Consider the following 72,089-nt stretch of genomic DNA (forward strand, 5'->3'; position numbering starts at 1 on the left):
CCTTGTTAGGTGTTTTGTGTGGCTCCATCTGGACATTTCTATTATACTTGTCTTTTTAGTTTGGTCTATAGACTGTTCTCTGCATGCAAGGATATAAATGTCCGTCATGTCCCAACAGGAACACCTGTTTGATGCCTCTTTCAATCCGGACAAAAAGATCTACACTGGGTCATATCTGACCAAGGGTACACTCCTAATACTTACAGTATGATGGCATTTATCTTGAGACAAATTGTCAAAAGCAGCTACAAAAGATCTAATTGAGCTGTTAAAGTATATTGTGCCAGGATGTGTTCCAAAAACAAAATGGTTTCTAGACAAGCAGTTTTTCTATTTGAGTGACAAAGCCCAAGTGTCACGATTGTAGGCCCTCCCCCTTAAGGGCGCTCCAGCTCTTTTGCTTCTGAGTTGAACAGCCAGACGCTCACTCTGTTCCTGGCTCTGCGTTGGTTCCTGTACCAGGCGAGTCCGGGACCTGGAGCGCCTGGTCCCGTTCCCCCCTTGTTCCCCCCGACCCTCCACCGGATCCCGCTCTGGTTTTTAATCCCGTTTGTCTTCGTCTCAGATGGACCGCCCGGCTCTGGACATTTGCCTCGTCTTGGATTTCCCTTTGGACTCCATTTAGGTCAGTGTGCCTTGGACTCACCCCCCATGTTTTCATTCCTGACCCCTGCATGTTTTTTTCCCTGTGTTTTCCTCACTCTTCCTGGATTGTGTCGTCTGCATAGGGTCCTGAAAGACACTTCGTTACACCAAGACCACTACGTCATTGGGCACTGCTCATATAACTGTCACTTACTAACACATCTCACACAAAGTGTCAGGGACTGGGGCCTCCTGTGGGCCAATTCAGCATTTGCTTATGAGGATGTAAATGGGAAACTTAAATCTTTTCAGTGGAACCCAAGCTGTAGCATCACAAATTTTTAAGTATTTTTTTGCTCTCCAAAAAGTGCTTAGATTTGGAGAGTCAGTCCTACAAACTGCAAATGAGGATGTTAGGTGTTTTTTCAAAGCTTTGACATGCCATGATATAGTCACAAAGGAAAGTACATTACTGATCACGTGGTCACATTAGGGAGTGGTACAAATAGGGAGCTGACTGCTAGTGAGAGGTTGGCATTACAAATGAGACTCTTATTGGGTACCTGCAGTATCACAATGCTACTGTATATAAGCATTGCATCATTTGCCAGATGCTGCTAACCACACAAGAGTATACACAGTGTTTTAAAAGAAATAATGCAGTCATAGCCACAAAAAAATCATTTGGTTTAGTTCAGTCTCTGGTTGTTTGTCCAAAGGAATGTGAGTGTGAACTTGACATGGAATGTTCTTGTCAAGAACTCGTAATATTCTTTTTACAACTCACAAAAGATAGGAATCAGTTTACCATCTACAATTCAGACCTTAATACAAATGTTGCAAAATTTCTAATGCAAGTAAAGGCCACCAACAAGCTGTGTGCAATCTCATGGAAGGATGTTGATTCAAAATGCATTGTAATCGAATATAGACATCATATGTACTTAATCAAGATGCAAGCGTTTGAAATAGACTAAGTCATGATAACTTCTTATAATTATTATTAAAATAGCACATTTTTATTAAAATCTTATGTACATTTTATGTACAAATGAAATAGTCTGAAATGGAAGTAGGTCTTATTTTTTTAAACAGATTTAAAATATATTTTTTTATTTTAAGAACATAATTGTTATTTATGGTATATATGTAAGTGTATAGATATAATGTGAGGGATCTCTGTCACCGTCCGCAGACAGTACATTACACGACACTCATTATCTATCTTAAGTTACACATGATATCGCATACACTTTCCTGTCGGCTAGCTAGCTCATGAGGGTGCACACCCTGGGCTTGGCTAGCAGTTTCCTATATTCATACATGCAATACATTATCACCTCTTATTTCAAAATCAGTTTCTGTTACCTGAAGAGATAAACACAAACTCTGTTTCTCTTTATTTGTACTTATCTGTGTGAGAGAGCGCTTTTTCTCTTTTTGTATGTCTCTGCCGTGTTGCTGTCTGACTTCCGGGTATGGTGGCCTTATGGGTCCAAACCCGATACCCGTTTTCAGCCTGGCTTTATAATGTCAACATGGAGTGGTGCATGCGCACATCTTCCGGTAAAGGAAGTACCATTTTTACAGGAGGTTAAAAATAAGTTAAATGTATTCAGGGTTGGTATTTTTCTTTTGTACATTCTGTTTACACTGTTCTTTAAAAGAAAGAAGGAATTCCCATGTTAGGGAAATTAGTTTATCTGGGGTGAAATGCAGCTCCATAAGTTTGTAACAGTGGTACAGTCCAAGGGGGCAGGTCTATATGGTACCTATTTAGGAGGGGGGGGAGAGATCTAATGGGGCTTAGTCTTGCTATTGCTACAGTGTGGAGCTGATAGGACCTAAGTGTGGTAGAACTCCTGATCTCTTTCTTAGAGAAAGGGTTTTTAGTGTGTGTGTTATAGTTCCATTTTTTTTGGTTTTGCTATATATAATTGTTTGTGGGGAGCATTGTCATAATAAACCATCATCTTTGCACCTAAGTGCAATTGCGGCTGAGCCATCATTCGGTTTTAAAAGGTCTCACTTGGGCACCCCTCCTGCCCTCCCAGTGACATTTGGTGGCAGTAGTGGGATGGCTAGCCGCAAGACAGTGTGTCCCTGGAAAAAACGGGCAGCACTGTGTTTACAAGGAAAGGCACTGCCACAGCTCAAAGCAGATGAGCCTTGGGACACGGTGGGCTCATCAGAGGAAGGAAAATGCTGTGAAGAGCTGGGAGCTAGTCTTAAAGTCACTTCTCAACAAGTAACAGGTGTGAGACATGTGTCCAAGACAGAACCTCAAGGGGAGATGGTGAGCCTGCTCCGAGACTTTCTGTCTAGGCAACAAAAGAGAGAGGAGGGATTGTTTGAAGAATTATGTGGACTTAAAACCTCCCTTCAGGAGATCTTAATTGCACCCAGGATTGTGCCTACATCGCAGGCTCAGGGAACAATACCTGGAAACATGGAGACAGCAGAAAGTCCACGGCTTGCTCTTCGTACACCAGTACCACGACAACGCACTACAGTGACATCAGGGACCACCAAGTTCAATACCCATGTCTGCTACACGTGCTTCAGCAGAGGGCATGTTCCGTAAAGAGCCTAAGATGCCCCCCTACCAGCAAGGTGAGGACATTGAAAACTATCTCCTGCGATTTGAGCGCATGGCCAGAACCTGGAAGTGGCCAGAGAAGGAGTGGGCCTGTCGGCTAGGGCCTCTGCTTACAGGCAAGGCCTGGGAGGCTTACAGTGCCATGGATGAGGACCGATCGTGTCCTTGAGCAAGAGGAGCAGAGTCAGGAGCTGGCGGGCAGCTTCCGGGAGTCGAGGTTCCTGCTGCGAACCCAAGTGACTCGAGCACCTGACCCCAGGCAGAGCCCTCGGCTTTCCAAGAGAGGCCCAGGAGAAGAAGGCACTGCCGCCGGGGGGAGAGAGCGGAGGAAGTTGCCTCCCCGGGAAGTTCCTCGTCTCAAAAACCGGCGCTGCAGCGGCACCTGCAGACCGAGATCCAGGGGCTTCGATAGAGACGTCCTCCAGCGTTGCAGGGAGCCCAGCTGTAAGGGGTATTGGCAGGTGTCCCTGGATGAAGCATCTAGACCTTACACTGCATTCCGTACACTATTGGGATTATACCATTTTACTGTGATGCCTTTTGGACTACGAAGGACTGGGGCAGGTGGTTCTTGAGGGTGTTAAATGCTCTTTCACACTATCTTTTTTAAATTATTTATTAAGTGAAAACTTCACAATAAACATCCTTATGATCCTTATCCAGATTGTTTGTGTTTTTGTAGCCTAATTCCTAGCTGTGAGGTACATATGAACCAATGCTCAGGTACCATGTGTCTGCAATATGGCGACAGTGAATCATCATTATCTTTTTAGAGAGGTTCATGACAATTTTTACAGGTCATTCATTTGTATGTGTTTTGTCTACCACACTCAGTTACAGAACATTAATTTGTCACAGTGGTAAAACACACTATGGTTCAATACGTGTACCACAGTGTACACTTAAATGTACAATGGAAATATTATGGCACATACCATAGTACACTATGGTACAATGAATGTACCATAGTGTCCCCTTAGATGTACCATGGCACACTAGGAGTAAACATCAGTAAAAGTTTTTATAGTTCAGGTGGGTAGCTGCGTCAGCATGCGTAGGCTGCAAAGGAACAAGTAATAGGTTTATTCCATGCTGAAAAAAAGAAGAAAGAGAACACAACGTTTCGGCCGTGGAGCCTTCTTCAGGTGTGAGAGAGACAGGGCAGTAGGCAAAGGTAAAGTAGCGGGAGAACAAAGGTTGAGAGGGAGGAGGAGTGAGAGGCGGGAGCAGGGGACAGAAAGAGAGGCCAATCAAGAGGTGTGAAGTCAGAATGGGTGCAGAGAGGTGTGAAATGAAACTTCCAATGAATGGAGAAAATTTAAAAGAACAGTAATCTGTCGTTAAGGGAAGGGAGAATGTGTGATCCTAGCTGCAGAATAATTTTAGTTTCGGTGGTCTTTCTGATGTATGAGTTCGGAAAACCGTCTTTGAGAACACAGACGGAGAGATTAGAGTGGTCGTGGCCGTCAGAGGTGAAATGAGAAACAATGGGCTTGGAGAGATCTTTAATCTTCACAGCCCTGACGTGTTCTCTGAAGCGGTCTCCGAGTCTCCTTCCTGTTTCCCCAATGTAGATGGCTGGGCATTTACTGCAAGAGATACAGTAAATAAGGTTGCTGGAGGTACAAGATGCTGTCTGGGTGATCCGGAATTGTCCTGAGGGGCCTTGAATGAGTGTGGTGGTGGCTGTGTACTTGCAGGTGATACAGCGAGCTCTTTTGCAAGGGAAAGTGCCTGGTGTGGATGGTTGCTGAGGGCGGTCAAGGGAGCTGTGAACAAGGAGGTTACGCAGATTAGGTGGTCGGCGATATGAGATGATAGGGCGATCAGAAAAGAGGGCCCCAATGGAGGGATCATCCTGTAGGATGGAAAAGTTCTGGTTAATGGTCCTGGGGATAGGAAGTGTGTTGGGGTGGTAAGGAAGCACCAAAGGAATGCGGTTGTTACGGCGGGAGTTCCTGATCGGGTTGATGGTCCGGGGGGTGTTTTTGGCTCGGGCAAGGGCCCTGTCAATCACACTGCTGGGGTATCCTCTGTTGATGAAAAATGAGTACATTTCGAGGGCTTGGTTTTCGAAGTCGATGTCGTCGCTGCATAATCGTCGTAACCTAAGGAACTGTGAAAAAGGAAGAGAGTTTTTAGTGTGGTTGGGGTGAAATGAGCTGTACAGGAGGTAGCTGTGTGAATCCGTGGGTTTGTAATAAACTGAAGTGGACAGTCGGGGGTAGTTGATAGACAAGTGGATGTCTAGAAACGGAAGAGTGGTAGAAGATATGTTAACCGTATATTTGAGGGACGGGTGGAAGTTGGTGAAATGGTGCAGGAAGAACTCAAGCTGATCGTTGGAGCATGTGGCGGCACCGACGCAGTCATCAATATATCGTTTGTAGAGGTCAGGGACATAGCCAGTGTAGGAAGCGACGAAGCGTTCTTCTACCCAGCCGACAAAAATGTTGGCATAGCTGGGTCCCATTCTGGTGCCCATGGCAACTCCACTGACCTGTTGGTAAAAAAGATTATTGAAAGAGAATGCGTTCAGTGTGAGGACCAATTCTGCAAGGCGTACCAGGGTGTGGGTGGGTGGATCAAGCACTGTGCGTTTGTCCAGCGTGTGCTTGAGGGCTGTAAGGCCATCATTATGGGGAATGACGGTGTACAGAGATGTGATGTCCATGGTAAAAATGTGGCATTCGGTACCCTGAAATTGGAAATCATTGAAAAGTTGGAGCGCGTGGTTGGTGTCTTTGATGTATGAGGGAAGATCTTCAACCAGCGGTCTCATGAGGCTGTCGAGAAAGGCCGAGATGTAAGTAGTTGGACAGTTACATGCTGATACGATGGGGCGTCCAGGGGTGTCCGGTTTGTGGATTTTGGGGAGGAGGTAAAATTGAGATACCTGTGGGTGTTCCATGATGAGCCGGTTCGCCTCCTGGGGGAGCTCGTTGCTGCTGATAAGAAGGGAAATGGTGGATACCACTTCCTTTTGGTGATCAGTGGTAGGGTCCTGTTGGAGAGGGAGGTAGGCAGAAGTGTCAGTTAGTTGTCTAGAGGCTTCAAAGATATATAGATCTTTACGCCACACCACAACAGCACCTCCTTTGTCCGCTGGTTTGATGACGATATCATCCCTGTTGCGGAGAGACTGGAGCGCCTGATTTTCTCCTTGGGTGAGGTTAGACCTATGTTTACTGGGTATAGAGAGTGCCTTGGGAGCTTGATTAGTGCATTGATTGATGAAATAATCAACTGGTGGAAAACAGCCAGAGGAGGGAGTCCAACAGCTCTGTTTGGGATTAATGTTTTTAATGACATCAATAACCGGGTTGTTATCAGCTGCCTGTGAAGAGGAATTGTTGGCAAAATGTGCTCTGAGACGGATCCTGCGGTAAAAGCGGTTAAGGTCGACATTGGTCTGGGGGATGTCCAGCTTCCTGGGAACTGGTACAAAACTGAGCCCTTTGCTGAGGAGGGATCGCTCATCCTGTGAAAGGGAAAGGTCAGAAGGTATGGTGACAACAAAGTTTTTATAGGTTGAGTGAGGCCAACTGTTTCTTTAATAATAGTATCTTATTAAAGTCTATACTACTTTTAGTTGCATGTTGTCTTATTTTAATAAATTCCTAATTCCTAGAAAATGATTTATCCAGTAAAGCTTTTTCATAACTCTTTCTAAGAATTGAAGTAGCATCCTTAACAAATTGTTCAGCATCCAAGAGATTCTTGTTAAACTTCCAGTAAATTGAGTTTTTAGGTTTCAAAGGACTAGGTGTACAAAAAAACGATAAAAAGATCCCCTTGTGATCAGTCAATACTGCGGGACTCATATTAACACCAACAGTTAAACTTTCTAATTCTTTCATAATCAACCATATATCAATTTTTGTCTTACTTCTGGGTTCAGACATCTCCAAATATCAATTACCCCCAAACCCACACAGAAGATTTCGAATTCCACTAACTCCAAACTACTATTAACCCTTTGGGGCTGTTGTAACAGAAAGAATAAGGTTCTGGATCCCGAGATGAAGTTAAACAAATGAGTTTATTGCATGCAAGGAACAATAAAGTCTTGTTTCCCGCAAGAAACAACAAAACCGAAGTATTGTTCCATGTGTTGGTACAAACTTTTAGGTTATATAGTCCTTCCTTGCTGCTTCGGACGTCATTCGGTGTTATGGTAAGGGGGGGGTCATGGTATTTGGCCAGTTACCCTGGCCAAATGGTCAGTTTAAGATTACATCCCCAGGGGGTTCCTAGCTCGCATCTGGAATCCTTATCAGTTAACCCCCTTTCCTGCCATAAACCCCTGTTGCTTAGAAGTCTAATTTTCAGGCAGAACTGACTAACTGACTAACTGACTAAAGTTAACCCTTTTTACATCTTGTGTCTTACTTCAGGGCCATCTATCTAAGGACTCATTAGGTACAGTATTAAAATTTCCTCCCAACATTATCTTTGCTTCAGAGAATCTATCTGAATCCTGTTTTATATTCACTCCGCTCAGTGAGGAGAGGGAGGGGCGGGAGAGCAGGAGCTCTGCTCAGGGCTGTGCAGTGAGGAGAGGGAGGGCGGAAGAGCAGGAGCTCCTCTCAGTGAGGAGAGGGAGGAGTGGGAGAGCAGGAGCTCTGCTCAGGGCTGTGCAGTGAGGAGAGGGAGGGGCAGGAGAGCAGGAGCTCTGCTCAGGGCCGTGCAGTGAGGAGACGGAGGGGCAGGAGAGCAGGATCTCTTCTCAGGGCTGTGGCAGCGTGGCGCAGTGATGATTGGGAGGGGAAACTAGACTTTCGGTCAGGAGCAGCTTCCTGAGAGCCGCCTGGCCACACGTCTCACCCCGAGCGACCCTGAGCTCTGCGTCATCTGCCAGATCTGCCCCAAGGACGGCCTCTTCGCCCACAGCTGCTCTGGCCACCTCATGGCCTGCTACTCCTGCGTCAGCAAGGTGTGTCTGGTGTGCAGGCGACCTATCCAGGCCGTGGTCTTCACCTGCTGCAGCTTAGAGGACGCCTCAGTGAGCTTCACCGGGCTGAAGTCCTCTCAGGGTCTGGGAGAGGCTTGAGTTCATGTAGATGTACAATTGGCAGAGGCAACATTGACAGGGAGCTGTTTCTGGACTGAACAGTAAACTGATACATTTGTTCTTTTTACAACTGTTTTTGGGCAATATATGCCAGGGACCTGTGCAATACATTTATATTTATATTCATATTGTGCAATACGACTTTTTTGTGTACTGTAGTGTTCTGGATTGTTCTTTGTGTGTTCTGGACTGTCAGTAACTCTTCTTAGTGCACTTCTCACTGTACTGATTGTATTGTATTATTATTGTATCAATCATTACACTGTTGCTGTGTTAAGCTGCTGTTGCACTGCAATTTCCCTCACGGGATCAATAAAGCATCTATGTGTGACCTGGTGGTGAATAGCTGTCTGTTATGCCACGTCCAGTAGATGGCGCTGCCTCTTAGATAGCGGTTTCTCTTAGTTGCTGCCAGTTAATTTAAAAAACAACAAACTGCTGCAGAGAGTTGTAACGGTAAATACTGTGTTGTTTTCCTATTTACACTCTAAAAGAGGTCCCCAGTCATCTCAAGGGCCCCAGTCATCCCAGTCACAAACTGTTTTCCCTCCTACCGTCTGGTAAACGGTACCAAAGCATTCAGTCCATGTCCAACAGACTACGGAACAGCTTCTACCTCCAGGCAATAAGACTGCTAAACAGCCAACCTGCAGCTCCTTCAGCAAATCACCCGTAATGGCTACATGGACACACAGTTTTCATTGTATTGGGCACACTGCACTACTTAATCATCGCAAACCTCAGTCCATACCTTCTGAACTGTAGAGGTGAGCGATATTTTAGTTGCCCTGAAAAGAAATGGATTTATAACCAATAGGATCTTATTAACATTCCACTGTGCAGGGGTATGTGTTCAATTGAGTACTGTAAGCATCACGTGTCTCCGTTACTCTGGTAACGGCATTGTAACGGTTCTTGGGGTTTCCACCCTCGCTGCTCCTGCCTAGGCTTGAACCCAGGTCTCCGGAATCACACAGCAGCAAACTTGCTAAAGTAGACCTCCCCCAGCCTGGGAGGCTGAGATCCCTGGTATACGCAGGGATTCGTATTCGTTACACCCTCAACTACTGCTGCATGCTGTATTGTTGTGCATTTGATAAATAAACATTGATTGATTGACAGAAGGCTGCAGGGGAAAGGCTGTCCCACTGCCAACCCACACCACCCCCTGACTGGGCACTGAAAAGTAAACACTGCTAATATAATCCAATCCTATAACAAAGTGAAGTTTTTTTAATCAAATCTTGGATTTTAAGTTTTAAATACAATTTACAGCCAAGACCTTGGATAGCAAATCTTTTTTACAGATCTCTTAAATATTTTTTTCTTTACTCCCTCCATCAAAACAAATGTCTACCTGGGTATTTAACTTTCAGTATGTTGTCAACAAATGCCCAGTTGTGCTTCCCCTGTTGCTGAAAGCAAGAAGCAGAAAATAATTATATAAAACTAAAGCTTTCTGTGCAGCAAGGTCTGATGTCTATGCAGGCAGAAATACTGCAAATCTGATGTTAGTCTGAAAGAGATATGAAAAAGCATTTGTAATATTATTTTGTACAAAACCCTGTTTCAAGTCCTCTCTGCACTTGGGAGCCATCACTTCTCAATATAAAGGAAAATAATCTTTTTATTTCATTTCTTTAAAGAAATGATTTTACAGCAATATTCTTTGAAATGCAGCTTATAGAAATTGTGATTTAACAAATACAAAAACAAAACGCACATCTTTCCACAGAACTAAATATTTTAAATTACATTTTAATACGTGTTGATGTATTATTCCAGAGTGGTAGTCTTGATAGTCTTGAATCAGTACCCGATATAAAACAAATATTTAACAATATATTATTTACTATTTGTATATTTACTAAAACAGGAACATTCCAACAGTGTATAATTAAGAAATGAAAAACGTAATAGTTTAATCAAATTAACCACGTCTCTATAAAGTGTTTTAATCATTAACGATATATTGAAGGAAAACGCTTCCCTTAATTTCTACCACTAGTAGCAATAATACAGTTCAAAACTGTATTTATTTAGACAAAGTATAAGCAGCTCTGAAAAAGTCCTTTACTTCATTTTAAATTTTTAAGTTAAAATATACTTTATTTTTAGTATCAGTTAAGCACCCGGAAGTAGATTACAAAATGTCTACTAAATGCAGATTACTGCAGCTTTTTGTTTGAAAGCTGCAGTATTTAAAGAAAAATGTTCGCTTTGGATGTTAATGCTTTTAAAAACGTATTTTAAAATCTCGTTTAACTGTAGGTCGCGCTTTTTATAACTGTGGTTTTGTAAAAGAACTGAAAAAAGACAACCGTCACATATTTATAATAATAATAATAATGATAATAATAATTGCTTACACTTATATAGCGCTTTTCTGGACACTCCACTCAAAGCGCTTTACAGGTAATGGGGATCCCCTCCACCACCACCAATGTGCATGTGAAGCCCCACCTGGATGTTGCCACGGCAGCCATAGTGCGCCAGAACGCTCACCACACATCAGCTATCAGTGGGGAGGAGATTTAGAGAGAGACGCTTCATTTCTGAGGCGAGGAAACACCTTCCACAAATAAACTGGGATCACTTCAGAAAAAAAAAGTACTGTAAGGCAACGGGGGCTCAGGCGGGCGCCCTTGCCGCATTAGGTCGGCCCCCCACCATCGGGGGCTCGAACGCGGGACTCCCGCATCTCTCTGCAGTGACCCAGCCCCGTGAGCTAAAGAGAGATCTCTCCACAGCCCAGTAGCTGTAGTCCTGCTATCACAGGGAAGGGCGGTGACGTCACCTGCTCTGGTACGCCGGCTCTTACACAGTGCCTGTCGGCCATAAGCATTACAGTACGGAAATTCTCTAAATGAACGGTAAAAGATTCCAAACTGAATAAAAAATACTTTTAAAATAAATATCTGGATGTGCGATTATAGTGAATTTAGTGGATGAATTAAAATTAAAAATTTCGGATTCAAACAGAATCCAGAATAAAAATACCGATCTGTCTCCAAGATACACAGACGTGACGCCATATATAAACATACAGTACTTTAAATCGTAAAAAATAACGTGTTTGTGTCCTTTCTCCTAATCACCCCATGATGTACTTGAGTTTTACAAGGTCCGAGGTCTCGTTTATCTCTGAACTGAACCTTTCTGCCAACACGGCAGTGTTTTTAAAACTAGCCTTTCACTTGCGTTCTTAAATCACCCTTTAACATCATTACTATAGAGCCTCCATTAATTTGAGTCGTCTCCTGATACCCCCGCAAAACAAACCGGGAATGTGCTGTACAGCTGTACTGATACAGTATAGGTGCAAGGATTACACGTGTACAGAACCGTAAAATATTCTCTGTGGGATTTGGAAGTGTTGTGTCACAGTGAATGTACTATGACACCTGCATAAAAACCTCTGAAGTAGCGAATAATAACGTTTAATTTGCATTCTTGCAAAAGCTACAGTACGGTTCCCCCGTCTTTCAAAATTAAACGACCTTGGTGAAAAAGTGCATTTGATCTGACTAAATGAAAGTAAAAACGTTCAAGTTCAATATGATTTTTTATTACATTAAAAAATACACATAACAAAATAAAAATGTTTTTATATTATTTCTTAAAATATTTCGTTCTGTTTTTTTTCGGTTCGGTTACGACCGTACAGTGGTGTGAAAAAGTGTTTGCCCCCTTCCTGATTTCTTATTTTTTTGCATGTTTGTCACACTGAAATGTTTCAGATCATCAAACAAATTGAAATATTAGACAAAGATAACACAAGTAAACACAAAATGCAGTTTTTAAATGAAGGTTTTTATTACTAAGGGAAAAAAAATCCAAACCTACATGGCCCTGTGTGAAAAAGTGATTGTCCCCCCTGTTAAAACATAAATCAACTGTGGTTTATCACATCTTTGGAAAGCTGAGTTCAATTTCTCTAGCCACACCCAGGCCTGATTACTGCCACACCTGTTCTCAATCAAGAAATCACTTAAATAGGACCTGCCTGACAAAGTGAAGTAGACCAAAAGATCCTCAAAAGCTAGATATCATGCTGTGAGCCAAAGAAATTCAGGAACGACTGAGAAACAGAGTAATTGAGATTTATCAGTCTGGAAAAGGTTATAAAGCCATTTCTAAAGCTTTGGGACTCCAGCAAACCACAGTGAGAGCCATTATCCACAAATGGCGAAAACATGGAACAGTGGTGAACTTTCCCAGGAGTGGCCTGCCGACCAAAATTACCTCAAGAGCGCAGCGATGACTCATCCAAGAGGTCACAAAAAACCCCCACAACAACATTCAAAGAACTGCAGGCTTCACTTGCCTCAGTTAAGGTCAGTGTTCATGACTCCACCATAAGAAAGAGACTGGGCAAAAATGGCCTGCATGGCAGAGTTCCAAGACGAAAACCACTGCTGAGCAAAAAGAACATAAAGGCTCGTCTCAGTTTTGCCAGAAAACATCTTGATGATCCCCAAGACTTTTGGGAAAATACTCTGTGGACTGACGAGACAAAAGTTGAACTTTTTGGAAGGTGTGTGTCCCATTGACCTGAATCCGATTGAGATGTTGTGGCATGACCTTAAAAAAGGGGTTAAGGCTCGAAAACCCTCCAATGTGGCTGAATTAAAACAATTCTGCAAAGATGAGTGGGCCAAAATTCCAAAAGCGCTGTAAAAGACTTATTGCCAGTTATCGCAAACGCTTGATTGCAGTTGTTGCTGCTAAGGGTGGCCCAACCAGTTATTAGGTTTAGGGGGCAATCACTTTTTCACACAGGGCCATGTAGGTTTGGATTTTATTTCCCTTAATAATAAAAACCTTCATTTAAAAACTGCATTTTGTGTTTACTTGTGTTATCTTTGTCTAATATTTCAGTTTGTTTGATTATCTGAAACATTTCAGTGTGACAAACATGCAAAAAAAAAAGAAATCAGGAAGGGGGCAAACACTTTTTCACACCACTGTATATGATTCTGAATAAACAAATGAAAAAGTAACATACTTCTAAACATGCCTGTCTGAAGTTCATATTAAGCTGTTTTATTTTGACTTTAAGACTTTGCACCATCACGTTTTCTTCCTCTTCATCCTTCTTTTGTTCACAGGCCTGTTAGGTAAAATATATGCCTTAACTCAGTGGCCTGTGACAAATGACCATTACAATAACATAATATTTCTCACCAATTATGTAGCCTATGGTCAATTCAATCACCTGATGTTGACTTTCTTTATATAGATGCAGCCATTCAAAATGAGCGGGTTATACCGTGGTAAAACGAGGTGGGCATGTCCCGGTATAACACGTGTTACCGCATAATACTGCAAGAAAGATAATAGTATCCAGAATAACCGCAAGGTGGAGCTAATAAAGCTCAACCTCTCATGTTTGAGCTGTCGCCATCAAAGTCTAGAAGATATTACTAATAGTATTAATAATGAATGACCTTGGACAAGCTGTAAACTCAAAGTATTACCCTGGTCCACATTCTTTGTAACTGTCTTTGTAAACGAAAATACTTTTTTTCATTGACAAAAAGTAACACCACAGCATTTAGTTGATCCAATCACGTATTTGTTTCCAATCATGCAAAGTAATTCTTGAGAATCTCCGATTCACCATGCCTTTCACGTGCTCATAAAATATATTAATTTAGGAACATAAACATATTACTGTATGTAAACTGTACTGTATATGGCTGGTCTTGCTATTTTAAAGAAAAAATACACAACAGTATTCCATTTCTCCCTAAACATTTTAAGCATCAAAGTCTTACATGTGGTTATTTCGGAAACGTTTTTACGTGCTCCTTGCTCCTTCTGACCATGTTACTGTACGTTTATACAGTATTCAGTACTTTGTGAGAAAAGTGATAGTTTTAAGGTTTTCTGTGAATACACTCGATACTGGAGTAAAGAGAATCATACTTTTAGAATTTGATTAATAGGGAATATAATATGGAATTGCATATCTAAAGAAATTAATAACGATATAATTATATTAATGTACTGTAGCACAGTTGTATATACACATATCTATTGATATGTGTATGGCTGTTTCAGCACTTGTCATATGACAGTATCAAAAGCGTGATGGTTTAAGTGCCGGACCTGTAAGTGATAGGTCGTGTGTTCAAATCCAGCTATCGTGATGAGTTTTCTTTTAACAAACATTTCCTTGAAAAACCAAAATAGCAATATTCTGGACACTCTATTGACTTTTTTATATTTCTAAATATTACAACATGTTCGAATCTAAGTCATTTATTAATAACGGATAGTTGCAAACTGTTACCGATATCATTATCATCAATATGTGAAAAAAGCTGTAGCTCAAATCCTGCTTAACTAAAAATTAGACACAAGAAGAGTATTATTGGACAATGCTGTGAGGCTAAAGAAATCAAGAACGATATTAATTCAAAGATCTAAATATATTTAAGGCATACGCCTGACATTAGAGAGTGTGTCTGTTCGCCTGCATGGTGATGTCACCGTCTTTCATGTCACACCATCTGTGTGATGTGACGCAGTGGTGGCCGGGCACGGTGAGGTGCGCTGGCAGCTGTGTGGTGTGACGCAGTGTACGGTGTGGGCACAGTGAGGTGCGCTAGCAGCTGTGTGGTATGAAGTAGTGATGGCCGGGCACGGTGAGGTGCGCTGGCAGCTGTGTGGTGTGAAGTAGTGGTGGCCGGGCACGGTGAGGTGCGCTGGCAGCTGTGTGACGCAGTGGTGGCCGGGCACGGTGAGGTGCGCTGGCAGCTGTGTGACGCAGTGGTGGCCGGGCACGGTGAGGTGCGCTGGCAGCTGTGTGACGCAGTGGTGGCCGGGCACGGTGAGGTACGCTGGCAGCTGTGTGACGCAGTGGTGGCCGGGCACGGTGAGGTACGCTGGCAGCTGTGTGACGCAGTGGTGGCCGGGCACGGTGAGGTACGCTGGCAGCTGTGTGATGCAGTGGTGGCCGGGCACGGTGAGGTACGCTGGCAGCTGTGTGATGCAGTGGTGGCCGGGCACGGTGCGGTGCGCTGGCAGCTGTGAGGTGTGAAGTGGTGGTGGCCGGGCACGGTGAGGTGCGCTGGCAGCTGTGTGACGCAGTGGTGGCCGGGCACGGTGAGGTGCGCTGGCAACTGTGTGGTGTGAAGTAGTGGTGGCCAGGCACGTGTCACGGACGTCCAAAGGGACTAACCGTGGGGAGCAGGAGAGCAGAAAAAGACCCATATGCGTAGCGGCGAGACAGGAAAAAGGCCCGGGCTCATTAGTGCAAAGAGTTCAGGAATGCCGTATAGAAACCTATGCCCTCAGGGAGGGGACGTGGGGCGCCCTGGTGCTAGGCGGGTCTCAAGACATCCGAACGTCAATGCTGAGCGAGGACAGAGTGCAAGACCCGGAAATATATAGCCCAAGGAAGAGAGGGACAGGAAGGACAGCAGACCGGAAACTAGGGACAGGACAGAGAAGGAGTGCCCTCTGGCTGCAGAGGGCGTGACAGCATGGTGAGGTACGCTGGCAGCTGTGTGACGCAGTGGTGACCGGGCACGGTGAGGTGCGCTGGCAGCTGTATGATGCAGTGGTGGCCAGGCACGGTGAGGTGCGCTGGCAGCTGTGTGATGCAGTGGTGGCCGGGCACGGTGCGGTGCGCTGGTAGCTGGTACGCTATTAATAAAATTCTAAAAGTATGCTTCTGTTTACTACGATATCGAGCATATTCGCAGAAAAGCTTAAAACTATCACTTTTCTCACAATACTGTATAAACATACAGTAGCATGGTCGGAATAATAATAATTGCTTATACTTATATATAGTGCTTTTCTGGACACTCCACTCAAAGCGCTTTACAGGTAATGGGGACTCCCCTCCACCACCACCAGTGTGCAGCCCCACCTGGAAGATGCGACGGCAGCCATAGTGCGCCACAACGCTCCCCACACATCAGCTATCAGTGGGGAGGAGAGCAGAGTAATGAATCCAATTCATAGAATTCATCGATGGGGATTATTAGGAAGCCATGATTGGTAAGGGCCAATGGGAAATTTGGCCAGGACGCAGGGGTTACACCCCTACTCTTTTCGAGAAATGCCCTGGGATTTTTAATGACCACAGAGAGTCAGTCCCTCGGTTTTACATCTCATCCGAAGGACGGCGCCTGTTTACAGTATAGTGTCCCCATCACTATACCGGGGCATTAGGACCCACATAGACTGCAGGGTGAGCGCCCCCTGCTGGCCCCACTAACACCTCTTCCAGCAGCAACCTTAGTTTTTCCCAGGAGGTCTCTCATCCAGGTACTGACCAGGCTCACACCTGCTTAGCTTCAGTGGGTTACTAGTTGTGAGTTGCAGAGTGATATGGCTGCTGATGTGATCCCACACGACCCAGATGGGACTCGAACCCACAATCCCCAGCTCTGGAGGCTGATGCCTTATCCATTAGGCCACTGGGTCACCACAAAGGAAGCATGGAGCACGTAAAAACGTTTTTGAAATAACCACATGTAAGACTGATGCTTAAAATGTTTAGGGAGAAATGAAATGAAAAAAGACCAGCAATATACAGTTTACATAATATGTTTATGTTCCTAAATTAATATCGTTTATGACCTTTAGATGCGTTATGCTCTTTTTCTTTTTATGCTCAGCTACTAAAATGTCCTTTTAGTGGTAAAATTCCATATAAATATTCAATACTAAGCGGATTAAAACATGCACAGTAAAGAGATTAAATGATTAAATCTTTCCACGACCGACCAACGCACCACAAGTGCCCCTGTCGGTTATTTTTGCCAGCCAATCACGTACTGCTGTATGACGCGTTGTGACGCGCTATGATGTAGGGATTTGCCCGCGGTATGGGTTGGTATGGCTGCATATGTACTTCTGCATGATGGTTCTGAAAAGAGTTCGATGTGGGCTTTATTTGTTTCTTTGTTGATGGTGCACTCCTGAGAACAAAACTGGAATTAGACCATTAGATTTACACTCACTGACCTCTTTATTAGAAACACCTACCTATTAAAAACACCTTGTAGGTACACAGTTAGAGACTCTAGCTCATCTGCCTACCTAATGAAGTGGCCAGTGAGTGTAGGTGTTCCTAATAAAGTGGTAGGTGACGTTAAGTTAAGGTTATGTGTTTTTTTTTACGTAGTGTACATCGGTGGACTCATTGTTAGAAACACTTTTCTCTTATTAATACGATGTCCTTTTCCAAATTCCTCTGATGTCTCCTTTGTACTTATCAGCCTGTTCCTTATTTCAATGTGTTCAGCCTTGTCATCTGTAGGAGACGACACTCTGTAACTCACTTAACCCTACACAATGAACCTTAAACTACTACTAAGGGGTCGCAGTCTAAAGAGTTAGCTAACGTTACAGGAAATGATCAGTAGCTAACTCTATTCAAGCTAGAAATTGATTAAAATAGTTACAATAATTATCGACAACTACTGCTTAACCTTACTAACGTGGATCCATTTCCTCTAAGTTAGCAATGTTTGAAGAACCCGAAAGTTCACTAAAAATTATGTTGGGACTAAGAAGCGTTAACCTAGAGCTGAGGACACAAAGTAACGTTAGCTGTTAGCTAGCTACATCTAAAATACTGACGCCAGCACGTGACTTCTATATGCGCAGCTCTCTCGTTTACACCAGGAACAAGTTACAAAAATGTAGCCACACATGCCAAAAAGTAAAACAAAATTAAACCAGATCTGTCATATGACAGAGAACTACAGATCTGTATCACGCAGCTTATTTATATTTCCATGTTCTTTTGTTTGTAAATGATTTATTAAGTGAAAACCTTACAATAATTATCTTTGAGACCCGTTTCTGTAGCCCAGTTCCAACCTGTGAGGTAGGTGTGAACCAGTGCTCAGGCTCTGTGTGTCTGCAATATGGCGACAGTAAAACATCAGTATCTTTTTAGAGAGGTTCATGACAATTTTTACAGGTCATTCATTTGTATGTGTTTTATCTACCACACTCGGCTACAGTATATTGTATGTATGCAGTACACCCCACCCCAAGACACTTCCTATCCCCAGGACTATTAACGACAACTTTTCCGTCCTACAGGATGATCCCTCCACTGGGGTCCTCTTTTCTGACCACCCCATCATCTCTTATCGCCGATCACCTAATCTGCGCAGCCTTCTTGTTCACAGCTCCCTTGACCACCTTCAGCAACCATCCACATTAGGCACTTTCCCTTGCAACAGAGCTCGCTGTATCACCTGCAAGTACACATCTAACACCACACTCATTTAAGGCCCCTCAGGACAATTCCTGATCACCCGGATCACTTCCAATGAATGGAGAAAATTTAAAAGAAGAGTAGTCTGTCGTTAAGAGAAGGGGGAAGGTGTGATTCTACAGTAGCTGCAGGATAATTTTGGTTTTGGTAGTCTTTCTGATGTATGAGTTCGGAAAACCATCTTTGAGAACACAGACGGAGAGATTAGAGTGGTCATGGCTCTCAGAAGCGAAATGAGAAACAATGGGCTTGGAGATATCTTTAATTTTCACAGCCCTGACATTGTTCTCTGAAGCGGTCTCCGAGTCTCCTTCCTGTTTCTCCAATGTAGATGGCTGGGCATTTACTGCAAGAGATACAGTAAATAAGGTTGCTGGAGGTACAAGATACCAGGCTGTTGAGCGAGAACTCAGCCCAGGGCAGATGCGGCACCTGACGTAGGTTTCCAAGTCCTGGTTCGCCCGTTCTGTTTGTCCATTCGTTTGCGGGTGGTATCTGGATGACAGGTCAGTCCTGATCTGAGATGATGTTGTTAGGGAATCCGTTTAGCCGGAAGATCTCCTTAATAAAAATGTCCGCCATCCGAGAAGCGGGATAAAATGAGCTGCCTTGGAGAATCAATCCACTACTGTTTGGACGACTGACTGTCCTCGGGATCTAGGAAGGTCTGTGATGAAATCCATGGACAGGGGTGGGAGGGATTGGAGGAGTCCAGCTAGGGCTTGCCTGGGGTCCTTCGACATCTGGCAGGAGTGCAGTTGGAGATGAGGGTCTGCACGCCCAGGCGCATTGAAGGCCACCAGAACTTCCGTTGGATGAGTTCCAACGTCCGTTTGACCCCAGGGTGTCCAGCCACCGTAGATGAGTGCCCCCATTTCAGTACCTCCGTCCTGGCCTGTGGAGGTACAAAAACTTTACCTGGTGGAGTTTCAGGAGGAGGGGTGGTGCCACGGAGTACCTAACAGTCTTTTCCACGTGTTGGAGGGTAACTCCTATTACTTTCTCCACCGGGATGATGGTTTTGGGTTGCTCTGGAAGGTGTTCAGGTAGAAACATTCGAGACAGGGCATCCGCTTTTCCGTTCTTACTCCCAGGTCTGTAGGAAACTGAGAAGTCAAAACGCGAGAAAAAGAGTGCCCGGCGTGCCTGTCACGGACTTAGCCTCTTGGCTTGGCGAATATACTCAAGATTCTTATGGTCTGTGAACATGAGTTAGGGGTATTTAGCACCTTCCAGTAGATGCCTCCACTCCTCCAGTACCAGCTTTATAGCCAGGAGCTCTTCCCAAGAGCAGAGGAAAAAATAAAGGCTAACCGAGAGGCATCACTCGGAAATGCAGAGGGCTGCAGAGACATGGCCATCTCACATTGCATGAGGAAGCCTCGACACTGGTCTGGAGCCCCAGAGAAAGGGCTCAGGGGTGGCAATCTTGGTCAGAGATGCCCACTGACCTGTATCCTGAGACTGAGGCAGCGTCTGAGCTGGAATCTGGGGCTGAGGCTGGGAAGCAAATCCCCCTGGGGTAAAAAACTGAGACCCGGGGTCCGAGTGTGTGACTGAGGCTGAGGTCCCGGGTCAACGGTACTTCTACCATGGTACATGTACTATGGTACTGTCAAAAATACCAGGGACCATACCATAGTACTGGTACAATAAATGTACCATGGTACAATTTCTAATGGGAAGTTTTGTTCCAATTTTAAAATAACATTTTTAGAAACATTTTTATTTTGTAATGTAATAAAAAATAAGATTTAACTTTGTTTTTTTACTTTCATTTCGGTTCCCCCGAAAGACGGGGGAACCGTACTGTGGGTTTTGCAAGAATGCAAATTAAATGTTATTATTCGCTACTTCAGAGGTTTTTATGCAGGTGTCATAGTACATTCACTGTGATACAACACTTCCAAATCCCACAGAGAATATTTCACGGTTCTGTACACGTGTAATCTTTGATTTCTCTTCAGTGGTAAAATTAGATATGAATATTCAATACTTAAACGGGCACAGTTAAGACATTAAATATACATATACATACTGTATACAGTACAGTTTGCATACGGTAATATGTTTATGTTACGCGATTAAAAAATAAATAAATAAAAATGAAAAGTCCAGCACCAGCTGGATTCGAACACACAACCTGCCAGTTGGTAGTCACGCACCTAGACCAGTAGGCTACAAGACAGCTCGCACAAACAGGCAGGCGAAACAGCCCTACACAGCCCTGTGGCAGTACACGGATATAATCATACCGTTATTAAATTCTTGAGATACGCGATTCCATATTATATTCCCTTTTAATCAAATTCTAAAAGTATGCTTGTTGACTCCGGTATCACGTTAGTTAAAGACTTCGAAGCTTACAATGTTTAGGGAGAAATGGAATACTGGTGTTTTTTTTTCTTTAAAGTACCAAGACCAGCTATATACTGTATGTTTATGTTCCAAAATTAATATCGTTTATGGCCTTCACACGCGTTACAGTATGCTCCTATTCTTTTTATGCTCAGCTACTAAGATGTCCCTTCAGTGGTAAAATTCAACATCTATAATGGCCACAGTAAAGACGTTTACAGTAAGTCTTTCTACGACAGATCAACGGACCACGAGTGCCCCTGTCGGTCAACCAATCACGCACCGCGGTATTTTGCGTCATCGCGCGTCACGATGCACGACGCCGTAGCCAATTACCTCCGGTACGTGTCTGTACTGCGCACTTTGAATGGCTGCATCTGTAGGTTTTGCAAGAATGGAAATTAACCGTTATCATTCGTTATCATTGTTGTATCATTCACTGTGATACAAAATGGGATGATTAGGAGAAAGGACACAAACACATTTAGCATGTTATTTTTTCCCCGATTTAAAGTATGTTTATATACGATTGGGTTACTTGGTGACAGATCGGTATTTTTATTCTGGATTCTGTTTGAATCCAAAACCTTTTTTTAATTCGTCCACTAAATTCACTCTAAGCGCACATCCAGATATTTACTTTAAAGTATTTTTTATTCCGTTTGGAATATTTTACCATTCATTTAGAGAATTTCCGTACGTTTTTTTTAATGCATGTATCAATACATTTGGAGTTAACCGGTTAATAAATCGTGTGTTTCATTCCAAAACCTAAAATGTTTTAAATAGCCTGAACATTTAATGTTGGCTTTCTATTTTCTCCGCAATGTTCTTCAGAATGAATACAGTAGGCCTATGTGTCTATTTATCTATCAATCATAGATAAATTTTAATAATTAGTGTTATGTACCATGGTACCCCTAAATGTACCACACTTGTACCATACTGCTGTCAAAACAAAATAGGTTTCAACGTACCACACTGCACCTTAAAAGTACCATGGTACACGTACTATGGTACTGTCAAAAATACCAGGGTACCATACCATAATACTGGTACCATCAATTTCTTATGGGAAGTTTTGCTCCAATTTTAAAATATTAGAAAATATATATATATGAAAAATTTTAAAAATAATATAAAAACATTTTTATTTTGTAATGTGTATTTTTTAATGTAATTAATGTAATTTTTGTCAGATCAAATGCACTTTTTCACCAAGGTCGTTTAATTTTGAAAGACGGGGGAACCTTACTGTAGCTTTTGCAAGAATGCAAATTAAATGTTATTATTCGCTACTTCAGAGGTTTTTATGCAGGTGTCATAGTACATTCACTGTGATACAACACTTCCAAATCCCACAGAGAATATTTCACGGTTCTGTACACGTGTAATCTTTGCACCTATACTGTATCAGTACAGCTGTACAGCACATTCCCGGTTTGTTTTGTGGGGGTATCAGGAGACGACTCAAATGAATGGAGACTCTATAATACTGATGTTAAAGGGTGATTTAAGAACGCAAGTGAACGGCTAGTTTTAAAAACACTGCCGTGTTAGCAGAAAGGTTCAGTTCAGAGACAAACGAGACGCTTTTCCGAGCCGGGCTCAAGGTGCTCGTCTGTCCCCGGACCTCCCTATCGGGTGTGAAGGACACCGGGCAGCGGGCTTGTGTGTGAGGAGACTCTGCCCCATACGAAATTGTACCATGGTATACCATGGTATACTATAGTACTCTGGGTACAATATGGTATGTACCATGGTACATCTGTGGGTACACTATGGTACATTAAAATATTGGAAAATATATATATATATGAAAAATTTTAAAAATAATATAAAAACATTTTTATTTTGTAATGTGTATTTTTTAATGTAATTAATGTAATTTTTGTCAGATCAAATGCACTTTTTCACCAAGGTCGTTTAATTTTGAAAGACGGGGGAACCGTACTGTAGCTTTTGCAAGAATGCAAATTAAATGTTATTATTCGCTACTTCAGAGGTTTTTATGCAGGTGTCATAGTACATTCACTGTGATACAACACTTCCAAATCCCACAGAGAATATTTCACGGTTCTGTACACGTGTAATCTTTGCACCTATACTGTATCAGTACAGCTGTACAGCACATTCCCGGTTTGTTTTGTGGGGGTATCAGGAGACGACTCAAATGAATGGAGACTCTATAATACTGATGTTAAAGGGTGATTTAAGAACGCAAGTGAACGGCTAGTTTTAAAAACACTGCCGTGTTAGCAGAAAGGTTCAGTTCAGAGACAAACGAGACGCTTTTCCGAGCCGGGCTCAAGGTGCTCGTCTGTCCCCGGACCTCCCTATCGGGTGTGAAGGACACCGGGCAGCGGGCTTGTGTGTGAGGAGACTCTGCCCCATACGAAATTGTACCATGGTATACCATGGTATACTATAGTACTCTGGGTACAATATGGTATGTACCATGGTACATCTGTGGGTACACTATGGTACATTCATTCTACCATAGTGTACTATGTTATGTACCATAATAGTTCCATGGTACATTTAAGTGTACCATGGTTTATTTTACCACTGTGACAAATGAATGTACTGTAACTGAGTGTGGTAGACAAAACACATACAAATGAATGATCTGTAAAAATTGTCATGAACCTCTCTAAAAAGATAATGATGATTGACTGTCGCCATACTGAAGACACATAGAGCCTTTGGGTTTGAGTTTTGTGACGTGCTGCTCCTGCTCAATGCAGTTTTGTAGTCCTTGGAACTTCACACTGTTTGTCATATGTCAGATACTGTTTATAGATTTTTTAATTTTGCCATGTGTGCATACGTTTTTTTAAACTTCTTCCCAGCGAAAACGAGAGAGCCACACGTACAGAACTCACACACTGGCGTCAATATTTAAACTGTTCTCTCGTGATCAAGTAGTAATTGACATCACGGACATTTACTGTGACAGCCAGCATCTTTGTACCTACAGAAGCATAACAATATGTACGCACTTTTTGATTTTAATGATGGTGCCACAGATGTGGGCAAGCTAAACATGCTAGAGGAAGAATATTATCCGGATGACCACAACAGAAAATACGTGGTGTGGTGGATAAACCCTAAAAGCAGCAAGAAGACGGCTCACGCTGCCACTGTCCTTGCAACAGGAGGTAAGTGCTCTTAAGAGTCAGTAATTAGGTAACACCTAACGTTACTTTGTATCCACAGCTCTAGGTTAACGCTACTTAGTCCTAACATAGGCTCATTTTTAGTGAACTTTCGGGTATGTGTAAAGCCATTTGCAGTTCTAATGCTTTATCATTGAGCAGAAGGTGCACACATGTACTACAAGCAAGCACACAGGTAGCTCAATTGTTTCCTTATGGCTGTTCTCCAAATGTTGTCTTTCTCTATAAAATGTCCAGCTCATCACATTGAGGGATCGCTGTTCTCAGGCAACTGCAGCAAAATACACAAATGATCTGATGCGTGGCTTGTACACTACGGCATAATGGCACCTCACTGTGTCCTGGGCTCTTTGTCAACGGTGAAACAAGGCCACCCCTGTCCCGAGAGGAAGCTGAAGCTATAATTGGTGAGTATTGATGGCTTAGGTTATATTCTGAAATCATCGTTTAGGCTGTTTTGTTCAGGTAAATAATATTTTTCTGCTCTCTTTCTCTCATTAGCTGAAGTAAAGGCTGTGTTCCCCGAGAAGACCCAAGCAGAAATCAGAGCCTTTATGAGACAGAAGCTACCTAATGCAGCAAAGATCCTGAAAGGTCAGTGTGGTGTGGGCCAGCAGAACCAGTATCATGAACACGAGCCAGTCTCCATTTAAATGTCCTGCTCCCTTTAACTTCAGCTGTGAAATTATTATTATTGTTGTTGTTGTTGTTGTATTTGTACTGTTATGATCATATTCTGTATTGATGCACATATTAATACATTTGGAGTTAACCGGTTAATGAATTTTGTGTTTCATTCCAGAACCTAAAATGTTTTAAATAGCCTGTACGTTTTATGTTGGCTTTCTTGTTTCTCTGCAATCTTCTTCAGGGTGAATAAAGTGGGCCTATTTATCTATCAATCATATTTTAATAACTAGGGTTATGTACCATGGTACCCCTACATACTTGTACCATACTTCTGTCAAAACATCATAGGATAAAACAGGTTTCAGCGTACCACATACTCAATGTACCTTAAGAGTACCATGGTATACAGTATAAGTACCATGGTACATGTACTATGGTACTGTCAAAAATTCCAGGGTACCGTACCATAGTACTGGTACCATAAATGTACCATGGTAAATGTCTTATAGGGCCGTCCTCACACCGGGCTGTCTCTGCCATACCCGAGTGTCTAAAAGTATTGATTCCAGACCAGAGCTTGTAAAACTCAAATACATCATGGGATTAACGGGCACAAACACGTTTAGAGTTATTTTTCCCACGATTTAAAGTATGTTTATATGTGATTGGGTTACTTGGAGACAGATCGTTATTTTTATTCAGGATTCGGTTTAAATCCAAAACTTTTTTAATTCTTCCACTAAATTGCCTTTTATGGCACATACAGTTATTTGTTTAAAGATATATTTTCTAATGTAGCAAATTTTACCGTTCATCTAGAGAATTTTTGTACGTTTTTTTTCTGAAGTGATCCCAGTTTATGTGGAAGGTTTTCGCCTCAGAAAATGAAGCGTCTCCCTCTAAATATGACGGTTGTCTTTTTTCCAGTTCTTTCATAAAACCACATTTAAAAAAAACGTGACCTACAGTTAAACAGGATTTTAAAAGTTTTAAAAGCATTAACATCCAAAGCAAACATTTTTCTTTAAATACTGCAGCTTTCAAACAACACGAACAAATTTTGTAATCTACTTCCGGTTGCTTAATTTGTATTAAAAGTAAAGTATCTTTTGAAGTGAACTAAAGTTTTTTTTTGTCGAAATACTGTCTTGAACTGTATTATTGCTACTAGTTTTAGGAATTGCGTGGTCAATTTGATTAAACTATCATGGTTTTTAATTGTACACTGTTGGAATGTTCCTGATTTAGTAAATTTATAACAATGGCACTTCAAAACAATTTAAACATGTCATTATTGGCTTTAATTTGATTTTTAATGTGTTTTATATCCGGTACTGATTCAAATATTTAACTCAGGAATAATACATAAACATGTCTTAAAATGTAATTTAAAATATTTTGAGTTCTGTTGAAAGATGTGAAATTTGTTAAATCAATTTCTATCAACTGCATTTAAAAGATTTTAAATATTGCTGTAAAAATCTGTTTTTTTTGTAGAAATGCAATTAAAAAGATTATTTTGGTTTATATTAGTGATGGTTCCCAAGTGCAGCAAAGACTTGAAACAGGGTTTTGTTCAAAAGAATATTACAAATGCTTTTCTTATCTTTTTCAGAGTATCATCAGATTTTCAGTATTTCTGCCTGCATAGACTATCAAACCTTGCTGCACAGAAAGCTTTAGTTTTATCTAGTTATTTTCTGCTTTTTTTCTTTATAGTTTAAATATAACTTATGGGAACAAACAAAAGCTTTTCTTTTGTATGCACCCATGTAAGAGAATAAATAATTTGCATTTGCTTTGTGCTTCAGTTCTATGCTGGCTAATGGTATAATATACTGTATTTTATTGTGGGGGTTGTAAGTGAAGTAATTTTATGTTGTAAGCCTCTAATTAAATCTGATTTTTATAATACTTAGTCATCCTGTATCTTCCTTTGTAACATTCGGTTTTCTGATCTTACAGTACATTCTTTCAGTTTTTGCAAAACATTCTCTTAAGTTTTTGTAGTACGTTTTAGTCACAGTAAGCTCAGCTTGCGTTTGTTAAAAAAGATGCAGCCCTAAATGAATGCAGCCACTGTCTTGAATTCAAAAGTATACTTATCACCTTAATAACCCTTTTCTGCTTGATAGCGATGTTAAAAATGGTAACTTCTAGGACTTGAGGCCAGGTTATAGTCCCTCGCATATGGTAGATGACCGTGAAGTCATACTCCTGCACGGTCTCAATCCATTTGACCCTCTGGCTCCTTGAAATTGAGCAGCTAGGTGAGGGACGCATGGTCTGTCCCCAGTTTAAACTGGGTCTCGAACAGATGGGGCTTGAAGTGGCGGACCGCCGAGACTACAGCCAGCAGCTCCCTCCAGGTGACGCAACAATTCCTAGCGGCCTTATCGAGCGCCCAGCTAAAGTGCGCGACGACCAGTATTTTAGCACTGCGCCCACCCCCGTCTCAGTGGCGTCTGTATCCAGCACACAGGGCAGCGTCGGATCCGGGTAGGCCAGGACGGGGGCCCCCAGCCTCTCCCGTCAAAACGCCTCCGGAGGGCCGACGCCAACGCCGCGTAGTTGTACTGCTGGTCCCCGGGTATATCCAGCAGCGCCTGGAAGGCTTTCCCCTCCAGGACAGTGGCCAAGTGGCCTGCCAACTCCACCTGAGACCAGCCGTTTGCCCCATCAGCTCAGTTGCACCAGCGCCGGCTGGACCCTGCTGGTCTGGCATCTCCTTCCCACCACATAGACTGAGGAGACATGGGAAAGGGTCCCTCTGCCGAGAGGGCCGCCGTTGGATAGCCTTGATGAGGGCTGTGGCCCCTGACGGCTGCTGCTCGCCCCCAAAAGGCGCTTTAGGGGGTCGCTCAGCTGCTGGGGGTACCGGCGCTTCTCTTGAGTCTGACATCAACGGCTGCTCATTGTCCAGTCTCTTGCTTCTGACACCAGTATTTTTGGGTTCGGCGAGGACGGACAGTGACTCAGACCCTCGTTGGCTGAGAAACGGCGCTTTATTTTTCGGCACAGCCAGCACAGCACCCCAGCGAGCGCCAGAGAGAGAAACACACTGGGCTCTGTTGGGTCGTTACACAGGGATAGGGTGGGAGTTGAGTACAAGTATAACAGGGGTGCAAAATCAGGGAAGTATTTACAAGAATCCGGGTGATCTCCCCAGACTGTATGCCCATTCCGCAGTGGGTCGCCGATAGGCAAGCAAGATGTTGAAGGTCATAAGTACTGAGAGCTCAGGAGACGGAAAGATTCCTCATACCGAGTGTCGGTTTGGAGTGAGCAGAGGGTTTGAATAGTGAAGGACAGGGTGTGGAACGCAGATCGAATAATTAGGGTCAATTGGTGCTGACTGTGCTCGTAACAGCCTCCATACACATCTACACCACACACTTTCTACATGGTCTACAATGTGTTTTCTTTCAGTACTACATATTGTTCTGGTTTTCAGATTTATTACAGTTTGTCACCATGCACTGCCTACACTGTGAGGTGTCATCTGCTGTACTGTTTACGTCCTGAGAGATCACACGAATACGAGGTCCAATGTTCTTGTCCATATGGCCATAAACTCCTCTACTCAACTCTACTTGATAACCTTAAACATCCCCTCACTCCTTCTGACAGATCTGACCACCCTGCCCCCACGGCATCTCCCTGTCAAACGGGATATGGAAACAGCGACCACCATAACAGATAAAGCTTTATTGATCCCAAAGGGCAGGGTGCGAATTATGTCTTGGCATGTAAAAAAAAAAATACTTCTGAATCGGACCCAGACACCACAGAACAGTGTAATGGTGTAACGGTTGCTTACAAACCAGCTAGACATTCCAGGCCAAGCCTGCAACACCAATGAGCGAATTCACACAAAGTCAGTGAAATCATCCAATGTGGATGACAAAGTCAAGTATACTGAGCAGGTCGTTCCTGAAATGCATATCCTGGATGACCCTCCCCCTGACACCAGCCCCGTCCTCAGGCTGTCTGGAAAAAAAGAAATGCATTCGTGAGAGGGCATCGACATTACCTTGTTTCTTCCCGGGTCTATAAACCGTTCGGAACTGAAACCTCTGGAGCCTAAGGCCCCATCGTGTAATTCGATCCTTTTTGTCCATATTTCTTAACAACCAGGTTAGTGGAGGATGATCTGTATACAATATAAATCGTCTTCCCAATAAATAGTATCTTAAATAATCCAGGGCCCATTTTATCGCGGGACATTTTCTATTGGGGTGGCAATGGAGGCAAATCCTGAAATGAAACGGCGATAGTAACTCGCCAATCCCAAAAATGTTCGTATTTGCTTCTTTGTAGAAGGTTTAGGCCAGATTCTAATTAACTGCACCTTCTGTTCTTGTGGCATGATCATTCCTCTCCCAATCGTATAGACGAGATAATTGGCTTCCTGGGTCCCTAGACAACATTTGTTTGGATTAGCTGTTAATCCTGCTTCTCTCAAATCTTCAGTTACTGCATCCAGGTGTTGTAAGTGTAGCAAACATTAGATAAGGGAGCAATTGATCCCAATTTTTATTTACATGTTAAAATGTATCTAGTTAATCTAATTAATCAGGTGGAAGTGGAAGGAAATGCTATATGTGCACTTACATCCTTGGCAATGGGGTCTTCAGCAGATGATGTCACTTCAGCGAATGATTTGCTGCAACTTGCTTTAGCCCTGTATCCATTAGTTCGGGTGGTGAAGCAGGAAAGGGTCTCTTACAGTGCTGCCAGGTCATCAGTTGCTGCATGGGTTTCTTAATTGATGCGTGTGCGACTAAAAATTATAGAATACACAGTGTTCATTGTTCTTGATAATACCACACACATCAACAGAAACTGTCAGAAATCAATTGAAAACTGTTCTATAGTAAACATACATTCCTGAGTTGAAGTCTCCATTGCAGTTCTGCTCTCAGCCTGGGAGGGAATGGTGAGGGGTGTTATTATTCCAGGAAAGACTGATGCAGCAGCAGGACGGCCAGGTCCAGAAATTCCTCAGAGTCATCAAAACCTTCATCAACAAACAGATCAGAATCGGCCTCCAGCTTCTCAATTACTGCTCTATAGTCTTGAAGAACTTCTCCAGCCCAACTGTACAGGTACTCCACTCCAATCAGCTCCCCTACAAAAAAGAGACTATTTAGAATTCAAACGGCAGCAGTCCATTAATTCTGTGAAAGCTATTATTGAAATGAAAGAACTTCACCTACTTCCCATCTGAACTGTAGGCAAAACTATGCATTTTTATTTTTGCAAATGTCTTTGCTCCTTTCAAAATGGTAATAAAACCTCCTGAAAACATCCTTGTGTTGTTACAAGTTAAAGTTAATCTTACCCGTGTATTTCAGTGGCCCACAGTAAGAAGTAAATATTGTTCTACCTAATACAGATGTAGCCAATCCTGAACCCTGGCAAATCATCTGCGGGCTACCCAGTACGTGACTGGCTGGCCAAAATGACCGACAGGTGGCACCTGTGGTGCATTAGTTGTTAGTGAAATGATTGCTTCATTTAATCTCTTTACTGGGCATGTTTGAATCTGCTTAATAAAAAGCAAAAATACACAATAGTATTCCACTTTCTTCATAAACATTTTATGCATCAGAGTATTTCACTCAGGCACTTACTGTATTGTGGTTATTTTGAAAAGTTTTTATAATAAACTTTATTTTATATAGCGCCTTTAAAGGTGGCTTCTCAAAGCGCTTTACAGGATGACAATAACAATAAATAAGAATACACAAGATAAGACACAATAACAATTTCAACAATACAACAATAACAATAGAGGAGACCGTGGAAGGTGGTACTAACAAGAGCAGAGGGGTGAAGAATGGAAACAGTTAAGTAAAGGCTTTTCTGAAAAAGAGGGTTTTGAGTCTGGATTTGAAGGAGTTTAGAGAAGGTGACTCTGATATCCTCGGGCAAAGAGTTCCAGAGCTTGGGGGCATAACAGGAGAAGGCCCTGTCGCCCATACAATGTAGACGGGCTTGGGGGACAGTAAGGAGGGCAGAATTTGAAGAGCGGAGGTTGTGAGGTGGGGAGCAGGGCGATAATAGATGTGCTCGCTCTGACTGTATTAAGCTTATATACTTTAAAAAAAAAAGCTATATTTTAACCTTTTCTATAAATACTTGTGCTCATGAGCGCAGTAAAAAACTGCATACTTTTTAGAATCATTTTAATAGGGAATATGATTTGGAATTGCAGATATAAAATATTTAAGGATCAAATTAGGATTGTACTCCACTTTCTTTGTAACTATCTACGTATTTGGTTACATTTTGCAACATTTGGGAACCTCTAGGGCTCATCTGAGTACATTACAGTTCTTGGGGAATATTTTGGAATGTTATAGATAAGTTGGGGAACCTCTTGAGAATGATTGGTATAATTACGGAATTTGTGTCCTTTTGGCAACACTATGGAACACTTTGTGACATTTGGGAATGTTACTGAACATTTGAGACGTGTCGGAATATTTGATTATATTTATGGACATTTTGGAACATTCAGCTACAATTCAGAATCTTTTGGGAACTTTAACGAGTGTTTATAAATCATTTGGAAAACGTGGAATTAAATTTGGATACAATTCAGAGACATTTTGAAAGATTTGGGGACATGTTATGTTTGGTAACTTTGTGGAATATTTGGACACCTTTTGGGGATGTTATTGATCATTTGGGTATATTTCACAACATTTGTGGACATGTGAACATTTTTGAATTTTCGGAGATATGTGACATTGAATATGTGAGATACAGATGCAGCCATTCAAAACGAGCAAGGTATGCTGCAGTACAACGCAGCGGGCGTGTCGCATCACATCACGCCATATCGTTATATGCCACATAATACCGCAGCTATGATAATAGTATCCGGAAACACCGTGTAAAACTGCCAGGAGGAGCTAATAAAGCTTAACCTCATGTTCAACATTTGAGCGGTCACAAGAAAACGCCGGTTTTGAATCCCAATCACTGCTGAGGGACAATCTTTATCCAATTAAGAATTTAAGTTGTATACTCTCTAGACTTAATTTTAAACTGTATTACAGCATTAAACATTAAAAATTTGGTATATTTTATAAAAGCACGATTGCTTAGTTGGACAAAAGTACACAACCTACCGCCTTTATCATGAATATTTTAATTATGCAGGAATATTTTATGCATCAAAGTCTTTACGGAAGATATTACTAATAGTATTTATAATGAATGACCTTGGACAGGCTGCAAGCTCAAAGTATTACCGTGGTCCACTTTCTTTGTAACCGTCTTTGTAAACGAAGACTATTTTTTTCATTGACAAAAAGTAACACCACAGCATTTCGTTGATCCGATCACGTATTCGTTTCCAATCATACAAAGTAAGTTTTGAGAATCCGATTCACCATGACTTTCACATGCTCATAAACAATATTAAATTAGGAACATAAATATATTATGTAAACTTTATATGGCTGGTATTGGTAGTTTAAAGAAAAAAATACACACCAGTATTCCATTTTCTCCCTAAAGGGAGGCTGTGCTATATCGTGGATATAGTCACAGTTAAAAGGTGTTGGCAGCAAAAGATCAGCTAAACAGGGAAGAAAATGCTTTCAGAGAAAACAATGTTTCAGGTGTGAAGAATACAGATCACCAATTCAATTGCAGCCTAAAACCGTCCCTACACACCCTGCCCACGCTGAGATTAGAATATACACAAGGCACTGAAAGCTTTATAGTAGATGAGGTGTTTCGCAGACATATGCATAGTACGTAATTCAGGCTTTATGAACTCGCACCTGGAATTCGATTGATTAAAAGTTTTGTAAAAACTGCACCAGGTACTAGATCTTGTTTATATTAAAGTTCTATCACCGGGCAGTGGTGGACAGTGATCTACTTTGTCAGTTACCTGCTAATCTGCTTAACAACTGTAGAAAACTATTATTTCTGTACGGAATGCATGTTAAGCTTACAAAATTAGTGTTTCAAATGTTTAATTAAGAAGTAAAACTAACTTACAGCTTAAACAAAGACTCAAACTAACGAGTGTTGAAGAAGTTGTGGTGCTCTAGCAGTGCTCCCTCCAGGTGACGCAATAATTCCTCTCGGCCTTATCAAACGCCCGGCTAAAGTATGCGACGACCCTCTCCCCGTCTGGCCCCTCCTGTGCTAGCACTGCGCCCACCCCCATCTCACTGGCGTCTGTATCCAGCACACAGGGCAGCGTCGGATCCGGGAAGGCCAGGACGGGGGCCCCCAGCCTCTCCCGTCAAAACGCCTCCGGAGGGCCGACGCCAACGCCGCGTAGTTGTACTGCTGGTCCCCGGGTATATCCAGCAGCGCCTGGAAGGCCTTCCCCTCCAGGATAGTGGCCAAGTGGCCTGCCAACTCCACCTGAGACCAGCCGTTTGCCCCATCAGCTCAGTTGCACCAGCGCCGGCTGGACCCTGCTGGTCTGGCATCTCCTTCCCACCACATAGACTGAGGAGACATGGGAAAGGGTCCCTCTGCCGAGAGGGCCGCCGTTGGATAGCCCTGATGAGGGCTGTGACCACTGGTGGCGCTGAGGAACCGTTCCGGCCCCTGACGGCTGCTGCTCGCCCCCAAAAGGCGCTTTAGGGGGTCGCTCGGCTGCTGGGGGTACCGGCGCTTCTCTTGAGTCTGACAACGGCTGCTCATTGTCCATTCTCTTGCTTCTGACACCAGTATTTTTGGGTTCGGCGAGGACGGACACAGTGACTCAGACCCTCGTTGGCTGAGAAACGGCGCTTTATTTTTCAGCACAGCCAGCACAGCACCCCTGTGCTCATGCGCCAGCAGAGTGAGAGAGAATGAGCGAGCGCCAGAGAGCAACACACTGGGCTCTGTTGGGTCGTTACACAGGGATAGGGTGGCAGTTGAGTACAAGTATAACAGGGGTGCAAAATCGGGGAAGTATTTACAAGAATCCGGGTGATCTCCCCAGACTGTATGCCCATTCCGCAGTGGGTCGCCGATAGGCAAGCAAGATGTTGAAGGTCATAAGTACTGAGAGCTCAGGAGACGGAAAGATTCCTCATACCGAGTGTCGGTTTGGAGTGAGCAGAGGGTTTGGAACGCAGATCGAATAATTAGGGTCAATTGGTGCTGACTGTGCTCGTAACAGCCTCAGACTCAATACACATCTGCACCACACACTTTCTACATGGTCTACAATGTGTTTTCTTTCAGTACTACATATTGTTCTGGTTTATTACAGTTTGTCGCCATGCACTGCCTACACTGTGTGGTGTCAGCTGCTGTACTGTTTACATCCTGAGAGATCACACGAATACGAGGTCCACCGTTCTTGTCCATATGGCCATAAACTCCTCTACTCCTCAACTCTACTTGATAACCTCAAACATCCCCTCACTCCTTCTGACAGATCTGACCACCCTGCCCCCACGGCATCTCCCTGTCAAACGGGATATGGAAACAGCGACCACTATAACAGATAAAACTTTATTGATCCCAAAGGGCAGGGTGCGAATTTTGTCTTGGCATGTAAAAAAAAAAAAGACTTCTGAATCGGACCCAGACACCACAGAACAGTGTAATGGTGTAACGGTTGCTTACAAACCAGCTAGACGTTCCAGGCCAAGGCTGCAACACCAATGAGCGAATTCACACAAAGTCAGTGAAATCATCCAACGTGGATGACAAAGTCAAGTATACTGAGCAGGTCGTTCCTGAAATACATATCCTGGATGACCCTGCCCCTGACACCAGCCCCGTCCTCAGGTTGTCTAGAAAAAAAGAAATGCATTCGTGAGAGGGCATCGACATTACCTTGTTTCTTCCCGGGTCTATAAACCGTTCAGAACTGAAACCTCTGGAGCCTAAGGCCCCATCGTGTAATTCAATCCTTTTTGTCCATATTTCTTAACAACCAGGTTAGTGGAGGATGATCTGTATACAATATAAATCATCTTCCCAATAAATAATATCTTAAATAATCCAGGGCCCATTTTATTGCGAGACATTCTTTTCTATTGGGGCAGCAATGGAGGCAAATCCTGAAATTAAACGGCGATAGTAACTCGCCAATCCCAAAAATGTTCGTATTTTCTTCTTTGTAGAAGGTTTAGGCGAGATTCTAATTAACTGCACCTTCTGTTCTTGTGGCATGATCATTCCTCTCCCAATTGTATCGACAAGATAATTGGCTTCCTGGGTCCCTAGACAACATTTGTTTGGATTAGCTGTTAATCCTGCTTCTCTCAAATCTTCAATTACTACATCCAGGTGTTGTAAGTGTTGTTCCCATGTCGTGCTATGAATTACAACATCTAAGTAGGCAGCTGCAAAATATGGATGAGGTCTGAGTATTCTGTCCATTAATCTCTGAAACGTAGCAGGAGCGCTGTGTAAACCAAACGGAAGGACCTGGTACTGGTATAACCCCTCCAGGGTGGCAAAAGCAGTCTTGGCTTTAGCTTCTTTGGTTAGGGGTATTTGCCAATATCCCTTCGTAAGATCTAGCATACTGATGTATCGGGTGTTACCTAATCGCTCTATTAGCTCATCTATACGGGGCATAGGGTATGCATCAAATAGCAAGATCTCATTTAATCTTTTGAAATTATAGAACCTAATAGTTCCGTCCGGTTTGGGTATCAAAACTAATGGACTAGCCCACTTGCTATGGGATTCTTCTATTATCCCCATTTTTAATATTTTTTCTACCTCTTCCTTAATTTCCTTTTGGCTTCAGGAATTCGATAGGGGGGCTGTCTTACCCTTTTTCCTGGTTCTGTGATAATCTTATTAGTCGTATGAGGCGAGTTCGACCATGTCTTCGGGAAAAAAACAATTTGTTTTGCGATAGGAGCTCTTGTAATTCCTGCTTCTGCGACGAAGCCAGGTCCCCCACGGCAACAGTACCAGTTTCATCTTCCAAAGGGTCAGGGGAGAAGTGGGTGAGCAGAACTTCTGCACCATGCCATCTCTAATAAATTCACATGGTAGATCTGATGCAGTCGTCGTTTGTCAGGTTGCTTAACTTTATGGGACCTACTTTTTCCACCACCTCATAAGGCCCCTGCCCGGTGGCCAGGAATTTAATTTCTGAGGTCGGGACTAATAGTAGTACTTTGTCCGCTGGCTGAAATTCCCGCACAATAGCTCCCCTATTATAAATCTGCTTTTGTTGCATCTGGACCTTCTCCAAATGTTCAATGACAGTCTAATGTTTAAGGTTGATGCTCCCAAGACTCTAATAAGCCCTGGGGTCTCCGAGCATATAGTAACTCAAATGGAGAGAACCCAGTCGAGGCCTGCGGTACTTCTCGAATAGCAAACATTAGATAAGGGAGCAATTGATCCCAGTTTTTATTTACGTGTTAAAATGTATCTAGTTAATCAAGTGGAAGTGGAAGGAAATGCTATATGTGCACTTACATCCTTGGCAATGGGGTCTTCAGCAGATGTCACTTCAGCGAATGATTTGCTGCAACTTGCTTTAGCCCTGTATCCATTAGTTCGGGTGGTGAAGCAGGAAAGGGTCTCTTACAGTGCTGCCAGGTCATCAGTTGCTGCATGGGTTTCTTAATTGATGTGTGTGCAACTAAAAACTATAGAATACACAGTGTTCATTGTTCATGGTAATACCACATACATCCACAGAAACTGTCAAAAAATAATTGAAAACTGTTCTATAGTAAACATACTTCCCGAGTTGAAGTCTCCATTGCAGTTCTGCTCTCAGCCTGGGAGGGAATGGTGAGGGGTGTTATTATTCCAGGAAAGACTGATGCAGCAGCAGGACGGCCAGGTCCAGAAATTCCTCAGTCATCAAAACCTTCATCAAACAGATCAGAATCGGCCTCCAGCTTCTCAATTACTGCTCTATAGTCTTGAAGAACTTCTCCAGCCCGACTGTACAGGTACTCCACTCCAATCAGCTCCCCTGCAAAAAAGAGACTATTTAGAATTCAGACGGCAGCAGTCCATTAATTCTGTGAAAGCTATTATTGAAATGAAAGAACTTCACCTACTTCCCATCTGAATTGTAAGCAAAACTATGCATTTTTATTTTTGCAATGTTCAATTAAATGAAAGAATGCTAAAGAAATTAAATACAAGTAATTTATTCCTTTATCATATTGGCTAGCTAATGTCCTCTCTTTGCTAGTTAATGTGACTTCACTTTCTTGGGCGTGATTTGTAAAGCAAAAAAAACAGGCTGTTTTGTGTTATTCCTAAGATTGTTGAATGCAGCGTCAAAATGTTTCCATATGAAAGAATTCATATGCAAGGCAGTGACGTAACCATCCCGAGGTGTGTGTCTCCACACAGACAAGCTAGCCTCAGGACAGCAGGCAACACGGATTAGCCTTTGTCTCTAATGAAACCACTCTAGATAAAGAAATATAGAAATCCCTACATTACAAACTCCAAGCATTTCATTTTATCGACAACAATGTAGTTACAAGGAACATGTCAAAATGTTTCCAAAAGACCCACAATTGAACGAGTTTTGATAATAGAGAAATAGAGTCCCCATTATCCCCATTTTGATTTAATGACAAACGCATGTTTAATTAAATGCCTTTATTGAAAATGCAAAGTAAATCGTTATCTTTGTCTTAAAAGTCCATTAATCAACTTTCAGCATAGCTTTCTCACCATTTAGATTTATTTTTCATACCATCACTAAACAAAGCCGGAGCGTATTGTACTTCCTCTTGGGATCAAACGTGGGAAGATTAGATTGTAATAATTATTTTTTAAATAAATTTTATAAAAGTGTTATCTATACTAAAAAGTTGTATTTAATACCACTTGATAGTTATATCAATAGAGATAAGAATTCAAGTTGATACTGTTAAGACTTTTAATCATTTTAAACCGTATTATAGCATCTTACACATTAAACATGAAAAAGTTGGTATTTTATAAAAGCAAGATTGTTCAGTTGGACAGTATAAAGCAAGTATGTTTTTTAATGTTTATAATCACTATTCTTGCAAGTACAAACAAACTGGAATGCTACAGAACCCTAAACCGACAATACACACTAGCCAAATATAGCTGTGTCAGGCTTCTGTGTAAAAAAATCATGAACATCATGATTTGATCATGGGTGCTGTTTTTAAAAAGCTGTTGAGTAAATATGAATTTTCCTGCCGAGTTAAAACAGGAAATAAAGAAAGGGTTTCAGAAATCAAACCAAACTTTATTCCCGTGCTTACAGTCTGGGTAATTGGAGACTGCAATGTGTGTACATGTGTACACAGCGGTCCCACAGTGTTCCAGTAGTGCATCATTACGCATCTATGAAAAACTTGGTTTACAAAAATAATTCTCTCACTGATAGTTTTATGTAGAGGCTGTGAAAATTTTTACAAGTCGAGGTCTTTAAAATACGTTTTGTGATATTTAGAAATACCAACAAATTCAATATAGTGTCGATAATATTTATTATCAGTAATATCAGTAGCGGTTTGAAATTATTCGTTATTAATAAGTGAATTAGCTTCAAACATGTTGGGATACTTAGAAATATAAAAAGTGTCAATATAGTGTCCATAATTTTTGCTATTTTTGTTTTTCAAAGAAATGTTTATTTGTTATAAGAAAACTGATGGTGACAACAGGGCTTGAGCCATGGACCTCAGGCTTATGAGGCACATACTTAAGCTATCATACCACAGACGTAATCACATGGGGAGCAGTGAAACAGAAGCATACATATTCATTGAAAGTCTTATACTATTGTTTGAGCTACAGTACATTAATATAATTATATTATTTTTAATTTCTTTAGATAAACCATTCCATATTATTCTCCCTATTAATCAAATTCTAAAAGTATGCTTTGTTTACTCCGGTAATAATTGCAGAAAAGGTTAAAACTATCACTTTTCTCACAAAGTACAGATGCAGCCATTCAACATGCGCGGGTGATACCGCATTATTTTCCGGTGCGCTGTACGCAGTCTACTGCGAGTTACCAGTAAATACCGCTAGTTACTGTAAATTCTACTATAATACCGTAAGCAAAATAATAGTATCTGGAATTTCCACAAGGTGGAGCTAATAAAGCTCAACCTCTCATGTTTGAGCTGTCGTCATCAAAGTCTTTAACGAAGATATTACTAATAGTATTAATAATGAATGACCTTGGACAAGCTGTAAGTGTAAACTCAAAGTATTGCCCTAGTCCACATTCTTTTTTCATTGACCGTCTTTGTAAAAGTAACACCACAGCATTTCGCAATCACACATTTGTTTCCAATCATGCAAAGTACAGTAATTTTTGAGAATCGATTCACCATGCCTTTCACATGCTCATAAAAAAGATTGATTTAGGAACATAAACATATTACCGTATGCAAACTGTACTGTATACAGTATGTATATTTAATGTCTTAACTGTGCCCGTTTAAGTATTGAATATTTATATGGAATTTTACCACTGAAGGGAAATCTTAGTGCATGAGCATAAAAAGAATAGGAGCATACTGCAACGCGTGTGAAGGCCATAAACAATATTAATTTTGGAACTTAAACAAACAGTATATGGCTGGTCTCTGTACTTTAAAGAAAACATACACATCAGTATTCCATTTCTCCCTAAACATTTTAAGCATCGAAGTCTTTAACTAACGTGATACCGGAGTCAACAAGCATGTCTTTACCGTGCCCGTTTAAGTATTGAATATTTAAATGGAATTTTACCACTGAAGGGAAATTTTAGTAGCTAAACATAAAACAAATAGGAGCATAACATGTGTGAAGGCCATAAACGATATTAATTTTGGAACATAAACATACAGTATTACAGTATGTTAACTGTATATGGCTGGTCTCGGTACTTTAAAGAACAAATACACACCGGTATTCCATTTCTTCCTAAACATTTTAAGCATCGAAGTCTTTAACTAACGTGTGAAATAACGTGTATAAAAAAACATCCATATGGCTTTATTTATGGGCTGCAATTTTGAAAAAGTCAAAAACCACACTCAAAATGCAATTTAACGCTTTCTGGCAAGAGGAGACACCCAAATTAATTATGTAACAAAACCAACTAAAATAACAAGCTTATAAACTAAACACTAAAATTAAAACTTGTCATTTTCTAGGGTTTAAGGCAGTGTCTCTTATTTTTTTTTTTACTTAACATGACTGTGTTCTTGAAGAGGTTGGTAGAAAAAGAAAGAATAATACAGATGGAGGTACAGCATTACTGAGTTAAGGAGAGCTGACAAGCATCTTCTACAGCTCTGCCTAATCAATATCCCAGAAAGACACTGTCCTGTCCCTGAGGGATTTCACAAAAACTCTCAATCTTAACATTACATTTATTGAACACTGATTACAAATTTTATTTCACAAAATGCCCTTGAAAAGGTGCCTGCATACCCATATAAATTAAGAAAAATTTGAATCTGGCCATGAGAACTGCTTAGATTTGTAATATATGGAATTTGAGGAAAAAAATAATTTATTCAGTTGGAATTAGCAAGCTAATTCCAACAAAGCAAGCTCTCATAATGAAAATAAACAGCCATATGAGGACAGTAAATTAAGTGCATGTATTATATAAAAACCTATGTAATCTATCTACTTCCTTTCCTTGTTACAATAAAATATTTCCACTCTTTAGTAACAGATAAGAACTGTTACAATTGCTGTTAAAAGCCACACCATCATGCATATTGCAAGCAGAATATCTTTCCCTGAACTGATAATAGCGTTGATTGATGTGGTATTGATGGATATCTATAAATATTGAGAACAAGTGACCCTGCAAATTTTACCAAGCAAAGCGAAATATACTGTAGTATGAACTGAGTTGCTTTCCGTTTAGGATAACGACCAGAGTCCCTTATCATAAAATGGTATTTCTAACCATTACCAATTCTGAATACTGTAAGTTTTTACTAGAACCTATTAGTCCTACTGTACCAATATAGAAAAGCACATATTAAATTTGGGAAATTTGGTTTCAAAAGTCCTCATATCAACGATACAATACTATTTTCCTCTACAGTATGTTAATCTATCATTCTGTCCATCGAAAACCTGTTTATATGTGACCTTTCAAAACACCTATCCGTTTTCTTCCTAGCACAATTTATGAGCACTCTGTGATTCAATTAATTCTCATTACATTATCATTCTCACTGTGCATAACAAGGAAGATTAATAAACATAAGGTTGTTTAATGACAAATATTAATTGCTACTTCAAAGCCATGATTGCAAGCTTTAAAGTACCATAATGTGAAAACAAGGTCTGAAAAATTTTGTGAGAAACTAGATGATTTGTCAGTGTTATGAACTTTGGCAAAATTAATTCCAGTCTTGTGAAACGAATAATGGAATAGACGAAAGGTGAATACTGTTCTGTATTCTCACGTTGCAGTGGTTCATCAGTATCTTTTATTCTAAATTTGTATGTACATAAGAGGTGGTTATTTGGCTCACTTGGTAGTTAGTAGTTACTTAAAATACAAGATTCACATACTTTTCTAGTGCCCTTAACATACTATATCAAAAAAAAAAATTAGACTGACTGATTTAATTCACTCCTGACAAATTTGCTTGTTATAGCAATGCTCACATTGGCTTAATATGGAATGTATGGTCTAAATGAAATGTATTCTTTGATTAAATTGACTGTATAACAAAACTGTGGAATAAAGCACAATAGCAAAGATTTTTTAAACCAAACACTACTGTGAAGCAAGAAAATGCAAAATGACCATATTCTTGTTGCCTTAGATACAAGCCATTCACAATACTTTTATGTCAGCAGGCTCAGGTGTTATTTCCTGCCTAAAGATGAGTGGCCTGTTGGAAAGGAATTGAAATGAGGTTAGAAATGGCTGCCTTTTTAAATCATTGGGTGTTAAAAGTTCTGTCAAATCATATAATATTCAGCTGGCATGCTGTTACTTTGCCAAACTGAAGGCTGACGCAAATGCAAGTGTCAGCCTGAGCCTGCTGACATAAACACACAATACCTCACATTTAAAATTCTTTACTTGATACAATAAGTCTTTTTCAGGTTTGTCTATGCTTATGCATATGAATCATTTGGTTACAATAACATGGATAAGGAGTGCTTATGTGTCTTATGAATTATATCCCTTTTCACATTTCTTCCTTTCATTCTATATATACTGTATGTGTAATATTTTATCATCACGGAGAAAGAGAGAATGTCTTTCATCCATTCACATGACATGCAAATAGCAACAGGAGACTGAATTTCCATATTGCCATCTTTTGGAAAACCTCCCAATTATCTCAAATGCAAGTGTCTCATCCCCCAGGGAAAAAGTCTGCCAACTCCCCTTTGCATCAGCCTTCAGTTTGGCAAAGTTACCAGTTTGGTGAAGCCAGGGCTGCCTACAAGGAAGACAGGACATCGAGGGGTGAGAAGCCTTCTTTGGAAGTTTTTACTCTCGACTTTGGATTTTTGTTCTTTGGAGGTCAACACAGCTGGCCAAATTATGGGCTGCCGCATACTGTTAGGTTCAAGTTGAGGGAAGAGCTGACTCTGAATGGGCCTGACAGGATTTCTTTTATCAACTCGGTGTTGTGGAAGGGTCTTGAGCCGTCAGTGAAAGACTTACTGTGTCCATGGGTATACTACGTCCAAATCTGTAGATATTTCGTTTGCCGAGGAATCCTACTATTTTACAGTTTGGCGTTGTTGCAGAGAGAGGGCAAGAGATGTTCCCCTTATACATTACGATATTGAAGGTCTTTGGGCTAAAGCCTGTCACATGGTCACTTTGTGAAGAATGACTACATCGTTTTGTTCCTGAGCCGCTATATGGACGTCGTTTCCAACTGTACCAAGGTGGTGGACCGGTTGGGCGTATGGACAGGCTGAAGACAGTACACAGTGACACTTTGTCATGATCCCTCTTCTTTAGATGGCTTCTGTCACCCCCATGCAACCTTTGCCCTTGGATCTGACCGTGGCTACCTTTTCTATGCTGGTCAACCCAAAACTTGCAGAAGGTGCCTGAGACTGGCCACACTGCAGATACTTGCACTAAGGTAAGATGCTGCAATTGTAATGAACTTGGGCATCTAATGAGATACTATAAGAGAGGTTACATGTACTCTGTGGCAAAGAAGGCCACACTTAGAAGAATTGTTACTCCCAGAACCCTGAGAGAATTCTGGCCATTAAGACTGACTATGCACACGCAGTTGTAATTGGGGAGTCAGCAGACATCTGAACAAGCGGAAGACTCAGTTAAGGATACGAGTTACCTGATGGATGAGGGGACATCACTGCAGGAGTCTGGAGTGCCAGAGAACATCGACCCAGCGCCATCTGTAGACGTAGAAGAGGATCTCCCAGTTGCCCCTAGATCCGTAACAGACATACGCCAAGGCCAGGTGCAAGGCAAGAACCCGGTCTCCAAAGACCCCGTGTAGACCACTCTTCTGAGGACAAGGGGAGAGGAGAGATGGGTCCTAGGAAGAAAAAGAAAAGCAGAAAGCGAGAACAGGAGCAGGAAGTAATCTCGACTAATGAAGACTAAACTAAGTTAGAAGATCCCACGCTCAATATGGAGACTGAGCAGGGAGGCCCCAAGAGAACAGAGAGTGACCCCACTAGGCGCCAACTACCAATGGTCATCGTGTAGCAGAGATCAGGACATCTCGGGGTTTTTTGCCGGACTCTTTTTCCTCACTAGAACAGGGTCTTGACTATTATGGTCCAGACTTAACAGTGGACATGCTTCCAAATGAGATGCCCTTAGCAGAATCCCAGGCTGCTAGTGACAACAATATGGTCACATGACCTTTACCGTATGTTCAGATAATGTTAGAGGCCTGAGGAATCGCACTAAAAGATTGACTTTTTCCAATCCCTACGTAGCCTTCGGCGTTCAATTCTTTTTCTGTATGAAGTGCATGTACGGGACAGTGCTGAATAAAATCTTTTTTATGGTGGGCAATCAATATGGGGGAATTGGGAGTGCGCACTCTGCAGCTGTGGGTATCTTATTAAATGAAAATAGCTTTTGTGTGGTGAACAGCTTTGAGGGAATACCTGGAAAGTTGCTGGTGCTAGACGTGGATAGATATGACAAGAAATATAGATTTGTATTTATGCCCCTACGCAGAGAATTGAAAGGAAAGATTTTTGCCTCACTTGAACCTCTGTGGGTAACTAATCATTTTACTTTTCTTTGTGGGGACTAATGTTGACTCCACCACTGCTTTGTTGGATCTGCTGAAACATTTCAATCTGGCAGATGGCTTTAGGATCCTCCCCCCCCCCCAAGATTTCTGGGGTAACATGGAGAGCTCCTGAGTAGTAGATGTGGGAATTGTCCCTTTTCTCACTGACCACTATGCTTTGGTTAAAGATAGAGGACGATAACCCCTCTGTCGGGCCTGGGTATTGGAAACTGAATGTGTCCATATTGGCAATAAGAGGTCTGATCAAGAATTGGTTTGATCTGAAACCACTCTACACAAATTTAAGAGCATGGTGGGATGACCTTAAGGTTAAAATCAAGGCCTTTACCATAGCTTACAGGAAATATAAAAGCCGCCTGAAAAGAAGAGAACACCATAGACTGCAGCGCAACTTAGAGTGCTATGTTCTGTTTAATAAGGGGAAAGGTTTTGATGTAATCAGTGCAGCTCTAGCAAGAGCCAGACTGAAAGACTTTTACATCCAAGAGGCGAGAAAGTACCCGCATCGTCTTCAAGACGAATATAGAGAGAAGGAGACATGCTCTGTGTACTTCAGTCAAGTGAGGCAGCAACAGGAAAAGAGGGTAATTTCTGAATTATGACGCTTGTAAGACCGCTTGAAAACCTGATTGATACAGTTGAATCCTATTATGCTTCGTTGTTTCAAAGACGGGAAATAAGGTCAGCAACTTCAGAATTCTGTAGTGGTTTACCTAAACCACCCAAAATGGGAGACTTGTCTATCCGTTTCTTTAACGGAGATGGAATCTGCCCTTAAAGGTAGGAAGAATGGGAAAGTGCCAGGGTTAGACGGGTTGTCAAAGGAATTTTATGTTTCCTTTTGGGATCTATTAGGTCCAGTCTTGTTGGATGTCTACAATGAAGCCTTCCTTTTGGGCGAGTTGAGCGAGTCAATGAAGATGAGAGTATTGGTACTCCTGTTTAAGAAAGTGGACACTACTAATTTAGCAAATTGGAGACACACAATGCCCTCACAATGCTTACCATCAGCTATAAGATAGTGTCAAAGTGCATAGCTAATAGGATGCAAAAGGTTCTAGGTGACATGATAGGTCGAGTTCAGGCCTACAGTATTCCTGGTCGTAGTTGTACGAAAAACTTGCAGCTGGTAAGGGATGTAATTGCATGGGCGGAGGATCCCCATAGTTATCATAGGACTCGACCAGAAAAAGCCTTTGACAGGGTTGATCACCACTTTATTTTCCATGTTGGCCAGCTTTGGTTTTGATCCCATGCTCATCTTTTGTCTAGCTATTATATTTTAAGGTACAGAGTAGAGCTTGTGTCAACAGTTATCTAGGGAAAGGCGTGAAGCAGGAAGCCGGGGTGCAGCAAGGCTGCCCCCTATCGCCTTTATTGTATGTCCTCTTCATTGAGCCCCTTGCTGCCATCATCAGAGGTGACCCGAGAATAGATGGGGTTCTTATCCCCGGGAGCTGTGGTAGACACTTGAAAAATCTTATTGTACGCCAATGATGTTACCCTCTTCCTTAGCAGTACTTACAGCTTAACTGCTGCCCTGAAGGTTGTGAACTCATTCTCCCAGGATTCAGGATCCAAAATAAACAGAAAAGTCCTGTTAAATACTTTGGGGAATGGAGTGTGCATGATAAAAATTCCGGTGGCCTGGTTGTATGCGATGGCCCTCTGAAAATCTTAGGTGTTCTAGTCGATGCTGGTATTGGCTCAGTTTGTTGGCAGGCATAAGTTGAGTACGGTACATCAGCAACTGGGTTTGTGGATACTGCGACAGCCAAGATCCTCTGGTGCGTGGCCTGACCGTGGTCAGAGGACTTTCCCCAGAGGACTATAAGGGCAAAGGAGGAGAAGAGGCAGAAAAACCTTTTGGAGGGGATACCTTTTTCAAAGAAGGCAACAAGGAGGAGTAGGATTTCCAGAGGAGATAGTGGTGTCCAGGAATGACGAGCCACCACTGGAATCACTGAGTTAAGCTCAGGGGGTGAAGGTGGGGTTCCGAGATAGCCGCAGTCGTTGCTGCCGAGTTGCCTTTTTCGACCGGATGCCTTATGTCCTGTGAAAGGCAGATGAGGCACATGGTGTGCTTCGTATTGAAGAAACAGGAAAACCAGAAAGAGTGGATGGTCAGGGGAAACTTCGAACGGAAGATCGTGTATGAAGTGCTAGATATCAAGAAGACCGATATTCTGTGCGTCCAGGACTTCCAAGGCAAGAACATCTTCGACCTTACATTGACATCTGAACCGGAGTGTCAGAAGTTGTGGAATAGGGCTGAGGCAAGGTGGGATATGGAGCCCCTAGCAAGATTTGCGATTGAACAATTGTTTGCTCGTGAACCGTGACAGGTCAGAGTTCACGTTTAACCCCCGTGTGCCAGAGCCCGACAATCACCTTCCTGAAAAGGTTCGATGGCCAGGGCGAAGGAAAGAAGGTCCTTGACCAAGAGGTCATCTGGACCAGGAAGAGGAGGTACATGGCGAGGTTTTGGCCAAGCCAGGTAACATCTGGGGGCAAATATGAGTATGTCAAACGCATGGACATGATTAGACAAATGGAGCAGGGTGGGATAAAGGGAGGCTCTAGGCCTGGCAGCATTCATTTATTTCTATGGTTGCTCATAAGCGTGGTCATATCAGAGGTATGGGATGCATGGAACATTTTGATCCAAAAGGGGAAAGCAAGGATGGTACATGGCATCTATCAGAGAGTATTGCATGACGTCAGATCACAAATAGAGATGTACGGAAATAGAGATATCATGCTGCTAGGGAGTGGTCGAAGGGGTTAGGTATTGCTTTAAGAGGTATTGGCTTCTTGTGATGGTTATGTATGACATTTTTGGATAATTTGTTGAAGTTTGTAATGGATAACTTTTTGGTTTTTCCATTTTCACAAAAAAATGGAAGTATCATTTCTCAGTGTTTTGGATGTGAACATAGTACGTGGCTAACCGCAGCTCTGGGGACAGTCAAGAGAAAGAAAGGTGACAAGGAGGATGAGTGGAGAGAGACCAGAAGCCAGGATGCAGCAGGAACGTCGTGGTAAGAGAACACCCTCAAACTACCGCCGAAATCACTCCAGGTGAAGCCTGGGGGGGTGAAAGCAGAGCATCCAGATGACTTCTCTGCCTGCTGATAAGGTGACACCGGGAATGGTGGCTGGGCACTATGTCCCATGAGGTTTTTGGGGGAGCTGAGACCCCTGTTTCTGCAGAAGTCACAGCATATGCGGATGAAACAATTGTTTTATGTACAGAAGGAAGTTTGGGGAGAGTTCTGCGTATTATGGATAAATTTTCAGTGGGTAGGGGAATTCTCTTGAATAAGAGTAGAATTAAGTTCTTTGGAACATGGAAGAGAGAGTGGATATGACAGGTGGACTTGTTAACAGCGGGTCCAATGAAAGTGTTGGGGATTCAATATTACACCATAAATTCTGCAAGACTTAATTAGGACAACAGATTATGGAAAGTGAATCAGAAGTTGGGTTTATTTCAAAAGAGGTCACTTACCTGATGGTAGTGAAGATCGATATTCTAGATCAGGAGCTTGCTCCATCCTCTTCATGCATCGGCCCATTATTGCAGTGTCTCCAGGAACGGTGTACTACCTTCTCTTATAGGTAGAAAGACAGACGTAGCCAGCCAGTAAGCAAGCGAGGTGGACTGGAGCTCCTTCTTTGAGTCTCTCTCTCCCCGTTCCCATCCTCCCTCTGTGCACTCTCGCATCTTCACTTTCTCGGCAAGCAGGCAGGCCCCTTTTGAACGCCTGTGCATTCTCCCTCTCCCTCTTTTTTTTAGGGAGGCAGGTTTGTATATGTCCCTACCAAGAGGGGGGTGCCCCTTCCTTTGGTCCACAGGTGTCAACGGTCTGCTTTCACCTTGCGGCTTGGTCAGCACAGCTGCTGCTGGTGGGAAGGGCCTAAGCTAAGGAAACTAGCTGGCTGGCGCCCTCCTCGACTGCGGTTGTGGTCAGGCTGTTACCAGAAGATCAAAGAACAGAGCCCCCGCCTGGGACTGGCAGGCAGGCGAGCAAGCAAGGGAACAGAGTCCGGGTGGCTGGCCTATGCTGCTGTGCGCCAGCTGGATGCCCAAGCATGGGCCCAAGGCTGGCGATGGGCATTCCTTCGAGGCCTTTTTACCTAAAGATTAGGTAATCGCTGGATTACTGGTTGGATTTCCTGGATTTTCACAAGGACCACGCCTTGGATTTTGGATTGCAGACTGATTTGACACCAGAACATGCACTTCGGTGAGTAGGCTGCTTCGGCTGCCTTACGATGGCTATGGATTCTGGTGCAGCGAGGAGGAGCAGAGAGATCCCCAACCTGCGATGGACTTTACGGTACCAATGGAAGCTGAAGACAGATGTCTGGATGGGATGAATTTGAAGACAGTCTTGTTCAACACATGGGCCCAAGGCCAGAGTTGGGCACCCCCTGGTGACCTTTGCGATCGGTACAGACAGGGGTTCCTATACTATCAGGATCAGCCGCCATTCTGCCGCAAATGCCATGAGGTAGGGCATCAGGAAACCGAATGCCCGGCTCTGGAGTGTCTGAAGTGTCATGACCATGCATGTTCCTTGTGTGGGGCTACTGGGCACCTGTACTGGGCCTACAATTGAAGGAACCCCGAGTATAACAAGGCATATCTGGACTGTGCAAAACTAGCGGGGGAGGACAGTGAAGAGGATGAAGCACCGCAAGACAAACAGGCCACAGTGGTGGAAGCAGCTGGAAGGGATGGGTATGATGCAGGCAAGGCACAGGCCAAGGAGGAAGATCAGGAGGGTGGCAATGTGGCAAGAGTGGAAGATGGGCAAATACAAAGCTATGCGAACATTAAGACGGGGAAGAAAGGGGCAGGGAAAGGCCCAAAAGTGAAACCCATACAGATGGAGGTAGCAGAGGAGGAGGATTTCTCATTTCTGGAAAGGAAGAAGCACCAGAAAAGGCAGAGGGCAGGTGAGGGGAAGCAGCCCCCAGTAGAAGGGAAGAAGTCACGGAGTCATCGGACGCCGAGGCGACGGAGGAGGACGAAGAAACAGGCTCAGAAGCGAGTGAGCAGGTGACAGAAGATACTGGAGCAAGACTGCCCCCTGGACAAGGGGAGGGACCATCTGCACCAGGTACTTGGGAGCACACAAAAAGGCCATCGGGAGAGGGCAGCCCATTTAAAATGTGTCAGCGAGACCCGCTGGAACACAAGAAGGGGGAAGAGCCGAGTCAGGCAAGGGCAGATGAGCGTCCAGATTTCCCAGAGAGCAGAAGTCCACCCAGTTCTGTAGGGCTAATGAGCTCATCCGAGCCTAGCCAGGGCGATGTATTCTAAGATGCAACATCAGAAGGAGAGGGAGATGGACAAGTCAGGAGTTACGCAAGTATTGTCAAGGAAGGGCAGAAAGGGAAGAAAGGAGCAGGGGATGGCCCAGAGGCAGAATCAGTTTGTGTTGCTGTTTGTGTTCCGATATAATGTGGAAGGTTGAATATGATTAGAAAATAAAGAGCAGGGCCCACACCCTGGACTGGCAGAGCAAGCGGGTTGGCAAGGGAGGGGGGGGGAGTGAAGTCCAGGCGGCCAGCTGCTGGCTGCAGGGAGGCCGGCAGCTGCACGAGTTCTGGGCTCCAGAGGCGTCGGCCTGCGCTGCTGTGCACCAACCGGACACCCACACGTGGGCCCAAGGCCACGTCGGGCATCGCTTCTCAGCCTTTTGGCTAAGATCAAGTTCTTAAGCTGGTATTGCTGTAGATTGAGCCTAGGGGGTTAAGGCCAAGCAGCAGCTGAGCTAGGTAGAATCCATTGGTCTCCTTTCCTCTCTCCTTTGGCTGCGCGTAGGTGCTCATGGCCTGCCCGCAGCACTCGCTCTCTTCGAGACTCAGAAGCTTTATCAGCCCCCTTTTCTCTCTTCCTCTCCTGCCTCTTGGCCAGGACTGTGTATGGCTTGCCGGCAGGAGTCCTCTACCTCCTCGAGAGGAATGAAAGCTTCCTGCTGCACCTGCACCTAGCCAGGCTTAGTCCACAGGGACAAAGGCCAGGTCTCCCTTGCTGCTCCTTCAGCAGCTCACACCTCTACCCTCCCCCACTGGGCCTCTTTCTTTCCCCCTTCTGTTCCAGGAGCAAGAGATGGCGAACAAGAGGAACCTGATCTGCTTCCAATGGACGAAGGCAGAAGAAGCAATGCCAACCAGGGAGGTTTTCTTCATGACCTTCCTGAGGGGAATTTTCCAGCTGGTAGCCGGGGATTTCTACTGCATACAGGGCAACAAGGCAGAGAAGTACTTGAAGGCTTTCGCGGCCTCGTACACCTCATACAAGAAGGTGACAAAGAGGATCAGGGAAATGGGTTAGCAACCTGGTTTCTCCGATTTCAGGCCGGAGCCTGAAAACCAGAACACCATCACAGTGCACATGTACATGCCCTATGTACCAACAGAACTGTAACAGATTTGGCATCAGGACTGGCAAATGCCAGTACCGAGTCCTCCTGAGGGAGGACCTAGAGGGTGTCAAAGAATTCCAGCGCGTTTCAGCCTCTGAGCCAACAGGGGGTACTTCTATTACCCCAAGGACAACACCTGTGACATCATAAGCCACAATTGCAAGAAGGAAGGGCACATAACAAAAAACTGCCAGGCTGCCAAGACGTGCAATGGATGTGGTGCTGAGGGACACCTCCTCCGCCAGTGTAAGGTAAGCAGACCTTCATTTGGACAGGTGGTAAAAGACAGCCAGCCAAAACCAGTCACAAGATGGAGGAAGGCATGAACAAAGAGCCCACCCATCCCCTCCAGAGAACAGAAACTGAGGCCACACCTCCAGCCGCAGCAGAGCTACAAGATAACCCACTGGAGGAAGGGCCCTGGATAACACCCACTAAGAAGGGAAAGGGGAAGGGGGAGAAGAGAAGCAGCACTGACCCCCCGCATCGGAAGGTCAGAAAAAGCAAGCAGTGAGAGAGAACCACAGATGGAGGCAGCACAGAAGATGAGCTCCTAATTTCTGAGATTGTTTTCTGGAACTGAACAAGTAGTCTAGGAATAAGGCTACAAACAAAAACTAAAGTAGTAAAGAAATAATTTGTCATTTAATAAAATAAACAAAGCAAACATCTGAAAAACTGAAGACCAACCGGAGGAAAACCCCAAAGAAAAATCCTCAGAGATGAAAAGGAACAAAGAAAAAAGGAATAATTAAAACAAGGAAATAAGGATAAGGAGACAAGAAAAAGAAAGTACACTAAAGGAAACAGGGGAAAAAAGCAGCATCAAGAGAAGCCAAAAACCCAGCCACCAGCACTAGCAACTGGTAAGCCCTGGTTTTTTTTTTTAAGAGGCCTCAAATTGAACTGTTTTACTAAATAAAAGAAAGTTGAGAAAAAAGTTTACCTTAAAGTTTAAACAAAACACCACTTGGGCACATAAAACTCAAAAGGCCAAAGCTGAAGAACCTGTTCCCAAGCAACAGTGGGGCTGATTGTATTCAAAACACTCGCACCAGGCTGTCCGTTTGCTCTTCTCACCTGGGCCCATTGTATTTAAAAGAAGCAAGATGAGTACAGAGCAGAACACAGCCCCACTGGAGCAGCCCTGCCCCCTCAGCACAGTACTCCAGTACCCTGAGGACACAAAAACCATTAAGACCAGGAAACAATGCAAAAGCAGATGGATGAAGGAAAACCCAGAGACCCTTATCGCTGATTACTGCCAGGCAGGAGAAAAAAAACCAACCTGCTCTTTTTTACCGAGCATCCGAATGCCTGGCACACAGCTGTATTTGTATAAGCAAGACATACAAATACCACCAGAAGGGGCATCAGCAAAGGTAGGCAAATCTCCATAGGGGGCGGCAGCGAGGTAGAAGACACTGTCCTGACCGTCAACACTTACCACAATGGTACAGTCATACAGGGCAGTGAGGCCACTCTGGAGGAAAAGTTAATGGACCTGAAAACACCCCCAGAAACAGGAGAGAGACCCAGCAGCCTGATACCCACAGCACTGGAGAGTTCAGCTCCACCTGACTGAGTCCATGAACACAGCCACAGCTACAGAACAGCCTAGCAAGAGTGTAGCCCTCGGCAACACTGAAACACACCACCCAGACACACACGGCCCACACCAAACCCCCCTGTGACCACAGCACCGCGTGCCTCCTGAGAGGGAAACACTCTGCTTTGGACTTCATCGAGTTCAAGGAACTGATGCTGGGGAGACTCACAGAGGGGCAGACAGCACAACAGCTAAGAGACGAGGTTAAACACAGGAACGAATGCAAAACCTCCAACAAATAGCTCAGGGTACAGATGGAAGAGTTGCTGCAGGACAACAGTAAGCTACAGTCAAGAGAGGAGCTGCAGCTTGTACAGAGGACAAGCAAGACCCCCAAAGAACAGCCCTGAGGCCCAGTACACACAACACCCACCCCCACAACCAACTCCCACCTACCCAGTACCCCCACCAAAACTAACATCACACCCACTGTACCCCCAAGCCCCTCACCACACCACTGCCCAAAAGCACATCCACCTTGCCGAACAGTCAGGGTGACCTACACACACACCCAGCCCCAGAGATGGCCCCACCCAACACACTGCACCCCCCCCACACAGCACCCCTCCAGCAGACTGGACACCAGAGGTAGATGCACGGAAGTAGCCCTTCTCATCAACTCCAACGGGAGGTACATCGATGAGCACAGGTTCTTCGAAGGATTACAAACAGCAAAGCTCTGGTGTCCGATGACAGAAAAGTCCCTGCAGCCGCTGTCCAGGTCGGTCCTGGGAGCCCCACGGCACATCATCCACACTGGCACCAATGACCTGAGGATCCCGAGGGAGCAGGTGGCCCAGTCCATCAGGAGAGTGGCAGGGAGCCATACAGGAGCTCCCAAGCACCCGAATAGTCATCTCCACCCTGCTGCCGAGACAGGACAAGCAGTACCACACCATCCAGAAAATCAACGCTGAGATTTCATGGTGCTGCACCCTGCTCCCAAAGGTCTACCTAGCCCATCACCGCACCCTTGGACTCCAGCACTCTAAACCTCAAAAACAAACAGACCATCGGACTCTTCACTAAAACCCTGAAAGACACCACGCTGGGTAGACACCCAAACAGCAACCCAGAGAAAACAGAAGGACTACCAGAGGAACGTCCCAACACCCAAAGAACAGAACCAGCACCACCCTCCAACCCAAACCAACGACCGAACGGGACCAGAACCAGTGCCCCACCCCACATCCCCCACCCAGCAGAGCCGGACCGAGCCCCTCCCACAAAGCTATACTGCAGCTCTGGCCAGACCAGCAGCCCCAAGCTGGGAGAAATCCAGCAGCTCCAAAATCTCATCTGCACCTGGCTTATGAGCTGAACTACCAGCTCCCACAGTGACAGACACATCCAGAACAATACTGACTGTTTTTGTTGATGTAAATGTCCGATTTCAAAATGCTACTGTTTTTAGCAGTAATGCAGATCCAGCCATTCAAAATGTGTGAGGGATGCTGCAGTAAACTGTCACACATACTGAATGATACTTCATTTTTTTAATAGTGTACAATACCTTGCAAAACCACCAGGTGGAGATGGGAAAGCTTAATGTCTCATGTACAGCTTTCTGACAACAGCCCAGATGCATCCCGTTTCAAATCCTAGTCAATGCTGAGGGATCCCCCCAGTTACAGAATATACTGCTTAGACTTTTAATAATTAAACGTATTACGCATGTTAAACAATATAAAGTAAATACTTTATTTTGCATCCCATTTCAAATATTTAGGATTTGAAACGGGATGCATCTGGGCTGTTGACCCCTGGTCAGCTCATCACTGGACACCCTACAGTTTGCCTACCAGCCCAGTGTTGGTGTGGAGGATGCGATCATCTACATGCTGCAAAGGGCCTACTCACACCTGGACAGGGCTGGCAACACTGTAAGGATCATGTTTTTCGACTTCTCCAGTGCCTTCAATACCATCCAGCCCTTACTTCTAAGGAGGAAGCTGGAGGAGATGCAAGTCGATGCCTCCATGACCTCGTGGATCACTGACTACCTGACGGGCAGACCACAGTCTGTGAGACTTCAGAACTGTGTGTCTGAACTGGTAGTGAGTAACACAGGGGCACCTCAAGGGACAGTTCTTTCTCCATTCCTCTTCACCCTCTATACTTCGGACTTTAAGTACAACTCAAAGTCATGCCACCTGCAAAAGTTCTCAGATGACTCTGAGATTGTGGGATGTATCAAGGGTGAGCAGGAGGAGGAGTACAGAGGACTGGTCAGCAGCTTTGTGGAGTGGTGTGGGGTGAACCACTTGGAACTGAATGTTACAAAGAAAGGAACTGGTGGTAGATTTCAGGAGGAAAAAGGTCAAACCTACTCCTGTCTACATCCATGGGAGTGGCGTGGAGATGGTGGACTCGTACAAGTACCTGGGAGTGCACATCGACGATAGACTGGAATGGTCTAAGAACATCGAGGCCATCTATAAGAACGGACAGAGCCGACTTTACTTCTTGAGGAGGCTCAGGTCCTTCAATGTGTGTAGTAAGATGCTACACATTTTATCAGTCGGTGGTAGCGAGTGCCATTTTCTATGCAGTGGTGTGCTGGGGCTCTGGGATTAGAGCAGTAGATTCCAAAAGGCTGAACAAGCTCATCAGGAGAGCAAGCTCTGTCATTGGGTCTGACCTGGACCCCTTGGAGGTAGTGGCTGAGAGGAGAATGATGTCCAAACTAGAGGCCATCATGGACAACTTCTCCCATCCCCTCTATGACAGGCTTGCAGGAACGAAGAGCACGTTCAGCAATAGACCGATTCATCCACGGTGCGACAGGGAGCGCTACAGGAGGTCATTCTTGCCGTCTGCCATAAGACTGTACAATGCATCCACCTTGCGTCTTGGCAGAGGCAACAGCAACAGTGACCTGTTTCTGGACTGAACGCATATACACATCTACTGCTACATCTGTTCTCTTTCTTTTTCCCCATTTACAACCACTTTTGTGCAATATATGCCAGGGACCTGTGCAATACATTTATATTTATATCTACAGTGCCTTGCGAAAGTATTCGGCCCCCTTGAACTTTTCAACCTTTTGCCACATTTCAGGCTTCAAACAAAGATATAAATTTTTTATTTTATGTGAAGAATCACCAACAAGTGGGACACAATTGTGAAGTGGAACGAAATCTATTGGATTTTTGAAACTTTAACTAATAAAAAAATGAAAAGTGGGGCGTGCAAAATTATTCGGCCCCTTTACTTTCAGTGCAGCAAACTCACTCCAGAAGTTCAGCGAGGATCTCTGAATGATCCAATGTTGTCCTTAATGACTGATGGTGATAAATAGAATCCACCTGTGTGTAATCAAGTCTCTGTATAAATGCACCTGCTCTGTGATAGTCTCAAGGTTCTGTTGAAAGCGCAGAGAGCATCATGAAGACCAAGGAACACACCAGGCAGGTCCGTAATACTGTTGTGGAGAAGTTTAAAGCCGGATTTGGATACAAAAAGATTTCCCAAGCTTCAAACATCCCAAGGAGCACTGTGCAAGCGATCATCTTGAAATGGAAGGAGTATCAGACCACTGCAAATCTACCAAGACCTGGCCGTCCCTCTAAACTTTCAGCTCAGACAAGGAGAAGACTGATCAGAGATGCAGCCAAGAGGCCCATGATCACTCTGGATGAACTGCAGAGAACTACAGCTGAGGTGGGAGAGTCTGTCCATAGGACAACAATCAGTCTTACACTGCACAAATCTGGCCTTTATGGAAGAGTGGCAAGAAGAAAGCCATTTCTTTTTAAGATATCCATAAAAAGTCTCGTCTAAAGTTTGCCACAAGCCACCTGGGAGACACCCCAAACATGTGGAAGAAGGTGCTCTGGTCAGATGAAACCAAAATCGAACTTTTTGGCCACAATGCAAAACGATATGCTTGGCGTAAAAGCAACACAGCTCATCACCCTCAACACACCATCCCCACTGTCAAACATGGTGGTGGCAGCATCATGGTTTGGGCCTGCTTTTCTTCAGCAGGGACAGGGAAGATGGTTAAAATTGAGGGGAAGATGGATGCAGCCAAATACAGGACCATTCTGGATGAAAACCTGTTGGAGTCTGCAAAAGACCTGAAACTGGGACGGAGATTTATCTTCCAACAAGACAATGATCCCAAACATACAGCAAAATCTACAAAGGAATGGTTCACAAATAAACGTATCCAGGTGTTTGAATGGCCAAGTCAAAGTCCAGACCTGAATCCAATCGAGAATCTGTGGAAAGAGCTGAAAACTGCTGTTCACAAACGCTCTCCATCCAACCTCACTGAGCTCGAGCTGTTTTGCAAGGAAGAATGGGCAAGAATTTCAGTCTCTCGATGTGCAAAACTGATAGACATACCCCAAGCGACTTGCAGCTGTAATCGCAGCAAAAGGTCTCTACAAAGTATTAACGCAAGGGGGGCGAATAATTTTGCACGCCCCACTTTTCATTTTTTTATTAGTTAAAAAAGTTTCAAAAATCCAATAGATTTCGTTCCACTTCACAATTGTGTCCCACTTGTTGGTGATTCTTCACATAAAATAAATTTATATCTTTATGTTTGAAGCCTGAAATGTGGCAAAAGGTTGAAAAGTTCAAGGGGGCCGAATACTTTCGCAAGGCACTGTATATTTATATCTATGGTCACATCTATATTTATATTCATACGTGTGATACGATTTTCTGTGTACTGTTCTGTTCTAGTTTCCTCTTGTGTGTCCGGACTGTGAGTAACTCTTGTATTGTACTATTATTATATAATTCGTTACACTGTGGCTGTGTTGTGTGTGTTAAGCTGCTGTTGCACTGCAATTTCCCTCACGGGATCAATAAAGTATCTATCCATCTTTATGCATCAAAGACTAACTGGGCAACTTACAGTGAGTTGTGGCTTTAATGTGCTAGTTCTACTATAAAGCTTATATCCTGTACTTCACAAAAAGGAATAACATTTTATCCTTTTGCCACCTTCCTTTGGCTCTGCCACTTATTTTCTGGCCAGGAGTTAGTTAGGTTTACTTTTAACATTATGGCAAGGTAGTTCTGCTTGCTTTCTTTTCAGGGACTCACTATTATAATATGTTTTGGTAAATGACAGAAATTAACCAATACCTGTCACCCCCAGTTGTCCTGTTGCCCTATATCTGCCCCCAGGGAACAGGTCCCAGTGATTAAATCAACTACTGTTATTTCTTATTGTTTTATGTTCACATCTCCTTCATCCCCTAGTGAAGGAGTGAGAAAAAATAAGGTGGGGTCTGGATGAATAAGAGTGTTTCATGATTGTGGATTTTTTCACGGAAATCTTTAAGTTAAACAAAGGAGGTGAAGAAAGATAAGATGTGAAGAAGGGATTAACAGTCCTTTCTACACAAGGACTGGATGTCTTGTGACAAGACATTCCAGGCTTAGAGTTATGGCAGGAAAGGGGGATAACCGATTAGGAACCCCAAGGAAGGAAACCTAACACTAACCATTTGGCCAAAGGCTGACCTGCCCGAACACTATGACCTCCCCCCATTACCATGGAAACTAACTATGTCAGAAGTGGCAGAAAAGTGCTATATAGACTGGAAGTTTCGTACTGGTACTTGGAACAATACTTAGGTTTTATTGTTCCTTACATGCAATAAAACTCATCTGTTCAAACTTCATCTCGGGAGCCAGAACGTTTTTGTCTGTTACAACAGAGGGAAGAAGGGTTATTTTGCCAGTAATCAGAGAACAGTTTATCAATGTTGAAACTGTACCCTAACATTTGTGGTGCCATGGGGGAAGTAGACACCACAGTGGGTGTGGTCAGGCTCCCATTCACCTGTCACGCCCCTTTATAATCTTTTAGGTTCCTTTCCTTTCTTACACACTCTCCTCCGAGAGTGGTGATCACACTGACCCCCTCATCAGGGTAACAGGATACATGACTCCACATTCGGTTACTTCTGGGCCCTTTACCTTCAGAGTCTCAGGTTCACCAAGTTCATCCTGTTGTCCTCACTGCTAGGAACCTCCTGCTCCCAGACCACCACCCCCCAACAAAGAGCCCCCTGCTCCTACTCCATTAGGTCACTATTTCACACTCAACCAGTGCCTCGAACTCCCAGGTCCACCTTCAGCCCTGATGTCCTCTCCTACACAAACACTACCTACATCACCGAGTCTCTTTTGCACTACACACTGTGCCAAGACCCAAAACTGTCCCTCTCCAACACACGTTTCTGGCATTTCACTCGCGCACCCTTAGGTTGTGAGCTCGCAGCTGCCAGCACACCTCACTGTACCATCTCCCAGAGTGCAGGTAGATTAACTCCACTTGCTTCCCCGATACCAATGTATTGCCAAGGGGAGGGTCCCTCTACCACACAACCCACTCTGGTCAACACACTAACTCAATTAACTCACAACTCACTCATACAGCAGACAAGACAGCCCTTTCCGCACTTTAGCGGGATGCTGTCCCTTTAAATCTCATAAAGCTCCATTTCTTCCAGTCTCCTGGCAGATGGACATTTTTTTTTTACTCTGTTCCTCACAGACTGTGACAGAGGGATCTCTGTCACCGTCCGCAGACAGTACATTACAAGACACTCGTTATCCATCTTTAGTTATACACAACTTCGCATACACTTTCCTGTCGGATAGCTAGCTCATGAGGGTGCACACTCGGGGCTTATTTTCATACACGCAATACATTTTCTCCTCTTATTTCAAAAGAAGTTTCTGTTACCTGAAGAGACACAAACAAACTCGGTTTCTCTTCATTTGTACTTATCTGTGTGAGAGCACGCTATGTCTGTTTGTCTCTTCCGTCTTGCTGTCCGACTTCCTGGTATGGTGGCCTCTTGGGTCCAAACTCAATACCCGTTTTCAGCTCGGCTTTATAATGTCAACGTGGAGTGGTGCATGCGCACATCTTACACTAAAGGAAGTACCATTTTTACAGGAGGTTAAAAAGTGAAATATATTCAGGGTTGGTGTTTTTTTGTACATTCTGTTTACACTATTCTTTAAAAGAAAGAAGGAAATCCCATGTTAGGGAAATTAGTTTATCTGGAGTGAAATGCAGCTCCATAATTTTGTAACAGTGGTACAATCCAAGGGGGCAGGGCTATATGGTACCTATTTAGGAAGGGGGGAGAGATCTAACGGGGTTTTTAGTCTCGCTATCGGTACAGTGTGGAGCTGATAGAACCTAAGTGTGCTAGAACTCCTGACCTTTCTTAGAGAAAGGGTTTTTTGTGTGTGTACTAGTTCAACTTTGTTTTTTTTTTTTGTTTTGCTATATATAAATATATAAATAGTCTGTGGGGAGCATTGTCATAATATACCATCATCTTTTAACAAGTGCAATTGTGGCTGAGCCATCATTTAGTTTTAAAAGGACTCACTTGGGCACCCCTCCTGCCCTCCCTGTGACACAGACTATTACACACAAACCCCTCCGGGATTGTCGTTCTTCTCCAGCCCCTCATGGGGTTTCTACAGCTGCTAATCAAGTCTTTGCTCACTTATACTGTACACAGCAGCACACCCTTCTAACATTGCCCCAACTAGTAGTTTCTCACACCTGCTACTGTCCTGCTTCAACCCGGCTCTCGCAGCAGAGCCCCTGCATTTGTCCTCTCACCACTGAGACGACCGCAAATCTGAGGTCCTGCTGGATCTTCCCCCTACTAAACCACCTGTACACCTGCTGTTCCTCCACTTATTCTGGTCAGGTGTGGTTTCCACAGCAACACGTCTTCCTTAATCTGGGGGTTGTAAAACTCTTCCCTGAATGCAGGATGAAACTGCATTGTACCACACATTGAAGTGCTGCACATTTAACTGAGCCAGTGACTCTGTAAGTGTCCATCGTCTAGATGCTGACAATTTTAGACCAAAGCGCTCACTAATTAAACTCCAAGATACTGACTGATCTGGTTTTGTACTCCACTCATTTAGTTGAAACAGAAAAAGTCATACAGTTCCTAAATTTAATGGAGGGCGCTCCATTTTATTAAACACTTGTGGTGGACAGATATAGATGTGGGTAATGTCACCCACATTAAACAATGAGCTTATCACACAAATCCTGCTAAACTGGAAGCATTTCAGAAGGTGATAAACTACATTTACTGGAGCTCTCCTTCACATCTGACACTTAATTTAAGTAAGTGAAAATTTAAAACACTAATATAAACATCATAATAGGTTTAATTTGTCATTGCATTTCAATCATAAAGAAAATAAAATTGGTTGTAAAGTTCTCTAAAGCATTCTCAGTCAAGAACAGAACTCACGTAGGGAGCTTTGTCAGGAGGCATAGGCTTTAAAAGATCAACCAAAGAGGGAAGAAAAATGCTTTCGGAGAAAATGTTTCAGGTGTGAAGAACAGAGCCCCAATTCAATTGCAGACTAAACATACCCTCACATTCCCTTCCCCCATTGCGATTGGAATATACACAAAACACTGAAAGCTAAACAGTACATGGTCAGTTGTTTTGCAGACTAACCAAAATCCACCAATCAGACACCCCATCGTATTAGCATGCTACTGTCCAACTAAATACATCTCGGCCAATCTCAGCAGCCTTATGAGACTGCTGGTTGAAGATCTTCCCTCATAAATCAACTCCCCCACCCACCCAATTTCAGAGGCCCGACTGCTACATTTTTACCATGGACCATTTCAAACCTCTCTTCACCTGACCTGACTTCACACTGTCTGATTGGCCACTCGGTCTGTCCCCTGCTCCTGCCTCTCGCTCCTCCTCTCCCAGCTTTTGTTCTCCTGCTACATTACCGTTGCATACTAACCTGTCCTTCTCACACCTGAAGAAGGCTCCACGGCTGACGCCGTGTCAAAGCACCCTATGCATGCTGACACAGCTACCCACCTGAACCGTCTCAAAAATAGGGGTTTATATAAGAAAGCTTTAAGTGAGCAGAAAGACACTTTGCTCTTACAAGCTGCTCTGCTAAGGAGAGTTTGTGTTAACACACTGCACCCTTTTGAATGGGCGGCTTGGGCCAAGTGAAGGAGACAAATGACAAGCACCATCAGCTTTTTTCCCTTCCCCCTGGTGGGAGATAATGTGCTGACTGGCATAACATTCCCTCCCATTTTTAATGAGATGTAAATAAAATATTGAACTAAGTGTGACATGCAGAAAAAATGCAAATCAAGAATAGTTGTGGTATTTTAATCAATTAAATTTTTCCATTTTTTTTTTTAAAGAGAAGCTGCAGAGCGGTCTTTACAGTAGTGGGCGGTATTTTGTCAGCAACCCACTGATCCACTAAACCTGTAAAAAAAGGTTATTTTTTTCCCCCTGTATGCATGTTGCATTTACAAAATTAAAATGTTTAACTAAAAAAAAAAATTACTAAGACTAAGCTGATTGCATGGAAGAAATCAACCATTTTTCCATGCATAAATGTTTTTAACTAAACCCATTTATGGATTTTAAACTCATGCAATGTAATTTAGACACATGGGACCTGCTTTATTCAAACTAAGGTTCCTACAAATGCAACTTATGTCACACACGGCATCTGTTTGGGGTTTACAACGTGGTTGTGCTTTGGGTTTTGGGGGCTACCACTTTAAGGCACTTGGGTGCCATGGCGGGTTTTTCCCCTTCTGTGTCAGTTACGAGTTATGCACAATAAAGAGCAGATGCCTGTGAAATCTGTCCACCTCAGTCCCTGGTTTTCCGCAGTGCAACATTGGCGACGAGGATAGTGCTTTCACTCCCACCACCTCCCCCATTCCTTGCCAGTGCTCTGGACTCACTGGGTGGACTCTTGAGACACTGGGGGACATTTGACTCAGAATCATGCCGGTCACCCTGGGGAAAAAAAAAAGGCAACCATAGCACACTGGCTAGGGACAGAGGGACAGCACATTTTCCACACTTTCAGCTCTTCTGCAACATGCAACTGAAGCCATGGAGCTTCTGAAAACGCACTTCACTGCCCCCAGAGTGTCATTCTCTTCAGACAGCACAAACAGCAGCTGGGTGAGTCTGTGCATCAGTTTGTTGCAGACTTGCACGCCCTGGCCTTCTCTTGCCAATTTGGCGTGATGCAGGGCGAGTTCATAAGAGAGCAGCCAGTGGAGCACACAAATGACGCGAAAGTCAGAGGAAGATTGTTCGCAGCATTAGATGACCAAGCGCTGAACAAGGCTATTCAAATAGCGTTTCAAACGGAGGCCACCGCTGCCTTGTCCTCTTCACTAGCGTTCATCCCTTCTCCTTCTCCCGCACTCACTGCCTGCCAATGTGGAGCAGCAGTCGTGCAGCCCAGACACACACAAGATGCAGACGTGCTGCACATGTGGCAGCTGCATGAGTCTCCTCCCAGCCAATGCAGGAATCGAGGGTCACCCTCTCATGTCACCAGGGCATCCATGCTGCAAGTATAATCACTTTGCTGAAGTCTGCCGTTCAGCACCAGTCCCCCTGCGGCACTCCGCTTCGCCATCCCCTGCTCCTACCACAGTTCTTATTGGCACACCTTGGCTCCAGGTCTATCTCCGCCTTTAATTTTCACATGTCTTGCCATGGCACCAACTTCCTGGGACTGTACCTTTCACACACCTCAGGTTCTCTCTGCTTGACAACAGCGGCTCAGCCATTTTCACCATCATTCCTCCGTGGCAGTCCCAGTGGCCTGCAGTGTTCCATGGCCTTGGCTGAGAAAACACGTGTCCAATCTGGTGGTTGCGAAGAAGTCTGGGGCTTGCGAGTCTGCGTGGACCTGAAGGCAGTGAACAAAGCTGTCATACCAGCCAAGTACCTCCTCCCCACAGTTTTCTGGTTTCACGGTATTTACGAAGTTCAATCTTCATCAGGGATACCTCCAGATTCCTCTCCATCCTGACAACCAGAACTTGACAGCCGTCTTCCGCTACACAAGGGTACCCTTCAGATTGAGATCTGTTTCCAAAAAGTGGACATCGCTTACTTCACTGGAATGTCAAGGTGACATTGTGGTTTGTGGCCTAACCCGTGCCAGCCATGATGAGTGCCTCCACTGGGTGTTCAAGGTGCATCACCACAACCACCTCACCCTCTACAGAGAGAAAATGTTTTCTGCTGAACACCAAGTTTGTGGGTTTTCATCTTGCAGGTGCCAGCCTCACCCAGCTGCAGACCAACATTGAGGCCATTCAGTGCATCCCAGAGCTTACCACACCAGCACATGTCACTTCCTTCCTCGGATTCTCTATAGACAGCGCCACACCTGAAGAAGGCTCCACGGCCGAAACGTTGTGTTCTCTTTCTTCTTTTTTTTCAGCATGGAATAAACCTATTACTTGTTCCTTTGCAAGAAGCAACCTACCATCTCCAGTTTCTGCCACACTACTCAGCCACTACAGCTCCGCTTCATCAGCTGCAGAAGAATGCCCCTTGGGTTTGGACTCATGCTTGCTCTGAAGCCGTCCATCTCCTGAAGGCTCAGCTCACTTCACTGCCTGTCCTGGCACACTTTGACCTCCCCAGCCCCACCTTCATCACTCACGACACCTCCCAGGCTCTCAGTCCAGCAAAACAGAAGTACTCTTTGGGGGGAGCAAGAGGTCTGGGCATGTGAGAAGTGACACATGTATTTGTATGGTTGTAGATTCACATTGGGGACAGACAACTAGGCCCTCACCGTGCTGGCACTCAGACTCCAGCAATACAATTTTGCACTGAAGTTCACTCCAGGACACGAGAAGGTAGTTGCAGATCTACTGTCCCGCTCCTTTCCTAACCTTCCTGGAGGTCCTGAATCAGACGCACTCAACCTGACCTCATCCAAATGCTCTACACTCCACTCCAGAGCATGTCTCTCTCCCTTCCTTCTCAAAGATGAGCTTTTGCTGGAACAACTCCTGTGTTGCACAGGGGACCTACACAGTTGTTCCAGCTCATCTCCAAGCACATGCTCTCCAGATGGCACACCTGGCCACCGTTATGGTCAAGCAATAGTGCCGGAATCTGGTGTGGTGGCCAGGATATAGAGGCACTGGTCAGAAACTGCAAGGCCTGCTTCCTTAGCAGGTAAACAGGAAGGCCTCCTCCCCTAGACTGGCCGGCCAAGCCCTGGGATCACCTCCAACTGGACATCTGTGGGGAGCTGCGTGGTTTCCTGCCCAATCAGCACATCCTCAAAGTGGCCTATGACTTCCATTCAAAATGAGCAGAAGTAGCCTCCACATGATCAGTCACTACTCAAGCGGTCACAGACTTCCTGGAATCCCTTTGCCTGCTGGGGGCTGCCAACCATCACCACAGCTGACAATGGGCACAGTTTGTCTAGAGTGGGTTTCTTGGCTGACCGAGGCATTCGACATCTTCACATGGCTTTCTACAACCCAAATGGGAACAGGGGTGTGGAACGCCTGAACCACACTCTCAAAAACAGCCTCAGAGCCCACCTCTCCGAGGGCTGTTCCTTCTCAGCCACACCACTCTGCACTCTCCTTCACTACAGGCCCACACAGCATGCCAAGACTGGCAACACTTCAGCCTTCGTTATGCTCAGCAGTGAGCTAAAAAATGCCCCTGGACAGGAGTGTACCCAGGTCTAATCCCTCCAATGCGCACCCACAGCAGGGAGACCAGACACCAGCATCACATGAGAAGGCAGTATGACAGATTACACAGGGTGAAGCCACGTGGGATCACTGTCCAGGATTGGGTCCAGATCCGAAGGCCCAATCGGCAGGACAAGCTCCAGTCTTTTTGGTTTTTTCCTTCACAGGTCACAGAGCTGCTGGGTCCCACCACCTTCTTCCTCTCTGATAGGTCACACTGGCCAAGAGCTACAAATGCCCCTGGACCCCCCAGGCGCGATGGACGTCCTGGTAGAGCCATCGGTTCCTGTGGGAGAGCAGCCCATAGCCCCTTCTCCACAACCAGCCTGGCTTAAAGACTGAACTGGTTTTTTATTGCTTGCCAGCACTACTTCCAGCAATGCTTTTCACAGGCTTTGAGAACTGTGATTATTTCATTTTGTGAAGGGGGCAGGGAATGTTATGCTGCACAGTGTCTATTTGGGATTTATAATGCTGTTATGTTTTGGGTTTTGGGGGGTTACCGCTTTACTGCATGTGGGTGCCTTGGCAGGTTTTAACCAGTATTGTGCATAACTCGTAACTGACACAGGAAGAGCAGACATCTGTGAAATCTGTCCACTTCAGTCCCTGGTTTTCCATGGTGTAACAGCAACCAGGTACTAGATAGTTTAAATAAAATCTGTGGACATTTTCAATAATTGCAGCCTTTAAAATGCCTGTAGTTTGAAGGCTCAGTCATTTGTTGGCAGAGTTATTGACATCTGGAGCATCCCGGCTCAAAAATAGGAGTTTCAGAAGCAAAGGTCATGAAAACAACCCTGAACAAAATAGTTTGAAATTAAGTTATTAATATCATTAATAGTGACCAGATGTTAATAGTTTGGTTTCAGTGCCATTTCCCTCAGAAGTGTAGTGACAGCACTATACCTCTTAAATGGCACGGATGGGCAACAGCTGGCCAATGACCTAAATGTGTTTTATACCCACTTTGAGTTGAAATCTACAACCACCTCAGTTCATAGTGCTATTCACCTTATATATGAAGGGGTTTTCTTTATTGACAGAGCAAAGGTACATAGACTTTAGGAAAAGTGCAGGTCCAGATAGTGTGTGGTAGGGTCCTACAATCTTGTGCAGACCAGCTTTGTAATATTTTTAAATTTTCCCTTCCAGATGTCCTTAAGCTTACAGATCATTCCCTCTCTGCGGAAGAATCGATCATTATTCCTATTCCTAAAAATGTAGTTAAGGCCCGTAGGCCTTACATCTCTCCCAAAGAAAACTCTTGAGAGAATAGTGAAGCAACACCTCACACAGCACACAAGCCCCTCATGGACCCCCTGCAGTTTGCATACTGGGAAAGGAGGGGAGTAGATGATGCAATACACACATTGTTAAATCTGGTCATCAACATCTGGACCAGCCAGGTACCTTTGTAAGGATTTTATTAGCCAACTTTTCTGCTTTCAACACAATACAACCACCGTTGCTTCCACAGAAACTCTCAAAGCCCTTCAGTGTGAATGAGAACCTGACAAGGTGGGTACTAAACTTCCCAACAGGTCAAATTGGGAAAGTGCTTATCTGTCATTTGCTACACTTCAATTGGATCATCACAGGGCTGTCTTGTCCCCTCTGTTGTGCACTTTGTACACCAATGACTGCATAAGCAAACACAGGTGGACATTAAGTTTGTCCATGACACAGCTCTTCTCAGTTTATTGAAGAGCAAAATATAATGTACGTGAAATTACATTGCATGACTTAAGCTAGAAAATGGTTTAGAAAGCAGAAAGTCACCTTGCTCTTACAAGTGGCTAAGCCCTGTTAACTATGTCAGGGATAGTTTTTTTTTTTTAGCAGCAGGCAGATCAGGCAAAGTCACACCCAGCTTTAATAGAATTGCATTGACTTCCTAATGCATCCATCACATTTCCTGGTGTATTGTGTTAATTTTCAGGAATTTATACTGTGCTTGAGTTGAGGAAAGAAATGTTTCCCAGATATTAGGTAGTCAGTATAGTACATGTTTATCTGTACCATTTTTCGGGACAGACAACATACTGCACTATAGCTCTGGTAAGAAGACCGACTATGGCCAAAATCAAGAAGACTCACATCAAATAATGAAGATGAAAACAAACGGGAAGTCAACAAGAGACATTGTACAGCTTTTGGCTGACATCACTGTTTGTGAAAACAGTGAGACAACACCATCAAGGGGAGAGGAGGCAAAGAGAATCTAAACCAAGGAAGATGCAAAGGTATATAACTTTGGAAAAGTACAAATACACACTAATTTTATAGCTAAGTAACTTACTACTGTGCGAGCCATTAACAGACTGACAGAGGAAAATAAGCTATCAGCGGTGCAAGTTCAAAGATGGCTGTGGGGCTGACATTGATAAGAAGAGTGCACAGAGGGCTTAGATGGAGATATAAAAAACCAACATGCCCCATGATAGGGGTAAAAAAATAAAGAGGAAAGGCTCAAACAAGTGCTTCAATAGATTGAGCAGGGAGAGGCATTTCATGATGTACTTTTCACTGATGAAACCGTGGCTCTGGAACAGTTTTCAACCATGTCGTTTTACAAAAAGGGGAGATATGTGAACAAGCCAAAGCATCCACTGAAGGTTCACATCTAGAGGGATATCTAGAAAAGGTCTGGGACCACTTTTCGAAGAAATAATGGATCATTAATTCTTCGAGGAAGACGTGGTCAAACAGCATGCTGCCCCATACATTAGGGAGCACTTTCGATCAAGGCACTGTTTCTTTCAGGACAATGCAAAACTCACAGCAGTAAAGGAATCTACATGCTTTCCCCAAATAGACATGAAAATGTCTCTGTAACAGGCAGACTGTATAAATGATAAAGCAGAGGCTATGGGGGAAAAAAAATCACTACGGAAACGCATCTGCAACAGAAAGCAACTAGTTTGACATGTACAGTAAAATGTGACACCTCTGCAGCATCAAGCGCATATCCTACAGTGTGAGCTTATTTGCAAGGCTATTAAAAAAGGTTGATCGAGTTAACAGTCCAGGTGTGGTGAGTTCCCACTGTCTCCTGCCAGTCTTTCATTGGAAGGTTCAACTATTCTACTTGTACACGAGAATATTATATAAATACACCAACGGATTTGATTAATTTGAGTTCCCATTACAAAAAAAATCCATGAGCCCGCACTACAGCAGCCATAGTATGGACACAGACTTCATGGGAAGAGACGTGTTGCTTCAGCTGCCTCGGATTGCAAAGTGTGAAGGGGTGAAGCAAATACAGCGGGCTTCATCTGAAATATGCTATTTTAGTGCATATTACAAGGTAATATTGCAGTATTGATTTAAACATTCTATTAGAAATATTTCTACACAGCCTGTTCTTCAGGAAAACACTACACACACGAAATGATCTTCAAAGGCTACCAGGACGGTAAAAAAAAGATAGCAGTAAGATGGATGAAAACAAGTTTATGACATCTGTTCCACAACTGCTGAATATTGCTGGATGACATTTCTTACACATTATTTTGCCAGACTGTGGGTCTCTGCTCTTGGCCACTGGCCAGGGTGCCAACCTGTAGAAGCAGCACCAGTGTGAAGACTTTTCTGCAACAGCGGGAGCAGTACGACTCATTACTGGGAAGGGTGGGAGGTTGAAGACACTCCTCAAGATGCAGAAGTCAGAGAACGTATGATCAGGCAGTCAAACGCTAGGTCAGCCATCTCCGAACAGACCTTCACCTCCTGATAAGTGCCTCTCCCCGCTGCACAGGTTGCTGTACCTGGCGGAAGGCGCATCTCCACAGCCCTCTGCCCCCAGCAGAGCACACACCGCATCAGGACACTCCATCCCAGCCTCTCTGCTCACCACCACCCAGGAATTGGCTGATGCTGTCCCTGTTGTCCATCTCCCCTCAGGAAGCACCATCTACACATGCCAATGCAACATATAGTTCTCCCAGATATCCAACCGTTGCCCATCAGTCAAGAGAAGGAGAGTGTACGTGCAGTGCATCGGAATAGATGGGAAAGCCAGAGCCGACCGCTACGCCACTCTTGCGTTTTGTAATCTTGTGTCTCTTGAGATTTGCTGGGAGTGGACCACATGCATAAATTTCAATGGGTCCAGAGGCAAAAGTGCCTTGTCTTGTCATCTCCGGGAAACCATTATCGGCATGGCGAATTGGAGATTCTCAAAACTTATTTTGTACGATTGGAAACAAATGTGATCAGATCAACTAAATGCTTCAAAGAGGCGCTCTTTTCCTCTGGATTAACAGTCTGTGAAGCAAAAAAAAGCAATCAGTTTAAATAAGTGTGGTAATTTGTAAAAAAGTATTTTAGTGTTGCAACAGTTGAACTGATGAAGATGGTTACACTAATACTTTGAGCTTACAGCTTGTCCAAGGTCATTCATTATTAATACTATTACTAATATCTTCCATAAAGACTTTGATGCATAAAATAATGCTGCATAATTAAAATATTTATAATGAAGGTGGAAAGTTGTATACTCTTGTCCAACTAAGCACTCTAGTTTTTATAAAATACCAACTTGTTAATGTTTAAGGATTAATATGCTGTAATACAGTTTAAATTATTAAAAGTAAAGAGTACACAACTTAAATTCTTAATTGGCAAAAGATTGTCCTTCAGCAGTGACTGGAACTGGAAACACTGCATTTTCTGGCGACAGCTCAAATGCTGTACATGAAAGGTTAAGCTTTATTAGCTCCACCTGCCAGTTTTACAAAGTGATTCAGGATACTATTATCCTAACACGCGTTGTGATGTGCCACGCCTACCGCGTTTTAATGCAGCACACTCCGAGCGTTTTGAATGGCTGGATCTGTATTCATATTTAATATTTGTGTGGGGAAATCTCTTGTCAAATATCTACAGTATCTTGGATACACAGCAACCAAATAAACCAACACCAGTAGGATATCCACTTTTAATATTAGAACCTTCCCAGCAAGGACAAATGCTTCTTCTCCCATAACCCCAAACTAATCCACATCTTTTCTGATCTCTATCACCAATTATGTTGAGCTGCTCCTTGTCCCATAGAAAACACCCAAAACTCATATTGAACCTTCACAGTTCTCCAGTTTCAATAGTGCATCTGTGCACCCATTCATTCTCTGCTACCAACTCCCGCATAAAATGTTACACCTAAGCCCCCCTACACTCCATCAGTTGCCACAAAAATCCTTGAGACCTTATCAAATGCTTCCTCCAGATCTAAATTTACTAACATTAAAAAGGAAACCCCTTTGCTCTGGCCACACCATCACATCCCTCACTATTGCAAAGTCCAACTGATCTTTCTTCCTTTCACCCCACAAGCCTGATTTCTTTCAAACTGTTTACCAACACCTTAGCTATTCTTATAATCTGTACAAAGCATTGTCAATGGTCTCCAGTTTCTCAAGTCAGTTGTCTGTCCCTTTTTAAAAGGCAATATCCACACAGGGTCCCCCATTTGTCTTTCACAAAGAATATGTCCCCATAACCTGCAACAGTATCGGTCCCAAAAGGTCCCAGAACACTTGAAAAACTCTGTAGGCAGCCCATCAATAGCCAGCACTTTACCTGACTATTCCTGCCAGAGCTGCTCTCAGCACCTCTAAATGAAAAAGGTTTCTCAAGTCTCTTTTGTGCTCCTCTGGGATTATTATTGTAATGTTTTCAAGAAAACTCCCTCAGTTCCTCATCTACTTTTCTGCTAGAAAAAAGGTCCTGGTAGAAAACAGTTGCTGCTTCCAACATTCCCTTGTTTTCCCCTGACCACAACACCATCCTTATTCTGAACTCCCTCCATCATCCTTCTTCGTTTGTTTTATTCAACAGAAAAAGAAAGTGGAGCAAGTTCCATTCCACTGCAAGAAATCTAAGCAGGCTTTAAACATTCCTTGTCGCCCCCCACAATAAAAGGGGCTCTTAATGCTGGAAATACCATATATTCATATCCAATGTAATGAAGGCCTTCATATAGATATGCAACTTATTCAGTTCATCCTGTAAAATTATTCCCTTCCTTCTTTCATTCTTAATTCTCCTTTTCATGTTTGCCCACCATTCTGTGTCAGTCATGCGCTGCCTACTCTTAGCCTACCAGCTATTCAACTAACTTCATGAGGTCTAGGTCATTGGTCTCCTTCAAAATCTCAGGGTTCAACTTCCAATAACCTGCTCCAAATTTTCTCCCAAGTACATGCACATCAACCTCTACCTTGTCATGATCGGAGAACCAGACCAGCAGAACAGAGGCTCCTCCTGCCTTCACCTCTTGGGATACAAACACACAATCCAGACGCTTTACAGCACCCTTTGCATTTCTCCAAGCAGAACTGACCTTCTCACCCATGGCTCTAAAAGCAGTCTATAAAACTGCCACAAAAAATGCTAAGCTGCCTTGTTCCTGCATCATCCTTGTCCCTCAAATCCACATGAAGGTCTCACTCTGTAAATTACTAACTTATTAGCAATACAAACCAAGTGTAAATCTTTGTAGAAGTCTGCTCTCACAACAGCCGGAGCATACATGCACACTAATCCGAAACATCTGTTTCCATAGCAAATGGAAGTGTTAAACCCTCCCAGGTACCTCTACCTGGCACCATTTATCAGGTCAAAATTCCCAAATAAAATCCCCACTCCAGATGAGCGAGCCCCTCATATACTGATCTTGATCCTCCCTTTCATATGTAAAAACCTCACCTCCTGCAATAAATACAGAAAAATCCAAAGTCCACAGGTAGCTAAACAGCTGTTCTTTACTTTCAATGTTAAGTTCTTCACTTCTTTTATTGACTACTTTCCTTCTTCATTTCCCATCATATGCAGATCATCCAATATAAACATCTCTTACCTCCACCAGCTCACAAACGAACCTAAAACCTCTTCCGTTTCCCTTATACTCCATTATTTTTCCTCAACACTAAGTTCTTCCTGGCTAAGAAAGTCTCATTCACCTATTCACACTCCCTCAAAAACCTTCAGGTACCTACATCTCTTTTTACTCTGCTGCAGAAACATGCACTGCAGTGTGCAGACAAGACGGCCTCACCTGACTGTGGTCTGCCAACGCCCCTGCTGCTTACAACTGCAAAACCTTCTGCCCTCTGCAAAGGTTTTACACACAGATTCCATTTGATTGCCTCTGCACAGGCAGACACCAAGTAACCTATTCTGCATACCTCTGCAGTGCAATCTACAACAAAATGTTGTAGAGCAGAGGGACATCTGCACAAGTGGCTGCCCCAGATAATACAAACAGCCTCCATTGAAACCAATCATACAGTTCCTTGTACATCAACTAATCTTTTAAAAAGATATCTTCCTCCAACACAAACAGGTTGAACAGATGTAATCAGAGGCATAAACTCTCTTGCAAATAAAGGCTCAATGAAAACATTTTAGAGGTTCATGCTTTTTTGCTGTGGTAACAGTCCCTACTCTTGAACACTGAGCAGAAGACACCAAGGCAAGGTCAAAGATCTTTTTACCTGGAAAAACCTGAAGGCAGTAGACATCCTCTGGCTCCAAACCAAGTGTGCTAAAATGTACTTCATCCAAAAAGATACTTCT

General features: G+C 43.5%; 1 long non-coding RNA gene and 1 other non-coding gene across 8 annotated transcripts; both read right to left on the reverse strand.

The window, feature by feature from the left end:
• Window positions 1-7,207: 7,207 nt before the first annotated feature.
• LOC138223292 (uncharacterized) lies at window positions 7,208-52,490 on the reverse strand. 7 transcript variants are annotated; one of them, XR_011181710.1, is made up of 9 exons: window positions 42,950-47,393; window positions 36,377-36,615; window positions 36,108-36,280; window positions 35,447-35,600; window positions 34,284-34,453; window positions 29,567-29,811; window positions 29,295-29,463; window positions 28,501-28,670; window positions 7,208-8,167 (listed from the first exon to the last, which is right to left on the reverse strand). It is a non-coding gene; the product is annotated as an uncharacterized lncRNA (long non-coding RNA). The 7 variants fall into 7 exon arrangements; XR_011181709.1 differs by lacking the exon at window positions 7,208-8,167 and adding an exon at window positions 47,403-52,490 and having other exon boundaries at window positions 27,667-28,670; window positions 42,950-43,156; XR_011181713.1 differs by lacking the exon at window positions 7,208-8,167 and adding an exon at window positions 29,032-29,099 and having other exon boundaries at window positions 27,667-28,670; window positions 42,950-47,392.
• On the reverse strand, window positions 16,631-16,703 carry trnaw-cca (transfer RNA tryptophan (anticodon CCA)). Its single transcript has one exon. It is a non-coding gene; the product is annotated as a tRNA-Trp (tRNA).
• Window positions 52,491-72,089: the final 19,599 nt, after the last annotated feature.

This window comes from Lepisosteus oculatus, chromosome 16 (genome assembly GCF_040954835.1).
Source record: "Lepisosteus oculatus isolate fLepOcu1 chromosome 16, fLepOcu1.hap2, whole genome shotgun sequence".
Lineage (NCBI taxonomy): Eukaryota > Metazoa > Chordata > Actinopteri > Semionotiformes > Lepisosteidae > Lepisosteus > Lepisosteus oculatus.